Consider the following 51,652-nt stretch of genomic DNA (forward strand, 5'->3'; position numbering starts at 1 on the left):
ATCATACATGTATATCAAAATGTACATTTTAATTTATCGCACGGGAAAGTTGCAATGTTCTCTCTCTAGACAGACAGACTGTGCATATATGTTGCGGTTGCATTCCAGTCTGCGGTGTACATGCATGTGCAAATTTAATTTACCGGTAGTAATGATAGTTAAATTATTTAATCTGTTCGTTTATTTCTAAGAAATGTTCAAGATGTTTCTATTGCTACCAATCATAAATTATTGTATATTTTGTTTTACTGTACACGTGTTTCAATAAGCAAGCAAGCCAAGCAAGAAACGGAAAGTGTCGACAAACGTCGAATTCTGACGTTACCAAATTAATGTGTTGCAATAGCGTGCGTAACGTCTGTATGTATGATTTTAGTTACTTTGAGTTCTTTGTTGTGTATGTTTGTTTTCCATGTCTGGTCTTTGTCCTCGGATTACATTCTTTTGATTACCGCTATAACCTTGGTTCCCTTGATTACTCTTTCTAACAGTGTAAAGAACATGTACATCAGAGAAATAAAAATGATAAGCAGCAGCCACAATTAACAACATATGCACGTGAATAAAAAGAAGAAAAAACGGAGAAATAAACCACTTGATAATAAACCGTCTTAATATGAGAGGTCAATTTTATAATAACGAGAGGAGGAAATGTATACTATATTTAACTAATTCACGCTATGCCTTAAAGTAAATGTATGGAATGCAAATACTACACATAGATTACATTGCAATGTGATAAAATTCTATCATTGTAGTCTTAGTTTCACAATTTATTAGGTTTTTCAATTATATTTACATATTACTTTACTTGTGTCCATTATATGACATACGTGTCTCAGGAAAATAGCTTAATGCATTTGATATTTTTGTATCTTAGTCTTGGATTTACGTAATTTTTATTGGTTCTTTCTATTTTGAATAATGTATTGTTCATATCATCCGTACTCTTTTTACCACAGATTTGACCGATATTTGACCTATGGTACTGTTAATATATGCTGTTTCTTGATCTTGTTGAAATATACCGGAAATAACTTTTAACTTTTAATAGTAATATTATTAGCGACTTCTTGCACTCGTAATTTCAGTACTTTACATCCGCATATGATTTGCATAATTATACATTACTACACTACTTTATGCTGCAGATTGAAGCCTTATTAGAACCGTCATTTCTAGCTTAATAAGGTATCAAACTGTACCACATAAATACCATACACATGTGTTCTACGTGTATTTTTTACGTATATGAGAGCGGGAAATTTACATTAAAAGATGAAATGATCGGTTAACTTTAAACTTTCTGTAACATTACTGAGAAACACCAAGGTTCCGAATCAGATGTCGCCAGTTCTTCAGTATGGTTGAAAATCTGGTCCCCTAGTCATAATGCGACCTAAAGATCGCTAAAAATTTGAGGGAAACTTGTGGAACGAAAACATTTTCCGCACTACCTGGTTCCCAGTTGTTTTGATTGAGAAACATTCGGGTCATCACGGTTATGAAAGAGTAATCAAGGGAACCAATATTTTAGCGGAAGTCATCCGATTTTAGAGCATATCGCTTGAGTTCTTCGGATGTTGAAAGAGTAATCAAGAGAACCAAGATAATAGTGATAATCAAAAGAATGTAATCCAGGGACAAAGACCAGACATGGAAAACAGACATACACAACAAAGAACATAAAGTAACTAAAATCATACATACAAAGTAACAAAAGTAAATGAGCAACTCAGACTCCACTAAAACTGGGAGCATGGACCAGGTGCACCGGTAGGGTAAGCGTCCTCTGCATTTCTAGAAACACCCGCCGAGTTGCTCATAAAAAGTCGAGTCCGGGGTAGACAAACGAGGAAAGCAAGCCAAAATCAGTGGCATAGAATATTTGACGATTAGCGAATTAAAAGACTTCAGTCTATGATTTATCATGACATTGCCCTCTGTTATACGGACTTTCCTTTTTGACTACTTCTTTCGACTATTGCCTAGAGCTTATTAGTTCGGTATTTTTTTATTACTCTTCATCATGGTTAATAGATCCTTATTTTTGCATTACTATCCATATAAACTCCCGATAATAAGCATTACAGCTGTTTTTGTTCTAGGTAATGTTTTCAGGTTCATCAAACATTTTTTTCATTTTTCTTATCAAAACCCGTCTTTCCCTTAACGTCATACAGTTCAAATATCTTAGCAAAAAAGGTACGTTTTCTTATGTGGTCTGATTATTGAACATGGAAGAGTTTATACCGTGAAACCTGTCTAAACCGAGAACCGTCTAAAATAAACAAGTTTGAAACTTCCTTCATATAAGTGAACCTTGGTTAACCTGTCTAAACTGAACATATTCTACAGTAAAAAAGGATTCGATTTAGACAGGTTTCACTGTATACTAAAGCACATCAATATCACATGTCAATCGTATGAGTAGCAACCAATGAATGTGTAGTTGTCAACAGTGCCATCTGTGTGAACTTAATTTCTAAGGACAACAATATGTGGTTTTTTTTTTAAATGACAGCAAAGATTGACAGAGTACATTATTTTATAGATCTCTGGGTAATTTGTACCTCACAACCAGTTATAGGTAATAGACTTGAGACAGAAATGGCCAAAACCTCACCAAATTGACAACATCAAATGGTGATTTAGTTTAATAATGTTTAAAGCTGTAGGGCTCCCGGGAGACGCTACTGAAGACGAAATATGGCTTTTCTGTGAGGAAATATCTGGAAGTGACGTAGAGGATCTGGAATATGACGTTGATACTGGTACCGCAGTTACTTCATTTTATGACGACGGAGGTATAAATGTACAAATACATATTCAACACATCAGAATGGCCAGTTAAAATGTACATGTAAACCACAATTCTTTTATATTATATTAGATCATTCAGAACATCAATTTGGTCATACGCATACAACCCAGGCAAAACGAATATTACTTAATACCAAACATTCGGACCATATGCATGAGGGCTATAGTTTTGTGTTTTATTGGTGTAAAGTAAGAATTTCTTCTAAAACACATGATTCCATTGTGTTTGTTCCCTATATAAATTGATGAAGTATGTCTTTAACCTAACTTTTTCATTCACTCTGCTAAACGAGTGCTCCACGAAACCCACATGCACTGCGATATCATGAAATAAGAGATTCTAAATACGAATAATTTTTATTCAAAATAACGGCAGTGACATTGCTTCTTTTTGTTGTGAAACATGTTAAAATCTTGTTTTAATTTATTGTTCCAGTTGATAACAACTTAGTTTCACAGACACCATTGTTATTCAACTGCTGGCAGCGTGTGTAGAGTTAATTTTCAACGTCAGCAGCTATTTAGGAGCTTGGCAACTTGTTACCTTTTTAAAAGGTATGCAAGTCGCGTGAAGTGATTCCGTGGTTCCACGAGGATGGGTCACATTCTACCATTCAAATGCATAGTCATTTACAAAGCGTTGAGTTCAGTATTGAAAAGCAAACCATAAATCTGGGGAAAATACCGATGAATAAATGACTAATATTTATATTTCTAGTGAAAAAAAGGAAGGAAAGGAATAAATAAAATATTTTGTACTGTAATGCAGTGTTTTGAGATCCCGGATGTAAATAATAAATGTTGATAGGTCTTCGGACTTCAGTATGTTCTACATCAGAAATTTGTAATTTTACAAACCTATATCCGGGTATGATCCTTTTTTGCAGCTTTAATTTGTACCTATATCAAGACGAAACAGTTGTTTACATAAAAAGTTCGATTTTTCTTTCAGGTTATAGTAGTTTAATTTATGAAATGGTAAAATTTGTATTTTCAATAAGATTTAACATACATATAAAAGTCTGATTTTACTCATGATAATTTAAAGAAAAATATTAAATAAAAAAGCCTTAATGATGACTAAAGGAGTGTCTGATTTACAAGTGGGGAAATATACTTCCTCGAGGTAAGGCTTAGGTAGAACAAAAGAAGTTTTCAGCTGAAGTGTACTTTGAGCATGCTTTACGCATATTCATCGTCATTCCCAGAGTCAACACGAAAAGGTCTACTCCTATGTAAATGTGATTGAGCAGGATGCTTATTCAAATTAAACATAGAAATATCACAAAAAGCAGTTTTTCGGTAGTATTATAATTAGTCTTTTATGTTGTATTTAAGTGGCGTTATGATTCATTTATGTACGTCACAAGAAATTTCATTCTTACGCCATAAAAGTATTTTCAAATACATGTTGTATAAAATAAACAGATGCGACATTAAATGTAACAGTTATTCGGGATCTTCACGGGGAATATGAGACAACATCCTATTTGAATATTCCGAAAAACAAATATATTCTACTGACGTGTCTTCAAAAGTTACGTTTTTGTATTTCCTTTCTTGTTCGGCTTTGCACGTCATTTGCGTCAAATACGCGACGTCGTTTGTGATCTTACAAATCTGGATAACATTGTGTGAGAAAACGTTTTTTTTCTTGAATTTTCAACAAATTCTTATTTGAAAAGTCGATGACTCACCACAAAGTTGTGATTGCAATTATTCTAATGTTAAAATCAGCTTTCTTTAAAAAAAAAACAAACAAACTACAAAACTATACAATTGCTGACCCGCTTTCATATCAACGGGTCTATAACGGGGATATGATCTCATGTTCCCAGTCCAACTGGCCACTTACATTGCAAAATTGCTTGACATAGTGACATTAGATGTAGGTACGATATAAAAAGAACAATATTCATTCGGAAATACAAGATGATGAGACATTCACATAGCGTCCAGATAGTCCAGATATTTTTGAGCAAGAACTAGGCGATTGTACGGCTGACAAATGGTCAGAGGAGTTTGTAATTCAATCCGGGGAATGAAACCAACCACTACGGAAAACACTGTTGTCTACTATTTTGAAAGTCGCAAAGGGACCAAATCTGATGTAAAGAAGATAGTTTATAAAGAGGAAGAAAACATATACCTCCTTTGGTTTGAAGGGAAAGGAGGTAAGTGACACTTAAAAAAGGTACGATAGAAAAAAAAATGTTAATATACAATAATTGCCAATTTTCTTCTCCCATATATGACATGAGCATTACAGTGAAGCAGTTTAATAATTTTCAACAGTTTATATCAATGAAAAAGAATAATATTTGTAATTTATAAGATTTTTTTATTGTAATTGTGTGACTGATATTATTAAATCTCATTCATTATACCTGATCTTGATAAATATTCACCGCAATTTTGCAAAAACAGAGTGATCACTGTACAAGGGTTGTATGTTTATTAGGATTCATGTACATGTATTTCAGCTATTGAGAATATGCCAAGTAAGACCCATAGTTTAGATGGTCAGTTGCTAGAAGTTAAAAAGTTCATCCCACCACCGCCACCACCAAAGCAAGTACCTGAAAACGACAACGAAAAACCTAAAGGTAAATAGGTAATCAGGGCTGTAACTTAATACACGATGTATGGTAGTACGGGACAGTGCATTTTGATGTTATTATGTAGGATAGAGGATCAAATTAATGATGAATGTCACAACAAATCAATATTGTACAAACGTCTAAGAATGTGACGACTCTATTCGCTACACTGCTCCATCGGATCAAATTGATACAGAGAAGATATGTAAACGTATAAAAGGGTCTGAAAAATTCCCGATGCGATGCAAATTTTTGGTCGTTCCCTCCGCGGGACTCGAACTCGTACTGCTGTGACATATCTTCCCTTTGTTGTTGGGAGTCAAATTGTTGTTGATTCATGAAAAAACATGGCCACCATTACTAAAAATAGAAAATAGAGGTTTTTTGCAAATAACCCAAGAACCGTTGCCTTTACCAAAATCCTGGCATGGGTAAAATTGTTAAGCATCATGAGAAGGACCTAAGCCGAAATTTTCAAAACCATTCATTGACTAATGTAGGAGTTACGGCCCCTGAAACGGTTTTTGTTGTTGTTGTTGTTGGTTTTTTTTCACGTGTACAACTTTGAAAATCTTCTCTAGAACCATTTAAGATTATTGAAAATAAATATGAAAATTATGAAAATAAGCATAATAGTTCTTTAGTGTATTGTGCTCAAAATGACTGTTGTGATTTTTAATCCGTGAATAGATATGGCTGCCTATACTAAAATGGAACTTAGGGGTCATAAGAAAAAAGAAAAAATTCAAAAATTGTTGCCTTTAGCAAAATTCTGGTTCAGGTCATGAAAATGCTATGAAAAGCATTTCTTGCATTTCACAGTTTAGTTGATTTTAACTTAGTCTGTCTCATTCCTCAAGTTTTTTTCAAATAAGCAAATGGTTAACCAGGTGGGCGATTCAGGCTTTCTTGAACCTCTAATTTTGATTCGGTCGTGGTACATGAAATTAACACTTTAGGAAGCAGAAAGGATTAATTAAAAAAAGACAGTAAATGATTACGTGCATACCTCTCCTGATGTTGGTTTTACCTTTTATTTTGAAAATGAGAACAAACTCTACATTTGGCTAACATAGCAGTTAATCTCTTAGAGCTGACAGAAAAGGTATCCAATCTAAGCCGTAGGGCAGACAATAAATGGAAATCCTTAACTGGAAATTTTCCAATGAGACCATACCAACACGCTTTATTTGAAAAAAAACTCAACTTTATGACACTTTGATATCAGAGTTAAATAGTGTACGTATAACTCCAAATGAAGAAAAGACAGATTTGATCATTTCTGGCCATTCTACAGAAATTACAATTGCAAAAACAAAATTTCATGATGTGATAAAAAATGCTGAAAGAGTTCAAATAGGTGTGAGATCACAATACTTCATACAATATCTTAAGTTACCAGAAATTAAGCAGTATTTACAACACCAACTTGAGTTGAAAAATGTATTCGGGGCTTGGGATATGACAGAGGATAACATAATTAACATTTACTCTTTAACGGAAGAACAGGCCATTTCAGCAGCTGCCCTTCTTCTCGAATCGGTAAAGGAATTTACCTTCACTCTTCCCAATGAGGCAATGGTATTTAAACCTTCCAGACTGTTTAACGAAATAGGGAGAGAAATAAAAGTAAAGTTTAAATATGCAATTGTTCGTATTAGAAGCAGTGATGCACTTGTTGTGCTGTACATATCATTGGTTGATGAAGCAATACTGAGGGATGAAATAGTAAATCTTCTTAGGATAAACATCTGACATGAACACCATCCATTAGTTTTCTACGCTCCAAGTGGGCAGGCAGTTGTTTCAGTGAGAAAAAATATAAAAGAAATGGAAGTAGGAGCTCTGGTTATCTGTACAAACAGAATTCTAGATTTGAGTATCGGATTGGCAAGATGCATTCTGAAAACGGGTAATAACACTGTTTTTTGTCGGTGTAATTTAAAGTCACTTTTGTTATTGATTGTCGTATTTTAATAAGTTTCGTGTGTAATCTTGTTTATGGATTACCTCTAATCTTACATTAAAGTATCTTTTTCTATTTATCATCACTGCTGATTTTGAGAATTACTTATCTTTATTGAGGTCAATAACTTACCTTAATTTAGAGTCAGAGTGCGTTTATAAATTAAGGAGGTAGACCTAGGTTAAAGGACATAACTCTTGAAATCAGTGATATGTTTGCATCATATTTATTTTCACCAAAACCTATCAAGCTTTCATTTGAAACAGAGTGAAATCAGGCCAAGTTACTTTGATGCTTTCATGAGGTTGATGTGAAATGCTGAATACAAACCTTCCAATGATTTGTAAGAGTTGCGTCCCTTACAATAGGTCTAACCCCGTAAGGTATTGTTTAAGTATTAAAGGTTCCAAATGTGTTTTGGCTCTGTTCTAAAATTTGCATCCTAATTTGTCGAAATGTTTGTTGGGGAAAAATATCCCCGTATATTTTAAAATCAATTTATTACACGTACAATGTATATTCTAGTTGGGTAATATCCTAATAAACATATAACGGTACCAAATATTTGTTAAAAGAAATGACTGTTTAGTTCATTGTCAAATCGATTGCGCCTTGACGATTTAGGAGCATATCGAACAGGAAATACAATACTTCAACTTTTAAATTAACGTACTTTAAAGAATACTTAACAAAGTCATTGTAACTAAAAGAACATTGCATCAGATATATTTTTTTAATCATAGAAGGCATAGCCAAACTTTTTCATTCATTTTCTTGTTACATTTCTTGTGTTATTCATGTTGCAGAAGGATGGAGTATTCAAGAGGAATGTCAAGACTATTTATTTAGCAGACATAGAGGGCGTAAAATGTTACCCGGGTAGTGTTCTGTTGTTCACCAAACGTCCTTAAATGTGAAACCTTAAGAATGACTCAAAACTTTCTGTCGGAAATGACGAACTTAGGAATGAGATCAGCAGTTAAGAAGTAGTGGGTGTGAACTTTTGACGCAGACGTACAAATTAAAGTACGCATATTTTGCGTTGGTCGAGACAAACGCGATATATAACTACATAAAGTGGTATATTATCAACGAAGTCAAATGTTATACCATACAAAAAGCTCAACCCCTTATTGACAAACCCAATACCCACTTTCGTGGATTATAGAAGAAACACAAGTTCGTTGATTCTTGAATTCATGATTTTCAGTATACACATCAATGGAAATCTCCTTCCCGTTGGTTACAAAACTCTTGTTTTGGCCTACCTACGAAAACCACGAAATTAGTACCCCACGAACAATAGTACTTTTAGAATATTATATATTGGAGATTGAGAATTTGAATAGGGAGAATGGGGAAATTAGTTTATAAATAATTTTTGGTAAACAAATTTCATTTTATTCAGTAAAAACAAAAGTTTAAATGTTGACAAAAAAAATATAAATATCAAAGGACCTAGGTCATTTCCCCTTAGCCAGAGCTAGTTTTCTGACTTCTTAATGAGCCGTTGTTGCTAGAGAGACGGACTTTTGGACCATGAGTATAACATAATACCCCAAACGCTGCCTGGAGAAGTTTTATTTCCGATATCATGATCTTTAAAATAAATTTCCTGTTGCTGGGAAAATGATTAACTATCGATTTTAATAATGTCCTCAATGTATCTTCTGTACAATTTTGACTATTTTAAATCAAATTTGCCGGTTGGCCATATTTTGTGCTGACTGTTTGTATTGCAGTATACCGAAAACAGTTAACCATAATGTTAGCGGGAGGTTTATTGCACTATAAAACAAGGTTTTACCCACCGTTTCCAATTACGGACAATTACGGTGTCCATCTTTCCGGATTTGCCTTATTATCATCAATTGTTATATATATAGACTTTCCTTTTTATGACTGCCCCTCTGACTTTTGCGTAGATTTTTTCCATCCGTACGATAATTTTATTATTATGGATAGAGCGTCACGTAAACATATTCTGATGGAAGTTAACAAAATTTTCACGGAACACGGAAGTAGACGATTGCGCAAGTGCGGAGGCGCTGTTTTGTCTTTTATCGATGAATACGATTTTATATCACTTCATTCATTTAATAATAAATTGGAAACTATTGGCTGTATAGAAATTTATTGAGCTTTCCCAAAAGAAACTCTCACACATTCTCCTCACCGAATAAGACTTCGCCCACAGCAACATGGCAGTGCACCATAAACAAAGGATGAGCTCCGTCCATTATAGGCATGGCCTAAAAGCATATTATCCTTTAAATTGGCTGACAAATTCATGGTGGTGGTTGTGTAGTCTTTCAATTACTGCACACATACAATTGTAGCTTTAAGCATGATGAAAATAAGTGCATAAAGCCCCGGCATACTATTTAATAATCGAGATGGAGGACTAAATTCGTAGATTAAAATAGTCTAAGAATGTTGCCATAGAGAAAAATGAAATAATTTAATTTATATTTTTCATAGAAATTGTTCATTTGTTTCTTGTCTTTCCTTCAGTTTTAGAATTTCAACAATCGAAAGACAAATTTAACCAATATTTTTTAAGTCGAGTTCTTGTAAGTAGATAATCCCTTCTCCAAAATATTTATCTTAGTAAATCAATTAGAATGAATTCATTTCTACGTTTTCATTTTGCAAATAATCCTTATTTAAAGATTTGAACATATTTTTTTAGGATAAAATACTATGTAATATTTTGTTTTAAAAAGATGTCTAAATGACAACTTTTTATACATTGTTTCCGATCAAACCAAAGATAATTGGTAGTTTTGGAACAACGAGAGGGTCCGGGGGTTTAAAAACCGCCCCCAAAAGCTTGCACACTCGACCATTTTCAAAATTTCTTAATCGCTCATATTATATTGCATAAGTTTACAGAAGCCGGAAGGGCAACTGATTTAGACGTTACACTTTATACAGGTGTAGTAGTTTAAATTTATGAAATCCCATGGGATAAAAAATCCCATGAATTTAAAATTGTAACTACAAATTTATTTTAGTAGATCTTGCAAAATAAAATGCATTTTATTAAATCGCATGCAAATATGCATCCAATGGTTACACGTGACATGGTAGGTTGAAGAAAAAGCGGTTCAAGATTTGCAATTTAATCTTTTTTGTAAATTAAAAGTGTCTGGTGTTATGTTTAAAGAAATGTACTAAAATTCACCAAGAAAATCTTCAATTAAATCTAACGTGCAATATTCCCTTTTGTATTATTGTGAAACAATATCTCAATATTACAAAAGAGAGGTCCAGAATTAAAGCGGAAAGTTCTGATCCAGAAAGTTACCATGGGGACACCTGACTATCATTAGCTCATTTATTCCAAAATTTTGCACGAAATTAACAAATTTTTCTCGATCGGCCATTGTACTAAATGTGAAATATAACCACAGAAACATATTTCTGTACATTTAATTTTTGCTGAATTCAGGGTTTAAAATGGTATCATTGTTTTTTTTTACATCCTTTTGTGCACTTTTATTGTTAATGTATGTTTTTTTCTTGTTTTAGTACCATTCACAATAATGGTATATTTAGTTAAATTCTAATTTAAAGCAGCTATTATAATTACATAACGTTTCCAGATATGGAGATCAGTTGTTATCATAATATTATCATTTTTGTTATCAATAAATACATTTATCAATGTTATTTTGTTGATGCATAGAAAACATGTTAAGTAGTAACCATGGGAACCAAGATTCTAGCGAAAATGCAATCCAGGGACAAAGACCAGAAATGGAAAACAGACAAACACAACAAAGAACATAAATTAACCAAAATCATACACACAAAGCAACAAAAGCAAACGAGCAACTCGGACTCCACTAAAAACTGGGAACATAAACAAACTGTACCGGTATGGTAAACGTCCTGTGCTTTTCTAGAAACATCCGCGGAGTTGCTCATAAAAGTCAAATCCTGGGTAGACGAAATAGAAAATGAAAAATTTTAGATTGTGACGTTATTAATCTATGAGTTGAAGAAGAATTCGGTACGAAAACAATGGGAAAATACATTATTTTCGCCAATGGCCACTACAAGTGTAAATACGTCTATAATAGCCTTTATTTAGACAGGAAAAAGACATATTAGTACCTTATACTAGTTCACATAGTGGTCATGTATTATAATATATATATACATCATACAAAGTGACAGTGATGTCATGGGTATTCATATAAACATATAAACTGATATCAATAACTTTATGTAGAAAAAATACTCCTCTAAATAAGATGTTTCAAAAGACGCTAACGTATTACAATTTCTGACGTTATCAGGTAATTTGTACCGGTACCAGACACTGTTAGCGAACGTTTATGATATTTAGTATGAGACTTTGGAGTAAATAAATTATTAATAATTAATAACAATGATGAAGTATGGATTTCAACCAATGACTGGCTATGTTTCAAAAAGCCTTTTAATTTTAAACCAATGACTGGCTATGTTTCAAAAGGCTTTCTAATTTTCAACCAGTTAAAATGGCTCAAACAACACTGTCAAAGTAAATGTCTGGTATATAAACAAGAAATTAATGATACGCTTCTTGAAGCTTAAAGCGGAACAAAAACTGTTAGACAGGAAAGTCATAAATTTGAGAAACAAACAACTATAAAAAGTACATGTCACTTAAACAAAACCTTGTTGTATGTTATACTGACTTGACAAACTTCATCGGACCATTTAATAAATAGAATGTCAAAATATGACATCGACGTCATATACCTCTAGATGCATTAATTTCATCTCCATAAGCGTAATACACAAAACAACTTTTTACGGTATAAATATTACGTACAGACATCAAGGACAATAAGAGGTAATACGGACTCCGAGACAAGACATAGTTTAGAAAAGTGGAGATGAAATTGCCGTTGCTATTTGTTCTAGCAGCATTCATTCAAAATGCATACTCACAGGGAACGATTGTATCTTCCAGAAATGAAATTGTCAAAAGTGAGTATTTTGTTTTAAAAAATTAATTGGTTTGTAAGGTAATAATATAAAGTTCATTTTTAAATTTGAATTGAAAACGTGATTGGTTGTAGCGGAACAAGCACGCTTACTTAATATGTAGAAGCAGACTATAAGGTCAAATTTTAAGGTAGAAACGTTTTAGAATATGTACATGCATGTATGTATTATTTTTTTCGTGAGATGTCTTTCTTCCCATAATTGATGTATTTTATGGTGTCGGCATGCATGGTTCACGTTTACTATTTTTGATGAGCATATTACAAAAGAGTTGTACTAGTACACGTGTTCAGAAACATACATGTATGAAAGATCATACAGCAAATGTAGATGGAAAAAAATACCAAAACATTATTTCCTGAAGGTTAAATTACTTACTAGATAATAATATTAACTAATGAGATATATTATAACCACAATAATTTTGTCTTGTTGAACAGAAATAGACATTGAAGCGAGAAGAGAACTTCTTTTTCTCATCGTCGAAAGAATCAACAATACCGTAACAGCGCAGCCGTCACTTGCAGCAGAGTGTATCTCCTTGATAAATGCTACAGTGGAAAATTGTACGCAATGCCAGAAGACTATGTGCGCTGGGTAAGTAGGTGTTCACAACTAAAAACAAACTTCCTTAACTATATGAAAGTAAGCTGTAAACCGAATGATTTTGTGAGCAGTCGGTAGATTCGACATTATATAAAGTACGAAAGCGCGAATTCATACATAGGGGTAAAACCGGTGTCCGTCTCCCCAATCTTATTACCTTCTCCCCGGTAAAACTTTTGGTTTTTGTGGGCACGAAATTTTGATTTTGAACAATTTGTAACCCTTTCCAAATTTTTCTTGCAACGCTTCGTCTGGCTTTGATTGCTATTTAAGCCCCTACATATAATCCAGGACCCTCCCCCGGGAACAAGTCCATATCTAGTTCTTCATGAGATAGTGGAGGAAGATTTTTACCAGTATTTAAACTTAAAAAGTTGTATGAAATTATGAAAATTTCTTTTATCTTTTTACTGAAAAAAACTTATTTGCTTAATATTTTGCATTTCCTGTGTATGTACATTATCTTTAAAAATACAAATGACAGGTTTTTAACGATTTAAGGTACTTCCTTTTTTCTTTCGTAGAGCTGTTCCGGTACAAAAGGACATCATTAGCAAAATTAAAAAATTAATGAATTATCCGGTCATCGTGGCTGGCAAAGGCGTCGAAAAGATCGGCAGATGGTTTGGAAGCTCAACGGAATGGATGGGAAAGAGAGCCGGGGAATTTTCTAGAACAGTCGGCGGGGTAGCAAAAACGGTTGGTCAAACGTTGGTCGATAATGGAGATACAGCTTTAGACTTTTTAGGAAACACGTTTTCTGGGCTAGGGGATAAATTGATGTCAACTGGAGACACCATAATTGATGGAATAAAGAATTCCATCGGGGACGTGATTACTTTTCCAGACCAAGTTAAAGAGCTGGGTAGTTCTCTTGAAGGTGTTTGGAATGATATAGACCGGGGTGTTGGCAACTTTGTCTTTGCTGCTGGGAAGGAAATTTCAAGTACAGCTAAGAATATCTGGAGTAGTACGTGTACCTCATGCCATATTTTTTATAAATTTGGAAAGTAGAGCCGTTGAAGTCATTTGACTGTTTGATTAATTTTAATGATATTTCGATTATGACTATTTATTGTCTTCTTTGTAATTTCAAATTGTTCTGTTAGAAGTCTAAATGCAACTACCATACGTGCCAATGTAATCAAGAATTCAGTGATGTTTAATTTTTATTATTTTTGCGATTGCTGAAATTCGTTTCATATCTTAATTTCTTTACTGATACAAATTCACAAATATTGTATTTCAGAGACCCTTGGAAAGCTTTTCAGAAGCAAAAGATCATTGGGGAATAGAATTAAGCGGTGTAGTGAGTGTCCAGCATGTGCAGATTTGAACACTGATAGAAACACTCCGGGCCAAATAGCAAGAAATAGTAAGTTTTATGCGAATAACAAATTTCAAATATAGGATAACAAAACAGTTAATAAAAGCTAGGTCGAAGAAACATAATCTAAGAAATAGAAAACAAAACGGAAACGGAGACCAAAGCGACATGCAGTATCCTATTTATCACATACACCCCCCCCCCCACACACACACAGAGGTGAGCGACCCGCCTAACAAAAAATTCATCAGATTTTGTCAAAGTGCACCGGTAGGGTGTGCGTCTCTTGCTTTATATATGTTTGTTTTAAAAGATAACAGGGTCGGATTCGGACATTTTGCAGAAGGGAGGGGGTGCCAGACGGGGTTTCTCAGAATAAAGGGGTGCAAGGAAATTCCATTTTGTTGAAGTATAAAGGAAAGGTCAGATACAATCAAATTTAGAATGCTGTAATATCAAATTAAAAATAAATTGTTTTCATGTTATGTAATCCTGGTAGTTCAAATATACCAGAATGGATATGGTCAAAATGTCAAAGAGACAACAACCACAACGGAGTGAAAAATGTCCATTCGAAGCCACCAATGGGTCTTCCATGACTAACAGGTAAATTCTCACACCACTGGGCATGCTGCAGCTCGGCCATAAACAACGTTACTTAAAAGTATTGCGCATACGCGTCGATATTTTTCTTTTACATTTTTTGTATGCACTATGGAGTTTTACATCATAGTGTCCTTGTGTTTGTAGTCTGTGGATCGGAGAGTACTATGAAAAGAAGAAGTATAGTGGAAGAAATTACTTTTCTCCAAGACATTTATAATTCAACGATTAGTGATGATCTCATTAGTAAGGTAACGTGCAGTTATTAGAGGTTTTTTTTTTATAAAAATATTTAATTAAAAATCTTATTAAGTCATTTGCCTTTTCTAGCTTCTTAAAAGTAGTTTAATACTGGGACTCTTTTAACTGCTGTACTATTATTTTTAAAGTTTCATCACAAAGACACAGGTGTCAAGCTAGAAAACCTCTGAGCAGAGCTTACTAAAGGATATTCCCACTCCCCACTCCAACAACTATGGGGTTAAAATACAAACAAAATCATCAACTAAGAAGTTGATATCGCTTCAATCTGACATCAAATATATTGGTACGGCATGCCCTTATGAAGCTTCTGTCAAAATATAAAATGGCTGTGACATTTAGTTGCAGAGAAAATTGTAACGAAAAAGCTGTGGACAGACGATCGGACGGACGGAAATCTCCATCAATATACGCTTTGCGGGAAGTTCAATTATACCTGGTTTATACACGTATCATAATACCGCCGTTGTAGTTTCGTATTATCACGGTCCTCCGGATTAGAAATCGGGACCACGTAGTTTGCATATGAATCTGTTTATTACCGATTCTCAGACAATTTCATTTAAAACACGGCAACAAGCTGATTCTGTTAAAATTTGACAAGCCTGTCATGTTGACCATGCCCGTCCGTAAGAGCCTTGCTTAACTATTCAAGTAATAAGCATTAAATTCAGTCACGATTGTTTTTAAATCAAACTTGGTAGAACCACGCCGATTCGCGTTCCATTCATTAGGTTAAACAAGGCGAAGAGGTTTTTTTTTGTTTGTTTATTTGCTTTTTGCTTGTAAAATCTGGTTGCCTTTAGTATATGCAGTGTCTATATATACAAAATAAAGATAAATGATTATTTGTTTTTAAGATTACGTTTGATACAAGTTCCATTGACTTTTCTGGTGGATCAGCAGCTTTTGCGATTTCCAACTTTACCATTGACCTCGTAGAAAGGCAGTTTGAGGGAATCTTCGATCCATCAAAACATGAAGAAATGGGAAAAGCTATTGCCCGACAATACTTTGCAACGCTGAAACCTCAATCTCCAGCATAAATAGTCCATAATTGTATGACGTCTACACTATAAGAGACTTTCGTTACTTATCGTATTTAAACCACGTGGTTCCAACATATAATGCGCTTTACTTTTTTGATAGCTTTTTGTTTGTTTGTTTGTTGGAGTTTAACGTCCGAGCAGCAAACAAACAAACAAAAAGCTATCTTTATTGATAGCTATTGATAAGTTTCTTGCTTTGGGTGACTGGTGTAAAGTCGTCATATTTTGATATTTCTGTTTGCGACACGTTTGCGTAGTGTACTAATTGTTATTCATAAAAAGTGGATTTTAAATAGAACGAACTTTACAAATTATAATGGCATGTCATTAATATCATTCCTAGCCAACTGACATGATTTGCTCAAAAACATTTTACCTCCAACATTCAAACAAAGTGTTTGATACACGGTCAGAGCAGTTAAAGTTCAAAGTTGAACTCAATTTCATCTTGGATCATTTATACTTGTCATATTAATTTCTATATATGTACTTGTTATTTACATGTATTGTTTGTTATAAAGTTGTTGTCATGTACACAGATTAATCACATACTCAAGCATGTTTGTTACTCTGGAGTCTGTGACGTCACCAATACTGATAAAATTAGTACATGTATGAACGGACAATGTATTTTTTTATCATCATATATATAAGACCGCATTTAAAAGCGCCATCTCAAACACAAGCAATACAATGGAAATTACTTTTGTATATGTATCATGGTTATTTTTAATGAGAAAAGAACGTGTGAAATACGAGGGGATAGTCGACGCTGTATCATTAAATATACAAAAATAACTAGAGTAGTTTAATTACTCCGAGGAAGACTTGTTACCATGAACATTATAAAGTAAATGCATACATGTATTTTATCGAAAAAAAAAACAACTCATTTTGTGTCTCAATGTATTTTATTAGCTTAAATTAAAAATTTCGATCTAACGAATAAAACAAAAAAAATTAATTTCAGACTGATACTAATGGCGACTTCGACTTCGCAAATGTCTTATACCTGTAAAAAATCGGCATGGATGTTGCGTGAAGTGAGCTGCGCAGACTTGAAACAGACATCGTAAATCACGATAAATGGGACCAACCGGAGATCGAATGCCAGGAATATTCCACGCCAGTCTGGTGACCGCCTTACACCCAATTATACTTCACAGTTTACAGAATGAATGAGCTAGTTAACGAGAAAATTAATTCTTTTATCGATTGACTGCGTTGAAAAAAAAAACATTTTAAAACGCCGCTATAAGAAACCGGTAAATTTCACAAATCATTGCACCCAACTAAATACGGTGGCGAATCCAGAGATTTTGAAAAGGGGGTCCAGGATATTATTTGTTCCTTTTTGCTCGAAATTAGCAAAAAAATACGTACAAAAACAGAGGTTCCGTCTAGCGGAAGCCACTAATCTGTCACTGCTAAATATTTTGAATGGTAATTTTTTATTCATCGATGAGTGATCTTGAGTGATTTTGATGTTCTCCCTTTTGATGGTTCAATTCTTTGTTATGTACGCTGTACATCTCATTTACACAACAACAACTTACTGTTTCTTCCTGCGGCACCATCTTCCTGAAAATGGGCTTTATCTATTTGAAGTAATGAGCCGATACGCACATAACGTAGTTGTAATATGTATTGAAACATGCATAGTCAACTTCTGTTCAGTATTAATTAAAAATACATTTTCTTGACTTGTACATTCGCTATGTGCATGATATTGACCTATCTTCTTAATTTTATCACCTGTGTTTGTCGTTACAAGACATTATCAATTAATCACGAAGACAAAGGAAACCCTTAGAAGCCAACATTTATTGAATTAAGTATGACTTTTTCACCAAGTTTGACATTTACACCTTTCTTATTCATAAGAAGATTCTTTAAGTTTATCTTGACAAAATCCGACCCACACGTTGATGATAACATAGTGCAAGAATTAGGAGATTCAGCAAAAATAGGACATGCGTTACGAACAAAAAGAATTGAGGCAAAAAGGCAACTTTTGGGAAAACCGACTTCGAATATCTGTCAGTGCTTGATATATTACAATATTTAAGAATGGTTATTGTGGCATAAAAAAATAAAACCGACAAAAACAAAACAAAAAACAAAAAACCAAAAAAATTAAGTATTTTAATGTAGTAATAGAAAATGACTATGATCACCGCTTGAAAATTCGTTTCGTTATTTGTTCCATTATTTGTTGAGTTGCTGTATCCAGATTTGTGATGGTGAATAGTCCTTTCAGTCTGAATCGTCTCTTAACTTTACGCGATAGTTGATATGTGACAAACGTCTCCTTAAGCGCAACATCTCCACCAACCTTTAAAACACTACCAGAATCAAACTCAACCTGAAACGCAATCAATTCAATAAATACGCTACAAATGAAACGATTTAACCCGAACGATATTCAAGATTTCGATGATAAAGAAAAATGACGGGACAAAAACCACAAAATTCTTAAGAGGAAATGAAATGAGTAATCTCGAAATTTTACAGCCAGAACGCACATACAGTTCATGTATGATTTCATTAAGATGTTACAGTTAATGTCTATAACATCAAATAAGTACATTACTGTATTTCAAATTATCATTACATTGCATAGTGTAAGTTTCTTGTATAAAAGAGGCAAATCGTGTTTATTAATAAACTTTTATAAGTAGTTATATTTTTATCTTTGCATCCGTTCGTGTGTCATATCATCGTCTATCAAATAACTTTGGTCTAAAGTTATTAGTAATATACATGAATGGGTAAGGTATCACAAAATCATATCCTGTCCCAGAAGTTAACAATATCAAAGAAATGCTAGTCAAACCTCAATTCTTACCTTAGTTATAATTGGTTTGCCCTTTGAGATGAAGTTATAAATCTTTCCAATTTTTGTCAGTCTATCCACGGCATTCTGTTGGTCTTTGCTGAAGGTATTACCACAAACTGAAATGCAGAACAGTTTTGTTGATGTGTCTGAGACTTGCGTGTAATTATGTACGTATTAAGATCACGGGAAAATTCGTTAATTACATACATGTCAATTATAGTCGTTTCGAAACAAAATCTAAATCAGCTTTAGGGATCAAGTTCTTCTATGGGAAGGGGAAAAGAACGGATATGGTGAAACGCAACAAATACACCAGCATGTAACTTAAATAAATAAACCAGAAAATACCTTCAAAAGGAGTAACCATAAGGTCTTCATCAAGTATTTATAAACACAGCTTCAAGGAAGCTCTGAAAGGCCCCATACAGCAAGGGAAATAACTCTACAGTAACAGATCAATTACAGTTCTTTCTAATTAATCGAACTAAAAAGTTAAATAACGACACAAAGACGGTCACATTAACGACCAACATTTCCTGACTGTGGACAGGCGCATGAAACCTGCGGTGCGGTTTAACTTGTATTAAGGTATTAACCATTCTCCTTTAAAGTGAGTTCAAAAATGAACTGAAACAGCGAAAAGGAAGAAAATGCGGGCGGAAGGACGGACGCCTCTTTCTGTATCCCCCTATTTTTTTTACATACAAAAAAAAAACCTACTTGAACGAACGATTTCGTCTGCACTCTTCTTGTTCGTATCTAACTCATCGCAATCAAGACAACGTTTTAAGCATCGTTTCAATATTAGATGTTTTGTTAAACCTCTCGTCTTCTCCCTTCCAACGATGTCAGTTGCACCGTGCTTAGGCGTACCTCGAATGTCATTCACAGAACTAGGCACGTTTTGTGTAAATGTTTCTGTAAGACTCATTACAGCACCAGGGTGGCCCTCTCCTACTGACTTTGAAAGGCCATTTACATCACCAGAGATACCATTTCCTACCGAATTTGCGAGTCTGCGCAGTGTGACAGGTATACCTCCTATCGATTCTGTTACACCATTTACAGAGCCAAGTGGGTCCTTTGTAAGATCATTTATAGAATTATTGATATTTTGTCCAATCGCTTTTTGAAGGCCGTTTACGGAACCAATGATACTCTGTCCTATCGCATTAGAAAGAACCTGTACAGAACCAGGAGAGTTCTGTATCGTGTTCGTGAGGCCACTTACAGAGCCAAAGGTATTTTTTCCAATTGTTTTTGGAAGACCATTTACAAGGCTAGGAGGTACCCTCCCTAAAATATCTGCGACTCCATTCACAATGTCCGGGGTCGTGTCTACAATCGTGTCTGCAACACCCCTTACAATGTCTTGAGCAGTTTCGTCTGTGAGCCCCGTTACCAGTTTACCCATCCATTCTGAAAAGAAAGCACTTCATTATGATATGTCTTATACGTGTTATCGTTTCAAAGTATATGTGTATAAGTTACAATAAAATGAAATTATACATGTTATTGCATGTAAATTCTGTAATTGTTCGTTATTCATTTTTTCGCTGATACAGTGCTTTGGTCGATTCTATAATTTAGCAAATCAAAACGTAACTTGCTTGAGACTCATATAAATTGAAGTAAAATTCTATTTCATCTTTATTCTTTTTTAACAAAACTGTATGGACAGTATACATCTAGGGATGTTTTCATCCCTTCTAATGTGGCGTCGATTTCACAAAAAGTCGTAAGTGTAAAGTTGATCGTAAATAATAACGTCACAACCTACAATAGCATTGTGACGTCATTATTTACGATCAATTTTACTCTTACGATTTTTTGTGAAAAGGACCACTGTGTCTTTATAATTATCAAGTAGAAGCAACATGTTAGCGCAACTTTTCTGCTTTCTTTTTCACTTTTGCGACCTATTTTTAGATGTATTTATTTTAATGCAAGTGATGTTGATTAAAACATATATAAATTAAAGATAGTACATTTCTTTCAAAAGTATTCCATGTATACCTGCGAGAAACATTCCGACTTCCCTGCCAGCTTTTTCGACACCTTGCCTAGCCTTTTGCAACTTATCCATGGTCTTTTTGCCGACCAACTTCTTCGACAAACGTCCTAACTTTTGTGCAGTGTCTGTAATTTTGTGTCCGTTTTTCTCAACCTCACTTATAACAGTTTTTACAGCGTAATCAACCACCTTGAAGCCTATGTTTCCGACAAATTTTCCCGTCTCAACGACTGTATTGACGAGTTCGTTGACTACTTGCTCGCCGACCCTTCTGACGTGGGATATAGGCATCTCAAATAACTTGCTCCCCGCAGCCTCAAGAGCATTTTCCACAGTTCTTGTAACAAACCTGACTTTCTGAAGTACTTTCTCTGTGAGAGTTTTATCGATGCCTATTTGACTGGCTAGGTCTCTTAAAAAATCAACCACCATTAAAAGAGGTTTGTTGGCAACCTTTAATAATCCAGCAAACACGTCCTCGTCCGGTACAGGGCTTTGACCGCTAAAATAGAAAAACGACTAATTTTCACAAAATATACATTTTAAAAATAAAGTAACTTAAATAGTTGAATATTTGCAGTTTGCTTTGCTATGTAGTCCATTTTTCATTAAATAAATTTTCGTTTCAAATAATTTTTAGGGATAAATTGAAGAAGTACTCAAATAATGCTATTGATTGAAGGTTGATGCTGATAAAGGCTGAGTGTGATACGTTTTTACGTCATAAAGGCTAAAAGGGAAAAAGTGTACAAATTATAATGACGTTATTTAAAAAATTAGGTACTATCCTTAAAAACAGATAGACCATGATTTCTATAATTCAGGCAATTCTACTCATAAATCTTAATATTAATTATTCTTTATTAGTAGATAGGTAGGTACATGTAAAAATTGTTCGTTTTAGCGGTTCAAGACTGTAGAGATGACATTGTCATTTAAAACACTCACGGTTGACAGATATCGTTGGCACATCTTTTACAAGAAGCAATGGTTTCATTAACTCGTATGTCACAGTTTAAGGCCTGCGATTTTTGTTGGGTCGTTATCTTCTCCGTCTCTTCGAGCATTAACAGTAAGATACTGTTTCTCGCTTTAACATTGATCTCTGAAAAAGAATGTAAGACTCCATTTGTCAAAAAAAAAAAAAAAAAAAAAAGAAAAAGAAACGACAGACAATTAGGTTTGACATCATTCTTCATCATACCGGATATTGATATGCTTTGTTGCTACAAGTTTTGTTCTTCCCGAAAGGGGTTCGAAATAACCATCTTGGTCATTAAGCAGCTTCCGAATGTTAAAATATAACGTTCTTATATTTAGAAGACGATGCATTGAAATAATTAAGAACAATAATCTCGGTAAACTGTGATAATTATTTCATATCTTTCTCTACATATTAAACAAAGTTTTTCCAATGTAAGATGTCGAAAGTAAATATAATGAATTGTCACTAAAAATCGATTTACCATTTTCTTTTGACAACATTATGAGAATGGTCCTCTATTATTATATGCGTAACTATGTTCCTTTTTGTTTAAAGTTTAGTTTCAATCAGATACATTGAAACATGTCTATAACGAAACCCGAAAAATTCGAAAACCTGTCTAAACCAGACACTTTATATGAACTCTTTAACCTTCTGTTTAAGTCGAATCAAATTTCAAGTAAAATACGGTTCAGTTTATACAGGATTCACTGTATATAATTACATTTTTTATGTTTATTAAATTACCAAAGTTTGCCAAACGCATCATATGCGAAAAATAAAAATAAAAATCTGTAAATTTTTTATCACTAAAGAAAAATTCCATCTGCAAATACCTACTAAATATTAAACTTGCTCTTACTTTTGAGGCTTCCCAGTTGAAGCGAAATAAGCTCTCCGTGACAAGGAACAAAAGTCGCAATTACTGCGAAGAAAATTGCCGGTGTCACCATCCTGATGCACATTGTCGAAATAAATCTACATGCCACTGGTACTGAATTCAAACATTTTGCACCTCCAATTCAAGGAATATCTTAGAACTTCAACTTTGACTAAAGATTTACGCCACATTTTCTCTCTCCGTTATTTGCCACATGCCACACTAAAAATTACGTCTCAAATAGACAATTTTACTTGAAAAAATGTCCCTTTCCCCCAACCACTTACTCAGAATCCCATTAATGGGCCTCTTACCACAAAAGCGAATGTATTTTTTCATTTAATTAATACAATGCAGTAATGTAATGACAATGTTGATGGGTTATTTTAAACTAATTGTCTTACTTCAAATATATTATCATGAACTACAAGTAATTTGAATAACATATGCACTTTCAGTCAGATGTTTGTCAAATAATGCTAGTATGAAATATATTTATGCTTTTTCAACTTTTGTCAACCTCAGGTCATCATTCAGGGTTTATTTTACGCGATAAAGTAACTTTGTCATTAAAAGAAACATTTCACTTGATCCTCTTCTGTTGCAAGTACAATGAATTAAACTGATAAAGAATCTGTAGTCGAGAAAATCATTCATATCATCGAAGTCATATACATAATTATTCTACGACCAGATTCTACGACTGCGACTGATGCAGACTTCAGATAAGAAGTGGGAAACGCAACGCGCGATTAAGTTACATCAATTGGCCAAAATGATGAAAAATCCACGCCATTCTGAATGAAAGTGAAGAGTGACAGACCAAAGTTTAAGTTGTGGTGTTGTTTGCACAAGTTGATGAAGAGAAAAATGTGCCTAAGATTATAGCTACTTTTACAAGAAGTTATTGAAGACATATCTGTGTGAAACTAAAACCCTTAAAAGTGCTACCGGTTTTAAATGATCGCCTGGGAAACATAGAAGCAGAGAAATAATAGGAATCCTATGCTCAAAACTGTAAGAGGAAAAAAATAAAATTCTTAAATTTTAAATAATTCAATATTTTACTAAAAACAATGGGCAGGGGGATTACTGATTACGATAACGTAACCCTCCATCCACATGCGTTCCCTCACGCATGTGGATGGAGGGTTACGTTAACGTAACTAGGGGATTACCAGTCATGCATGTTTACAAATAAAAAGGGGGAGAGGTCCGTACTTCGGGCGCAGATGTTTACACATATACGGGGGAAGGTTTATTTCGACATGTTCTACGCATTTCAATATCTGGACAGTTTTGCACCTAAGAAAAATTGTGGATGTCGTTTAATTAAGCAAAATAATGAACGTACAATACAGTGTTACCCATCGACACGATCCAGACATTAAGTCGATTGAGCATGCGCGAAAGCGTATTATAACACACGGACCAATGACAGTCTCCGAATTGGGATATTTTCCCAAAAATTCGCGTTTTTCGTAGACAAAAGATTGTTTCTAAGACAAATTTAGGAAGTACACAACACTACATTTATACCTCATATCACAAATGTATTTGACCTGTGTGGTGTAAGAGGAGTTGCGGCTCAAAGAAATCGGTCTCTTCCTTTAGTAGTGAACATGACATGTTAAAGTCTGTATCACATACTGTATCAACCCTTGCCCTATATCATCCCTCGGGTCGATGACCCTTGGGGTGACACAGGAGTCTCGGGTTGATACAGCATGCGATACAGATTTGACATGTTATAGTCAGTATGCATTACATGTACTGTATCTGCAGAGACCTATATGATAACGAAAGCGTTTGCACCACACCTAACCACCATATGAAACATATCTTTCTTAAAAGGGGAAGTTCCATCAGAACGACTTACGTAGTTCCAATTTGTAAAAGAAAAAAAATCAATATCTTACAGGAAACTACAGGCCTTTCAACATGGTTTTCGTGTCAAAGAGTAATCAAGGGCACCAAGGTCCTAGCGGTAATCAAAATAATGTAATCCAGAAACAAAGATTAGACATGGAAAACAGACATACACAACAAAGAACACAAAGTAACTAAAATGATTCATACATAGTAACAAAAGCAAATGAGCATGGTGGTTAGATATAGCGCAAACTGTTTCTTTTCGTCAAAATACATCAAAGAACTGTAATCAAAGGTCTCTGCAGATACATGTTATACATACTGACTATAACATGTCAAATCTGTATCGCATGCTGTATCAACCCGAGACTCCTGTGTCGCCCCAAGGGCCACCGACCCGCGGGGTGATATAGGTCAAGGGTTGATACAGCACGTGATACAGATTTTAACATGTCATGTTCATTATCTATACTACTAAAGGAAGAGACCGATTTCTTTGAGCCGCAACTCCTTTTAAACCATACAAGGTCGTATACATTTGTAATATGAGGTACATTGTATAAATGTAGTGCTGTGTATTTCCTAAATTTGTCTTTTTTTTCTTGGGTGCAAAACTGTCCAGATATTGAAATGCGTAGAACATTTCGAAATAAACTTTTCTCCGTCTATGTATAAACATCTAATATTTAAGAATTTATTATGCACCTTTTAACTGGTTGGAGCAGAACTTTCAGAAAATAAAAGGATGTTCAACCCACCCCTCGCCCCCCCCCCCCAAAAAAAAGCAAAACAAAACAAAACACCAAAAAAAAAAAACAAAAACGAATGGACCAACAATCACAAACAAACAGGAAATGATATTGTCATACATTTAGAATGACTTAAAAAAATATAGCACCAAGTCTGAAAAGCATATAGCATACATGCAGTTGTTTTCTTTTTATTACATTGTGTGATAAAAAGTTCTGTTCGAACAAAATGCACATAAACTTTTTATTATGCATAAAAATTCAGTTGAGTGTCCGTCTGTCTCCTGGCTTTTTCCATTTGATAAACAAAACTTTGTACAGTTGTTAAGCACAAAAGTCCGATTTTGAGCTGGATAAAATATTTTTTTTCGAGTTGGCAACCGACCATTTTGATAACCTTCTTGAAAGCATTGTTGGGTTATTACTAATTCTTTGATAACTTACAGGAAATTTCGCAGAATGATAGGACAAAATGCTAGAAAGTCCCCTTTCGACTTTTCTCTACAATATCACAAGCGAACAAGTCCCAATTTGGGGATTGATCACGTATTTGTATGTACATACATTGTATATATAAAAGGGTGGTTACAGAGTGAATGTGCGTCCGCAAAACAAAAACACTCGCACGATACATTGATAATGAACGATATCAAGGAACAGGGCTTTAACACAGGCACTTGGGACCAGGATTTTTTTTTAATTTTCCGCAAAGAGAAGTATATAGATGAAAACTAGGAATAATATAAACAGCAATAAATAGCAAGCGGACAAGTCAGAGAACACGCATAATTACTCAAACATGGAAACAAAATGATTTAATGATATTTTTGAGGAAAATAAAAAAAACAATCCTGGTCCCAAGTGCCTTTAACTTGGCTTTAACGCCTCTTCTGCGTCCTGATTTTGTATGCGGGTCTTCAGCAATAAAAAAATGTTAACACCCCCAAACAAGACCAAGAAGGTCCCCTATAACGTGCACATATGCAGAATTCTTGATGAAATAAAAATCAAAGTTACTCTCTTGCTGCTCACTATAACCATGGAGTGAAAACTTGGGCGAAGCCTCTAATAGCACTATGGTTACAGGTAGACTGCTAATTAATCGATCGCAGCAAAAATACGTCATAGACACAACGCATGTCTGGAGCCGTTACATTATTTATTGCAAGTATATTTTAATGGTTTTTTTTTCTCAACGGGCCATAGCAACTTCTAAAGTCTTCTCTTTTCGTTTGCATGTGTCGTCATCCTCGTCGTAAAACATCAGCTCCTCCCATACTCCTGAGTCAAATTAAACCTGGGTCCAATAAAACAGTTCTAAGTCCCGGCTAGATTAAACCAATTTTTTTTTCAGGAAAGTGCATTGGCATAATGATATGACACTTTGCTTAGGGACGCACCATTTAACTTTCGGGGGGGGGGGTGGCTTGTTTTTTTCTTTTTTGTTTTTAAAAATATTTCGATCCTGACTTTGGAGAAAAAATAATTTGGTAAGGAATAGTTGAAAAATAAGTATTGTGTAATGAAAAAAAAATATAATTTGCTTACATGCGTTAGGAAAGTACATATTTTTGCGCGCTGCGCGCAAAAAAACCCTATCCTGCGTCAAAAGGAAACCAAGTCCCCCTGAAAGGTAAATGGTCAACTCCTCTTAAACCACTAAAGCAACTTGAACAAACTGTACACCATTGATGTATGGTTGATTGATTGATTGATTATTGGGGTTTAACGTGCGTGCAGCAATATTTCAGCTATATTCAGGCGATGAACATGAAATAGATGATAAATGAAGATGAGATTATGGTGATGAAATGAAGAATGGGATTGGACACAAGGATAATAGGGTCGACAAATTTTGATTGCTGTTAGAAAAAGGGAGCGATGGGTAGGGTCGGGCAATTTAGCCTCCCGTGGCAGAGCGCAAAGGTTCCTACTTCTATCGAATACCACAGCAGGGTTCTTTAACGTGCGAGGAACGTGCGAGGAAGTGGCATCTTTCCCAACACGTTGCACTACTATGGTTTGCGGTCAGGTTTTTCGTATTATAGCCTGTATCACGCCAATGGTACGTACCCATTCCACCACCTGGTGCACACAACCCAGTTGCTCTGTGGGCAAAGCACCCTAGCCCCGGCTATGATTCTGTGCAGTATTAAGCCGCCCTTTACGACAACCTTAGCGCTGCTGCGGGCCTATTCTTTTGGCACCCGGACCTGCACGGGGCATTTGATGTATGGTAGATGATCGTAGATCCCTACTCCAGCAGGGCTAGAGGTTGTTCGGCAAGATATTTTCTGACTTGGGTATGGAGGAACGGAATTCCAACATCTTACGTTGTGAGAGTAGTAGATCCTTTACAACGATTACTCATTTTGTTTTATTCGTCAAATTAGTACTGTGTCCACACTTCGCTCAATTGACCGCGATTTCGCTGGCACCCTCTAGTATCATATATTTTAACCATACTTCAAGTATAGTATGTGAATGGGTACGATATAAGGTATGCGATATATGTCTAGGGTGTGGTATAGGGTATGCGATATAGGGTAGGTGATATAGGGTTTAAACAATCACACTTATATGCATATACAAAAAGTTAAAATTGAATCTAAATATATGATATACATTTATATGTATGTCTCTGTATATTCACTGATATTTTTTTTTTCCAAATGCATACATTGTTTTAATTTCGAAACAGGAAATATGCCTGTCATTTATGTAAATTAATAAATCCCATACGCGAACTGAGAAAGTCGGAATTTTTCCCTCATCGGGAAACCGTTCCCGATATTTCGCGTAATGATATACTTCCGGTTTTTAGCGGCAAATCTCTTCAAGTTTTGTTTGTCACTATTTCCTACTTTTAGTCTCGGTTACAACATTAGCGTATATTATATGAAAGAACAAAGTGTAAAAATGGTAAGACTGTCTTAAAAGTAGGTACTGTTTCTCAGAAACACATCTGGAAGGCTTAAATGAGGTCAAGTCTATAGCTTGTATAGGATAGTCACTCTATTAATCTAGGCATGGAATATTTGAATCGTGAGATCTCCTGTGCTTGACGATTGTAATACTGGTATACCAGTATCATGCACTATACTGGTATAAAAATGACGGAGGTTACCTAGCTGAATAGAAATTGGCTTCCAAACTGCATACATATATTTTTTGGACAGAGTGATAGATGAACTCCCATGTGGCCATGGCCATTGCTTGATAAATGTAACAGCTAGCCTCTGCTAGATGTACAAAGTTTACAAAATGTATTCATATTTTTGATCATTGGTTATGTATTTAAACCAGTAATCAAATTTTAAACTTCCTTTTTGTAATTGTTTTGCTGTCATATAATGGTTTAGCTCTGTGATCCATGTTTTTACTGTGTTGATGGCTGTGACAACATTTGTAGACTAGTGCATTATCACTATGCCAAATTTGCTAAGAAATTACCAGACTGAATCTCATATTTTGGACTTTTTTAATTTGGGCAACTAAAAAAAATATTTTTTTTACAGGACCAAAAGGCATTTTTACCAAACATGTCTGTGAATGGGTCCTGTGGTATTTCGTTTTCACTGGACTGCCCTAAGTAGACGGTATTTCATGTTAAATCACATGATTATTAGTTGGTGAATCTTTGTAATATTTTATAACAATGCTTCAAATCACAAAAGGAAAGTTGGTATTAATATTTTTTTTTTTTGGAGGTGGGGGGGATGTTACGGCCCCAACTGCTATGGAATTAAGAGCCTGAAAGGGACTAGAAACATTCATGAAATTTATACTGCCGCACAACTGTAAATTAAAAATTGCATCCTCAAAAATTGATACCCTTTATTTTTAAACAAAAGTACATTCTCTCAATAACTCAATATAGTTTAAGAGTAACGGAACAATTGCATACAAGAGATAATACATCTTTTTTTAGTTTTGATTTTTACCATTTGAAGAACGCAAAAATACATGTATAATATTGACATAATTGTACATGCAAATAAATTATTTTTCTTTCCAGCAGTTTGTAATACAAGGTATATTAGCTGGAAGTTTTGAATGAAGAATGCCATAGACATTTTGTTAAACAGGCAAAATCCAGATTTATAAAATGGGGGATAAAGACCACAAAGACCCTAAAATAAGCAACCATCTTACCTCTGAGTCCATTAAAGTTGTTGCTGAATCTATCGGCATTGCAGGACTACCCGATGAAGCTGCACAATACCTGGCCTCAGATTGTACTTACAGACTTAAGCAATTAGTACAGGTATGATAGAAAGGTCAACTTATCTTTTCTTAGGTTACCTCATTACTTTTTTTATACCCCACCACACAAAGTGGCATAGTTTTATGCGATACCCTTCGAAAAACTTGCATGTCTATCCTTGACGGTTTCCAGATGATAACTTTAGTAGATATGGAAGGATCTTTTCAAACTTTGTATATTTTTCAGTATCTTAAAATATAAATCAAAATAGAACTTTGATTTGATCAGATTATATACACAAAAGTTATGGCCTTTTTAAAGTCTTTTTACTCCCAAAACTTTTTGGAATATGGTGTTATATCATTTAATGTCCCGTTAGATGCCTTATTTTTATCCCAATATCAATAAAATAAAACAAGAATGTACTTCCTTTGTTATTTTTATTTACAAGAGCAAGATAAGGAACTCAGTATACTTATCCCTTTTTTTGGCAAATTAAAATGTTGAAAAAAATGTCTCAGTAATTGTTTTTATGAATTGATAGATAGTCTAAAAACCAAGAAATCAACTTTGAATGGCCTAATATATGTAATGTACATGTACATGCTCAAATTTATATAGTTGTCAGCCTGTAATGTTTCTGTACAACATTTGATCAGATTTGGAAAAAAAAGTCTGGAATAAAAAGTATAACAATAAGATCATAATTTTGAAACAATTTTGTTACATGATCTAGCAATCATAGATATCCCTCTTTTCCAAATTTTTAAAGTGTGAAAGGACCATAACTCTAGAACAGTATATGGCATAATACACAGCCAAGCTTTATCTGTATTTTATGTTTCAATTTGTTGTGTTAAAGGTGAATCAAGGTGTTGGATTTGGCTTCCTCTTTCGATAGATTTGGTTATGAGTACTTCTTGTATACAACTAATATTTTGATTATGATCTTCCTACATATTTAATTTTAATGCTGCTGATGAGAGGTTACTCCTTGAAACATGTGTACAGCATATTGAAATTTACAATATAAAACTTGTATTTTTTGTGTTGTATTCAAAGGAACCAGGATTTGAACAGCAATCAGAAAGAACATAATACAATAACAACTAGTCAAGGAAAACAGACACTCACAACAAAGAACATGAAATTACCAAAACAATATGTACAAAGCAACAAAAGTAAATAAGCAACTCAAAGGTTTAAGGTTGTTTTTTATGATTAACCAGACTTTTTGAGCATATTGAAATGGCTTAAAGTTGCAATGTGACCTTTTACTGAAAGTTTGATTTATTTCCCTTGAAAGGCTTTAAATGACATTTTTTACAGTTCTTAGCCAATATCTTGAAAACTATATAAGATGGAAACTTTTGATTGATGGGGGCCTTGTAAGAGTTATTGCCCTTGAAAAGAAACACATAAATGAGCAACCCGGACTCCTTTAAAAACTGGGAGCATGGACCATATAGAAAGCATTTGGCTCATTGATTTTATAGTTAATACATGTATCATTGGAAACCAAAGGTGTTACAGACTAATAGACATACATAAATACAGACATACAGACATGAGGACTGTTATATTCCTCTTATTCATGGAGTTGGAAGTAATATAAGAAAAAAATAAGCTGCAACGATTGAAAAGACATGGCTAAAATAATATAGACAATTAGCCTCTTTTACAATATACAAATGCATGTCAAGTATATTTTACAGGAAGCAGAAAAATTTGCAACTCATGGGAAGAGACAAAAATTGTCAACTTCAGATTTTGATCAAGCTCTGAGACTGAAGAATGTTGAGGTATTAATTTATACTTTAGATTAGTGAATACACTCCTTTCTTATACATTATTATATGTAATTTTCATAGGGTACTAATTTTGATGTATTTTTTGAAGTTATTCTAATAACACCAAAATAAATTCTGCAAGATATTAACTCAGGGTTTAAGTACTTTATTTATGCATCACTAAGCATCCACCAAACATGAAACACCTACAGTAAATTTTTCGTATACTTTCTGCTTAAAAATTGCTTAATTTTTCACCTGCCAAAATAACCTGCCATATGGTACTTCTAACAAACTATATAAATTTGTACATCTTGAATTGTCTCAGTATGATTTGTATGTGAAAGAAATAGGAGCACATTTGAAGTCAGGGCTCATGCTACTTGAGAAAAACTGGGAGAAGTGACTTCTCTTTCAGAGAGTCAGTAGGGAGAAGTGAATGCATATGTGCATCATTTACTAATGATTTTTAAAAGTGTATGTGTTACATGTTACTTAATGCACACAATATAAGCAAGCATTTTCTTTTATTGAGATAAATGTTACTTTTTCTTTAGGCTACATATGTAAGTAACTAAATATTTTGGTCAAAATGAAATCTGCCTACTGACTGAATGATTGACTGACTTTATCATATATTCATGAAATTGAATTTCTAATCTATACCTCTATTGTTTACCAAATTTATTCAACAAAATTAATATATGATTGAGCAAAGCAAAGCTTCTTGCATTCCATTGTCCTAATGATTTTGTCCTTTTTGGCAGCACTGGAATAGAAAATTTCAGGCAGTGACATTCTGTTGGGATTTTCATTTTGTTGTTTTTTCCCTGATCCCACTTACTCCATAATGATTTCTTGTTCAAAATATCCAGTCTCTTGATATGAGCTGATCAAGGGTATCAGTAATCATGCTAAGAATTTATTACTGACAAATCAAGACTGAAACTTTTATTGACACATATTGTAGCGGTCAGTACGAATTTGTCTCAAGCGTAAGAAATGTTCCGTCAAAATGGAGAATTTGCTGTTCTGTTATGAAACAGGAAGATCAAAAGAAACGCTTCGGGCTTCTGCTGAATTATAAGTTTAGATAAATTTAACCTAAGTGCAATGAATCTGCACAACAAATTTGCAGGTTTTGTAATGAAATGTAAACAGGAAAACATAAATTATTGTAAGCTGTATAGAAGAATGCCCTGTCTGAAATGTTTGAAACAAAACGCTGTTAAAAATACTTGTTTGTAACCTGTAATTCGATAGATTTCGAAAATTTTTACATTTATTTTCTTGAACGGGTGCCATATTTGTTTGATTTTGTTATCGGAAGAGAGATAACTGTGGTCAAAATACTGCTAAAAGACAGAGTACAGTGCCGATCATGGGCAATGTCTGAAATGACTGGGTGACTTCACTTCACTTTTGGTGTCATCTGAGGACAAAGTGAGCGACTCCAGGGCGATTATTTGGCCTGAATGAGTGCTCTTGTACATTGAATGTAGCATTAAAAGCAATTAAGTGTAAGTGTTTGTAAGAATCAGGCAAAATGGGAAATATCAGAAACATGCATGTCAGAACCCCACTGATCTGACATTAAAATATCACTCAAATATGCTTTCTCTATTTAAAAAGACCATTATTTGATCTCTGCATCATGGGATTTGCTCAAAAATTTGTCAGTAGAATCATAGAAAAATGATGTTTTTGACAGAGTTATCTGCCCTTGAAACGTTCATTTTCAGTGCATTTCAATGAAATTGTAACTCAAAGGTCCAGCATGATATGGAAAATCTTGTCTGTTTTCTTTGATTCAGATGGTGCAAATAGTCAAATTACACTATCAAAATGATGTTTTTTTTTCATACCATGTTTCACCTACTGCTTGATTCTTACAGGGACTGACACTTAAGTATCACACTTTTACGTAGTGTGCTTACCTTATTGAGTGATGATTGGAGTGGTAATCATACTCTAAAATACTTAAATTATTTGTTGTTGTTGCCATTTTCAGGTTTTGATACATTTGTCATTTCTGCCACTTTTGCTTTAAGTTTACAGGGCCCATTCTTTATTTAGACAGTTAATTGATACCAAAGAGGTATAAAAACTAATAGCAGATTTTATTTTTAGCCTCTGTATGGTTTTCACAGTCAGGATTTTGTACCCTTCCGTTTCGCCAGTGGAGGTGGTAGAGAACTTCATTTCACAGAAGAAAAGGAACTAGAGTTACAAGATATCATCAATACAACTTTACCTAAAGTTCCACTTGATGTGTCTTTAAAAGGTATAAATTACCGTGAAAGTCTTTTTAAAATATCTACATTGCTGTATATTTGGTTGACCTGTTATGATCCCCTGAGATCATGTATAAAAAAGTCCTGTTTGTAACATGTGTATAAACACCACTTTAAAATACATGTACATTTATTAAACCCCCATATACAAAGTGGGGGAATATATATTTGTAAATGTAGTGATAGGGGTGTCTTTCCTTCCCTCTAACCATTATGCAGAGGTGGGCCCATCTCTTATCTGTTACTACTCCTATTGCACTGAATGGAATTTAACGAAACTTGAACAGAATCTTTATTACATATTCCTATTATGCACTTCTTATTTTAGATTATGATCCAAATCAATTTGGAGTTTCACATAGCAAACATGGACTTTGTCATCATATGTGAACATGAGGGTACACATGTAGTATCTGTTATTTCTCCCACACTGTTGAATGGATTATGATAAAACTTTCACGAAATCTTACTTTTGTATTGAATATTTGCATTTTCTATTTTAAATTTTGATCTGAAGATTTTAGGTCTAACATCAGCAAACATGGAATTTATCATTCCCTACTTTGGGGTACCCATTTCTTTTCCCATAACTCATTCTTCTCATCTGAATTGAATATAATGAAACTTTGACAGAACCTATACTAAATACTACCATTGTACGCTTTTCAGATTTTGATCCAAATTAATTTGGAGATCAAAAGGTGCATTTTATCAAATGGGGAGTGTCGGGGGTATCAATTTATTTATTTTTTTTTTTTAGTTTTCTTTTGAAAGTGAATTCTTATGTATATAAAACAATTTGACAAAACTTTAATCTGTTTATAATCCAGTTTTTAGGAACAAAATTTGCAAGGTTCTGAAATATGAAATATATATGGTAATGGCCATATAAAAATAGTTATATTATTTAATCCCACCACAGATTTCATGCACCTGTCCACAGGCAGGAGAGAAATGTTTGTGAACAAGTTCAAAGGGAAAAGAACAGATTACCAATAAATTTAGATAATTATTTTCAGCACATTGGTTGGCCATTGAAGGCATTCAGCCTACCATACCTGAGAACCCTCCTCAAGCCAGTAAAGACCAACAGAAAAAAGAAATATTGGACACTAAAGTCAAAAACACGATAGATAAGTTACCAAAACCAGCAGCTGAGAAACCCAGACATAGGCATAAGGCTGTAGACTTGGTTAAAGTAAAAGACTTGTCAACACATGAGTTATCTGTGGTAAATGTGGATGTTACTTTAAAAATGATTATTTTTCTGTTTCAATGAAATGCTTTAAGTACTGTAAACATACTAATTTTTGAAGTACTTATTTTTGCTTTTCTCGTTGTGGATAGTAAAGTGCAAGTAATAATATTGGGAAATTGAATTTTAACACTTCTGGTCAGAGAGTAGATCTTGCCTTTTTCAAGAGACAAGCAATCCTTGCAAATCTGCTGACCAAAATTTTATTCCTCTATGTAAATTGTTTTATGATAGTTCATTTTGGTAAGCATAATATCAGCAATGCATTAGTTGTTTTGTCCTTAATGTTGGGCAAAAACTTGTTTCACAAGAGATGATGAAAAATCAAGTGGCGAGAATTACTTGTCAGTGAGAACTACTCCTTGGCTTATATTTTTTTCAAATTTTGAAAATAGTACCAGCTAATGTGTTCACTTGACAGTATGCATGAGATTAGCAACCATGTAAATTGACATTTTCACAGTATATGCATGGATAAAAATATTGAAACAAGACAAACTATTATGAATAATTTTTCAACAGGCAAATTGTAATTTCAGTAATTAAATGAGACATGGTATATCTTGAATGCAGGGGTTCAAATATACTTTCAAGATTAAAAGTTCCTCTCCTTTTTTTGGCTTCTTAAATGGAAAGTTTACCAGGAGAAAGTGAAAGGTACTCCGTAAGAGTAAATGTAAATTATGGTAGGTTCAGGACTTAGGTATCTAAAATTTTAATGGTCCTGCATCATAAATCATGTATCCTGGACCTCAGACCAGTGCTAATTTAAACCCCTTTCTGAACCTGACTGTTGCCAACTTTCCAACATGATAATTTTATGTAAATGTACCATGATTTAGTAATAGATATAGTGAATGGGATTATATAAAATTTATATCTTTGTAATGAAGAAACCAATTAGATAACTGTTTGAATTACATGTATTATTCTTGATATTTTTTTTATGGAAAATAACAAATTCTGCAAGAAAAAGATAACTAGGCACTAGCATACGAGAAACAATTCCTTTAATATAAAATAACAATTTGTGAAGATATTGAACAGAGAGTCGCCATTTACGGATGTAGCATACTTATCTTTACACTATCAATATGAAAATATGATGTTTGTTTATTGAAATACACTAGGATTTGTCTTTCTCTTTTACCATCTTATTAACCTCATGTCAACAAACAGTAACTCTCTATTGAAACTTTTTTCAGGAACAACAACTTTATTACAAAGAAATTACAGAAGCCTGTGTTGGTGCTGACGAAGGCCGTCGATCAGTGAGTTAAGAAATAAATCATAGAAACTCCATTTTATCATTGTTTTATTGAGCTGGTCAATGTATGTTGGATTATTTTACCCTGGGCAAAAGCAAGGATTACATGTACATATCAACATGAATGGCCAGCTCGTAGTGAAACAGTTATAAAATGGAATTTTTTTTATTTATTTTCTTCATATTTTTTGGAAGTGGCAGCCTATGTTTTTTGCACAAAATTGTGATGCACCAAAATTTTGTTGTGACATTAGTGGAAGTGGGTAAACTTATCTATAACGTTGGAAATAAGGCTTCATACATCTGTGACATTGGTCATATATTTATCATAGTTTAACCATGGGTGTGGTCTCAAGACCTTTGAAGCACATCATACTTGAATACCTGTTTCATATTGCGTTTATTAAAAGGCTTAGATTCAAAAAGGGGGAGGTTTACAAACCCTGGACCACCTCCTAACTTGGATTTGCAAATGATCAATATAGGAATAGAGCTTTTAATATTATTTTGTCCGTCACAGGACTAGTCTTTTCAAACATAATAAATAGGCCCTGACTAGAGTTTTTCTGTATATATCTGGCAAAAAGTAATTAAAACACAAATTCAGAGTTACTTTATATAAAATACCACAATATACAGAGTCCCCTTCCAAGAATGAAAGAGTAATCAAGGGAACCAAGGTTATAGCGGTAATCAAAAGAATGTAATCCAGGGACAAAGACCAGACATGGAAAACAGACATACACAACAAAGAACATAAAGTAACTAAAATCATACATTCAAAGTAACAAAAGTAAATTAGCAACTTGGACTCCGCTAAAAACTGGGAGCATGGACCAGGTCCACCGGTAGGGTAAGTGTCCTCTGCTTTTCTAGAAACACCTGCCGAGTTGCTCATAAAAAGTCAAGTCTGGGGTAGACAAATGAGAAAAGATGATTGAAAAATTAGTGACATTGATAGGATAAGGAAAATCACAAACATAGATAATTCTAAGCTTAAACTCCCTCCCTTGAGAAAAAAGGTCATGGTATAAAAACTTACTCACAATTAGGATCTCTGTTGTTTTAGTCATCTGAACTTTCACTGCTATAGTTGAAGTGAATTTAATCCTCATTAAAAACTACTTTATAAAAATGATTCAGAGGCTTTGTTTAAATATTCCTCCTATTGCCCGTAAATTTTGACAAAGTTTAGAAGCAATATTTTCTTATTTCATGATTTCCATTCACACAGGAAGCATTACAGAGTTTGTCATCAGATCCAGGTTTACATCAGATGCTGCCAAGATTCAGTACATTTATATCTGAAGGGGTAAGTATACAAGTTATCTTCACATGGAATACAATAGCATAAAATAAGAAAACTTGTCCTGCCTGGTAATTAGATAGTTAAAATAATGAGCTTGTCCTGTTTCTGTATAAGCACATGATTGAAAAAAAAGTGGAATTTAAAAGTTTTTCTTTAGGCGAGGAGAATATGATATCCACAAGGGAGGTAGTTTAATTTTCAATCTTAAAGCAAGAGACTTGCCAAGTATATTAAATTTGAAAATTGAATATTTTAGTTTGATAGAAATGTGATCAAGTATTCTATTTTCTAATTACTTTCTTTTTACATATATTCCTTGTGTTTTTTGTGCATAATATTATAAAACCAAACAGCTTGTTTTGATGGTATTGCAACATAATTCAAACCAATCTTTTGTCAAGAACAAAAAAAAACCCTTTGGGAAGGATAATGCCTTTTCTCACAGTTGTCATTATATAATTTTTCAAGATTCAGCTGAGCTGAAGGAAAAAAAAACAAAAAAAAACCTATTTTAATTTCATTTATACAGTGAAACCTTTTGGACCTTAAAATTAGTTTGGTTAAGACAGGTGTTCAGTTTACAGACATTCAATTCCATCACAATGATATAAATGGTTTTTAAAAAGTGTCTGGTTTAGGCAGATTTTGGTTAGGATAGGTTTTAGTGTATTTTATTTATGCTCGACATCACATACAGCACATTTTCGAATTGAAGCTCTACTTTTAAACTATCGGGACTTACCGCTAGAGTTGTCTGTCTTTTATTCATTCTGAAGATAGTTTGTATATATGCATGACATGTTAGTACCAATGAGTCACTTATTGGCTTAAATCTTGCGTAACAGATCCTTACGGGAAAATCCCATACTAATATCAGCCATATTGGTTTATATGGGACGATTTGTGTACAAATGAAGTTCGTAAGTTCCTGTCAAACTCCGATGACATTTGTCTGCTTGATAAACTTCTTGGTATTGTACTTTGTTCGTGTAGAATAAATCTGAAATATCCAAACTGATGCCGAATTGCATTCTGGGTTTTTCGATTTTTGGACAAACCATTTAAATGTAAACATCTCCTAGCAACCTGATCACTGTAAACATGTCTGACTTTTGACAAGGTAAATATGGGGACCAAGAATTAAAATCTCACTGGAATTTAAGGATTCAATGTTTAGGGAGAAGCCGTTTGGCTAAACGAATGAGCAAGTCATTTAAGACAATTTAAACGATGGTAGGTGTCAATAAAGTCGTAGAAAATATTTTTATTCAAATTTTAACTGTACCTTATTTATGTGACACTGGGTATAGATATTGTTAATATATATTTTACTATATATACATGTATCTTTATCGGGAAGAATTTTATTATGACATTGTCTTTACTCCCCTTTTTCTTTCAGGTAAAAACGAATGTTGTACAGAATAACTTAGCATTACTGATATATCTGATGAGGATGGTCAAATCGTTGATGGATAACCAGACATTGTATCTAGAGAAATATGTAAGAAGTTTCATGGAAATATCTATCATATGATAATGTTTTGCATAAATTACGGTTTTCTTGATATTTATTACAGGCCAAACTATCTGTACATGCGTTGGTACTAGCTAAACCAGCTGTTTCCGTTTCAGCATAGAATAAAATCCATAGCACCTCCAATTGAGTTTTGTTACATGATTGACATTGAAAATGGTTCATTGTATGACAAAACAGACTGATATGGATTTTTCATAATTCACTCTATGCATCCCTAAATACAACATAAGAATAAGAGGAATTGTAGTAAAACCTGGGGTGAAGGACCTCTTTCATCAAGGGCAACCTGTCATTTCTTCTTTTCTCATCACTTGTCAAATGAGACTAATGAGTATTATATCTTGATTACAAATTTGTTATTATTTACATGTTTTATTTTTATACACTGAAACCTGTCTAAACTGAACCCCTTTTTGGTCTTTGAAATTGCCTTGTTTTAAACAGGTGTTTGGTTTAGACAGGTTCAAAATACATTTAAACTGATAAAAGGGACTGTAAAAATGTCTGGTTTAAACTGGTGTTTTGGATTGTACATGGTACAGTTTAGACAAGTTTTTGTATATTACGTGTTGTTTTGTCAGTTACATGAGTTTGTACCTGCTGTATGTACCTGTATAGTCAGTAAACAGCTTTGTATGAGACCTGAGGCAGATAACCACTGGGCCCTTAGGGATTTTGCTGCAAGACTTATGGCCCAGATCTGCAAGTAAGTTGTTAATTAGGATTGGCTCTCGATGACTTAGGCTCAGTTTGGTAAAGTAAGTTCCTACCAACCATTACGCCCTCAGGAATTTTGCTGTCTGACTTGTTTCTAAGTTGATTTGTAAGATGCTTTTCAGGCATCTTTTCTTCTTCAGTCCTGGATTTTATAAGGAGCTGTAACTTATTTGCATTACATAGTTTTCTTTCTTTAGTGTTGGTATCTTAATTGGACAAAAATAACTTGTTATATCATTGGATATAATATCAGGCAAAATAGTATGAATGAGTTCCTACTTCTGAATTAAAGAATCTTGTGAAAATTTTTATTCTAGTACTGATCCATGTAAAAATCAGGCAGACTGTATAGTAAAACATATACATCAGAAATAAAATGTTTGCATGATTTTTATTGCTAAAACATTTGATTCACTTCAGAAGGACTTTAATTACAAAAAAATGGTTATTTTGAATTGGTTGCTCTGCAAATATTTCATAGAATTATAATTCCTAATTAACCAGGCAAAAATGATCCTTTTTAAACATGTTGTTTATTTCAAGATATTAAGAATAGTGTTCAAAATGCATTGAATGAATTACTTTAGCAAAAATGTACAGTAAATTACTTAATTTTCCCTGTTCCTAATTTTTGCGAACTCTGTTAGATATATGTATTTGCGGATATCAATTTTCAAGGTTTCAAAAAATTATTGACATTTTATATTGTTAAAAATAAATTTTGCGGATACTATTTTTTTTATGCTTGAATGTTAGATTAGAGAAAGGCTTTGTACACTGCAAAAACTAATATGTTTGCAGAACCAGGTTGTGCTGAAATTAAAAAAAAAATTGTGCCGGCCATAATATTTCCTTCAGTTATGTGTGGACAATTATATTTTTTGCAGAAATTTCAGTACAAATATTAATAATATCCAGTCAAGGATAACCAAAACTTTCAGTGCAGCCATATCTAGTGAGAAAGCTGCTTTAGCGACACAGTATGGGGCTGTTGCTGGATTGGGAGAACTTGGAACTGAGGTCTGTATATAAATTCTGTTCAAAATTTCATAATTAAAATAGAACCATCATACAACAAACCTTTCTTATACCTAAAAACTGTAAAATTAAAACATTGTCTGACTGAAATGATACAATTTTTTTTTTAACCTCTAGTGAGCAACTGCCAACTTTCGAACCATTCTAGCAGTTTTTGCATGTAGGCTGTTCAGTAGCCCTTAAATTCTTTAAAATGCCCATTTATTTCAATTTAGCTTAAAATCCTAAAAAAAAATTTGAAATTCAAAGGGAATTCCTGAAAAAGCCCTTATTTTTCATGTGAATTCCTAAATTTTCATGTTATGTCAATGCTGTCTTAGGAGTTTTGAAAATTATCCTTACAGTTCTTGTTTAAATGCTTATCTTTTAATTAAAAGATTGCATTCTAATTGTCTATAAATGTTTTCTTCATCATGGGTAATTAGGTATTCTTCTGCCGGGAATTTACAAACGATAAAAAATTTCTCAGTGTTAGTTACATTATACTTTTATGTCGTATATTCCTAATTTTGCCCTTAATCAGCCCTTAAATTTTCCCAATTTTAGCCTTAAAATTAGCTTTATTTTTTTGCCCAAAGGTGCCGGACAGCCTGTGCATCATTTCCTCATAGACAGGGTCTTTTAATAGTATTCTTAAAATAGAATAAAATAGATATTTATAGATAAAGGAAAACACTTTCATATTTCATGCAATGATTCAGTGACTAAAAAATGAGTGTGTTTCTCTGTATAAAAGCTTTACTTGTTAAGGTGGTTGGGGCTGTTGGTTTAATCTCCTATTGCGTCTTAACAAAAACTATAAACTGAGAAGTCACTGCTTCTCTGTAATGTTTGAAAGCATATATTCACCGATAAAATTAATGGTGCGTTTCCATGGATAAGCTTGATCAGATGAGAACAATCCATGTTGTACAGGAATGTGTCGTATATTAAGTAGCACTCCAGCTAAGGATCATGCAAAATGTGATTCATGGGTTAAAAGCCTACATATTTTTATTTTTGATATTTTGTTTGAAATGTCATAGTAAACAGAAATTAACATGTGGTTTTTCATATAACCCGTGCTATTAGGAGATAAAAATTGTATAGAATGCACTGTAGATTTTAAAAGGAAGGGCGATAATTCTGTAAATGACAGTCAAATACAATAGAAACTACTGAATTTTCAATGTTGATTATCCCCTAAGAGCAGACAGATTTGAATGAATAATTACACATTTCATAGTATAGACCCATAAAACAACTTAATTACAAAAATAAAAATATGTAGCCTTTTTTGGGGTGTATCACATTTTTTAGATTTTGCATGATTCTTACAAAGACAGCTACTTAAAGAATAAAAGCGATTATGGGTTCCATGGTATTATGATATGACTATTTACAGGTAGTTAAAACATTCTTGGTACCCAGAGTGAAGTATGTATCAGACAGGGTCAAGGCCACAATGGAGGGACTGGTGGTGAATAATGCTGACAAAATTGCTGCTGATAATATCAAGAAAGCTTTATCAGTAAGTTTGGTTTCTACGTAATGTAGCAAAAATTATTGGGCTATATCATAAAGAAGTAAAAAAAATAATCAAGAGAACCAAGATCATAGCAGTAATCAAAAGAATGTAATCCAGGGACAAAGACCAGACATGGAAAACAGATATACACAACAAAGAATGTAATCCTGGGACAAAGATCAGATATGGAAAACAGACATACACAACAAAGAATGTAATCCAGGGACAAAGACCAGACATGGAAAACAGATATACACAACAAAGAATGTAATCCTGGGACAAAGATCAGATATGGAAAACAGACATACACAACAAAGAATGTAATCCAGGGACAAAGACCAGACATGGAAAACAGATATACACAACAAGGAATGTAATCCTGGGACAAAGATCAGACATGGAAAACAGACATACACAACAAAGAATGTAATCCAGGAACAAAGACCAGACATGGAAAACAGACATACACAACAAAGAATGTAATCCAGGGACAAAGATCAGACATGGAAAACAGACATACACAACAAAGAATGTAATTCAGGGACAAAGATCAGATATGGAAAACAGACATACACAACAAAGAATGTAATCCAGGGACAAAGATCAGACATGGAAAACAGACATACACAACAAAGAATGTAATTCAGGGACAAAGATCAGATATGGAAAACAGACATACACAACAAAGAATGTAATCCAGGGACAAAGATCAGACATGGAAAACAGACATACACAACAAAGAACATGATGTAACTATAAATCATACATACAAAACAACAAAAGTAAATGAATAACTCAGACTCCGCTAAAAACTGGGAGCATGGGCCAGGTGCACCAGGTTGGTACCCATCTCCTTTTCTAGAAACACCTGCTGAGTCCGGGCTAGACGAAAGAGGAATTGAAAACTATGACACATTGAACTAATCGGTTCTCACAGTGCAGACAGATACACTGTAACGAGTCATGAGTTCAGGATCACAATAAGATATTTAAAAAGAACATTCTTCTTAGTCTCAAAGCACTTAAGTGGTGGATATTAATATTGTTAATTTTTTAGCTCACCTGGCAAAAAGCCAAGTGAGCTTATGCCATCACTTGGTGTCAATTGTCTTCATTGTTGTGGACAAATTTTCAAAAATCTTTTCCTCTGAAACTACCAGATGTACAGGATGTAAACTTGGCATGATTGTTCCTTAAGGTGTTCTGCACAAAAAGACCTGTGGGATTTTTGATCCATGAAAAAACATGGTTGCCATTACAAAAAAAAATAGAACATAGGGTCTGAAACAGTTGATGTGATCCTTGAATAGATATGGCTGCCTATACTAAAAATGGATCATGGGGGTTGAAAGACAGTTTTTTTTTAAAATAATTCAAAAATTGTTGCCTTTAGGAAAATTCTGGTTCAGTTAATAAAAATGCTATTAATAGCATTTGCTGCATCTGACAATGGTTAACCAGGTGAGCGATTCAGGCTTTCTTGAGCCTCTGGTTTTCAATAAAAACCAACTTACTTTATGGATACTTACGTAGTATTGTTGATAGTATCATGAAATATCTCAGCAACGTTCCCCCCCTCTAGTTTACATTTAGAAATTTGTTTAATTTTATAAGCATTGACATTCATGTTGTCCTTTCGATGCATGCCTATTTGTATGTGCATTCTCTATGCTTAGCTTGTCTGGTTGTATTTGCTATACCGGTATATGTTCTTTTGGTTAAAAGCTCATCAGAGCTTATGTTTTCTATTTTTAATGTTATTTATTATTTGTTTTTGTATTCGTATGGGAAACAATGCATTAATTTGTTGATGAACAGTATTTTTAATGTTTTACTTAACCATGAAAAAATTGCTTGTTTCAGAAATACCTGGCGCCAACACTGAAGATCATCATGTCACCACAAGCCACTGTGGAGGAGTATGTGCAAGATTTTGGTTATTTAGGTCCACACATTCACCAGTCTGTAGAGCGAGAGAGGCGGGCGCCTCAAATCTCGCCACAGTCTCAACAGACCCGGTCCATGGTTGGGATAGCTCAACCTCCTAGACCCCAACTGAACATCAACCAGGTATGTAGTCCTAAGTTTTATTCTGCCTGAAAATAATTGTGGTAGTCTAGTAGTAGCCTGCTGGCTGTCAGTGCAGAAGGCCTGGCATTTAATCCCCAACCAAGTCATACCAAAGACTTTAAAAATAGTAGTCACTGCTACTCAGCTTAGCACATAGTAACTAAAAAGTTTGAATTTTGAATTTTTTTTTCATTGGATTCCTTCAGGAAATCCCTGTTGTCAATTTTTAAAAAAACTATCTTAATTTTTAATCAGATTTTAATGATTTTTTTTTAATGTTCCCCTTTAAAAGTATGGTAGCATACATACCAGTACTCTGTAATGAATGTTTGAGATAATAGGGTACAAAGTGATCCATAAAAGCACTGCTTTTTATTTTGAATTGAATTTTAAAATAGTGTGCAATACATGTATTGTATTGTAACCAGTTGTAGTGTCCATAATGAACTGAAAATCCTTATGCTTAAGTTTGTTAAAAACACATTTGCCCCAACTGAACAGAGTTCAACTGGCTGCAGTCATATCATGCATTGCTTGGTGAAGCTTTTTATTCAATCATGTAAAATGCTAAATTTTGAAGGACCATTGGTAATTAGTGAAATAGATTATATTTATTAAGTAGCACTCCAGCTAAGAATCATGCGAAATGTGATTCATGGTTGGTTATTTTTGATATTTTGTTTTAAGTGCTTAAGTAAACATAAAATTACTTGTAGTTTTTCATTGAGCCCTTGTTCATAAGGTATAAAAATTTTATAGAATGCACTGTAGAATTCAAAATTAGGGGAAATTACTCTGTAAATGACACTAAAATACTGAAACTGTTGGATTTTCAGTGTGGATTATCACTTAAGAGCAGACAGATTGGAATGAATATTTATTCATTTCATCATATAGACATATAAAGCAACTTAATAACAAAAATAAAAATAGGTAGCCTTTTTTTCAGGTATATCACATGTTACAGAATTTTGCTTGATTCTTAATTGGAGTATTACTTAAAAATTAAGATGAAAATTTTTTTTCAGGCAAGACCTCAAATCATCTTACAACAGCCTGGATCAGCTGGAGTTTCCATGCAACATCAATCACCATTTCCCCGTACCCCAGGCACTCCATCTCAACCGAAATTCATTGTCATGTCATCACAGCCAAGACCATCGCATACCCCTGGTCAACCCATCAGCATGTCACCACAGATACGGCAGTCACTACCATCATCTCTTGGCAACACTCCAACTATTGTTAAAGTGGTTTCCTCAAACACCCCTGGGTCTGTTCCACGGACCCCAACAACGGTACCAAGAACACCTACACAGAAAATTGTAGTTGTTTCTTTACCGTCTACCACTGGGAGTGGACTGTCAGAAGGGATCCCCACAACTCCAGCAATGGATCTTGGAATGAAAAGTATCTTCAGTGAACAATTGACACCATCTAATTTAAAATCTGAGTCTGACAATGGTTGACAGTAATCACTGATGACAAAAAATTTTTATGTCAATGATGTCAATGTACATACATGTATCAGTACCATAACATACATGTATCTGTAATGCTTTTGTAAATGATGTTTATAAGTATAAAAAACTGAAACTTGCAATAGACATTTAATACAGGTGTATGTCAGAATAAAATAAAAACAAAAGCAACATGTTCAGGCCAACACAAGTCTTAAATTTGGTCAATCTTGTTTGATATCTCCTCAAAGCAGTTATTGCCCTTTTTAAGACAAAATATTGATATTTGCTGCTAATAAACAGGTGCACTTAAGTATATGATTCTCCTATACCCACTTCTTTGGTGTTTCAAAAGTTAAAAGGTTGGGAAACAATGAAATACATACAGGAATCTTGGTGTGCACTTAATCATTCTGAAGAATAGTTATAAGTTATTATACATGTGGAAGCGCTTAAAATCTTGGGGCTTCAATATTAAGTCGTTTCAGGTTCAATACTTTATTTTGAACAAAATAATCTGTATGAAACAGGAAAAATGCCCTGAAATAAAAATACAAATATTATAGCACAAATTACAATTTTACATTTTACGCTTTAAATATTGTAACAAACATATAAAGCAAATACAATGAAAAAAAAATAATACTCTATGCAAAAATCACTTCACATGACGTTCGAATATTAAGTTAAAATTACGGGAAATAAAAAATTTGTTTCATCTCAAAATCACCTGATTATGCATAAATAAGTCAATCAATATGTTCATATTCATCTGATGTGCCAATAAATATTATTAAAACATAATGAGTATGTTCTGTAAATTAACATTGATTATTGGTGCTTTCGGCCTGAGCAATACTATTTGGTTATATTCAGGCAACGTAAATTAACAAACATATCTGGAAATTATTTAAAAAAAATAAAGATAACTACATGTGTATTGTACGGCTCATTTGCGATCAGCAAATTACCAAATATCTATAATTTTCATGACTTTGAAAATCATACAAATCATAAAAAAATAACAATAAGATACATACAAGAATATATACCTCACATATCGTGCAAGTGGCATGGATAATTAAGTACATCTAGACATCATCAAATGCATCTATATCTTTCACAAGCATAAGTGTTCATCCTGTATAACAAAAATAATTATTATAAACCTCTGCTAATACATATTTGAGGAGAATCAACATGTAGTAACAAAAATACACTTTGAAATATAAATTCAAGATATTTAAATACCGTATTTATTAGTCACCCTTAAAACAAAATTACAAGATTCTCTCGTGCAAATGTCTCGCCTAGTACATGTATGCGTTCGACCGTTACTGCTTTGTTATTTTAATGAAAAGTTTGGCCAAGAAATGGTCATTTAAATAATTGAAAAATAAATGTTATATTCTGTTATACCTAAATCATGTTTTATTTAAACAATTATAATATTTAGACATTCATTCTCACGCGCAAACCGACATTCATGAAACTTTCATACTGGATAAAAAATATTCATTTAAAGGATTTTTAACAAAATTAGGCAATAAATTGAGCAAGCAAATATAATGAACCTTACTAAGTCATCATGCTGAATACAGTTACTGATTAGAAAAGTTTCCAAGATATATTATTTCCAACCAAGACCTCTGTCAAATTCTTATAGGTGTTGTCAAGTCAGAAACTGAATGGTGAGTGCCTCACGAACAATACTATTTACCCGCCAGAATAAAGTGTGCGGTTCAACCAAGCATAGAACCAAAAAGACCGAAACCAACCGAGAAAATACGAAATCTCAAACTGATAGAAAAGAAATACCAGGTTCAAAATGTCTTAATGTTATGTCGTTTAGGTCTAGGTCAAAACGTTAATTTCCATCTGAAATTAACACACATATAAAATTGAAATAGGTTTTTATTATCTATGAAAATAAATATCAAATACAAACAAAATGCAAATTTAAGATACAAATAAAATATAAAATACCAGTAATTTTACACACTATCACATACAACTCAAAAAGTGGACTTTTAGAGACCTATGCACCAACAAAAAGCATTGTTAATAGAAATTTTCATTAGTTTGCTCGGCCTACATACTTTACTTATTCTGATTCCATTTTATTTTGTCTTACCCCTTGCAAACAATGTTAGTGGAATATCTAAAGGAATCTCCCTGCCTGTTCTTTCTAGTCATCTGTTCATATTTATTTTTGGCAAAGTAAAAATTCTCCATAACCACTCAATAGACTTGAAAAAGCTTTATAGGTAGGTTGGCATCATATGTAAGTGTTTATGAAAATGCTTGCAAGGGGAGATAATTCATTTTAAGAATTTCTTAAGTGCAACTTCTCCCAAACTGCTCAATCAATTTTTATGAAACATGATAGGAAGTCTTGGAATTAAATATATAATAATGATATGCATGAAGAAAGATAATTATTGCCGTGACATCTGTCAGATGTAACCCAATGGCTATCAGCTTTTCTATCGGTACATACATCATAAAAGTTGTGTCCTCTATTTAACTTTTATACCTTTTGAAGTTCACAAATGAAAGTTGGCATGATTATTTATGACTAAAAGGTGTGTTGTGCACTTACAGAAAAATCATAAGTCAAAAGGCAGTGCAGAAAACTAAATAAATTTGGGTTCACCCCTGGTATGAGTGTCCGCTATATAATTGGTTAAGCTCAGGCGTTAAACCCCAACAATTAATCATCTATCAATCATGTAATTGGTTTAGGGGTAAACACTAAGAATATTTTATCAAAGTGGAGGTACCCTTGTGATCTCTTTAGTTGTCTTCGGAAGCACCAAACATGAAATAAATGACAAAAGGTCAAACATAAATAAAGAAAATTTTGTCATTAAATTAAGAATTTCAATAATCGAAGCAGTAATGCCCTCTGGTGTGATAGTTGCATCATCTTTTTTCAGTTATTGCTAGATGTCTGCAAGGGGAGAAAATAATAAAGCACATGTAGGCATCATATTTTAATGTGTATAAAGAAAGTGAATTATTACAAGATACCTGCACAGTGATATAATCAAACTTATTGGGAGGGTTTTAACTGATTTAAAGTTCAAGTAAAATGGTTGGGGTGTAATTGGTGGTATATAGTCATTCTGTCTGTCTGTCCCCAGTTCCATTTCACAACTTTTTTGAAACTGCTAAATGGAATTTGATGAAAATTTCACAACTTCTTAATCACATGATACCATTGTGCACCTATTTGTTTTTCTTTGGGTATTGAATAAGGTGTCTTGAGAGGTAGATAGGGTATATTTTATTGAGCTTTACTTACAGTAATCCTAGTTTCAGTGGATTAGATTTAAACATGGACTTTGTCATCCCTTGAACAAAAGGGGGAGTATTCCCGAAGGAAACTCCCTTGAAGCCACTGAATGGAATTCAGTGACATTTAAACACATTCTTATTCACATGATGTCAATGTGCACCTTCTTTTTTGTATTTTCATCTGAAATTTTGGGGTTTTCTGTGTGTTCTTTTTGGGAGTTGAGCTGAGCTATTAAGTTTTCTAGTTTTCAGTGTATTAAATGTAAGTCTCAATGTATTGTACATGTAATAGATGTATAAAGCAAATGACATTGTTTAAGAAGTCATCCATGAAATGTGAACACCTACTTACTTTGATGTTTTACATGCTAAGTATAATTTCTGCAACATAACAACATAACTTATAAGTCCCAGAAAAATTTCTACTTCATTACTTCAGATATTTATTGAGTTGAAATGGAAACCAGTTTCATTTTTCTTAATCCCTAGTATGTTTTCCTTTGACATAATGTGAATTGTCACACATTTGATAAAGATTAAAATAGGTAAATTTTATACATTAGTATGTATATCTAGTAAAAAATACCATGACACATTGTTCTCGGTCTTGTTCTGATGAGACAAGAAATACAGTTAAACATGTGTAAAGCTGATTCCTGCCTTAACTAGACATCCCCTGAAGATGCTTTTGGTCATCTGTACTGCTCTTTGAACCTTAGTAAAGAACACTATTCTAAATTCAAAGAATCCTTCAATTTATTAGGGGTTCATAGTTGTTACCACCTTAACAAGTGTATTTCTCATAATTTCTGTATTCAAGAACATTCTTATCATTATGTCAGTTTTATACTTTGTAAGCATGGTTAACGCCCAACTTTACAAGGGCAGTGTTTAATCCCACTTTTTATCCAGGCGTTTGGTCTCTTACTATTGAAGGCATGGATAGTCCTTATTTTACCAAGGCAGTGGTCTCATATCATTTATAGGCATGGATAATCTCTCTCCTTACCAACGCATTGGTCTCACACCCATTGTAGGATGTCAGATAGAATATGAAGAAACTTTCTGTGGATAGTAAAGTATCTTTTTTAATGCATCTCTCAAGTCTATACATCTCCAATTGAAGGGTAAAAATAATCTATCCACTTGTTTTCTTACATCAAAATACATGTTGAATTTAAATTTAAAAGAATTAAAGTCACCTACCTCCTCTATTCACCAAGATATTCATACATGTAAGTCACCAAATAATTAAACTTACAACAGTCATCTCCAAAAAAAAAGACCATGACATTCATAGACATGGGAGTTTCTTAAGACGTGATATTTGCCATAGGACATAAAACTGCAATCAATCAATCAATCTAAGGGAAAGTGACCATAGGAAAACATAAAAATAAATAAACCAATAAACCAATTTTTTTATGATTGAACAGATCATATAATCCATATCTTAAGGATAATCAACTAGTGTAAAAGGATAGGGGATTTACTTTCTTTTCTTGTCAAGGAAAAGCACATATTGTGATGTATGTGTACCACGTCTTTTTATGACAAGGCTGAATGTTTAAGTAGCTCTCCAGATAAGAATCATGCAAAATGTGATTCATGGTTGGATAGCCTAACTATTTTTAATTTTGACATTTGTTTAAAATGTTAAAGTAAACTGAAATATGCATGTCACTTTTCAAATAGCCCTTGTTCTTAGTAGATGAAAATTGTATAGAATGTAATGCAGAATTCAAAATTAAGGGAGATAACTCTGTAAATGTCAACAAAATATAATAGAAACTATCAAAATTTCATAAGGGAGATAACTCTGTAAATGTCACCAAAATATAATAGAAACTGTCAAAATTTCAATGTGGATTATCTCCTAAGAGCAGACAAGTTGGAATGAATAAATATTCATTTCATCATAAAAACCTATAGAGCAACTTAATACATGTAGCAAAAACAGAAAAAAAATGTAGCTTTATTTGAGGTGAATCACATTGTACAGAATTTGCATGATTCTTACAAAGACTGCTACTTAAAGTAAATTGGGAGGCATTATATGTCTAAAAGCAGATCCTGAAAGCATGCATGGTGCCAGGTATACCCTCATTCATTTAACACAGTAAAAAAATCCCCATACATGTATCTGATAAGTGGGGCATGTTTTTTAATCAAATGCTACCTTTTTTTTTAATAGGTTGTTTAATCATTAATTTTCAACAATCTATTATGTTTTTATGTTTTTTTTTGTGATGTAGGCAAATGAAAGAAAACAACACACATTATGCTTGGTCCAAAATTTAAAATTATTAAATTTTGTTTT

At 33.5% G+C, this 51,652-nt stretch overlaps 3 protein-coding genes across 6 annotated transcripts; 2 read left to right on the forward strand and 1 right to left on the reverse strand.

Moving 5' to 3' along the window:
* Window positions 1–12,156: 12,156 nt before the first annotated feature.
* On the forward strand, window positions 12,157–17,037 carry LOC148619987 (uncharacterized). Its single transcript, XM_088580462.1, has 6 exons — window positions 12,157–12,375; window positions 12,834–12,990; window positions 13,524–13,969; window positions 14,249–14,374; window positions 15,077–15,180; window positions 16,051–17,037. The coding sequence occupies exons 1-6, from the start codon at window positions 12,282–12,284 to the stop codon at window positions 16,234–16,236; spliced, it is 1,113 nt and encodes a 370-aa protein (XP_088436588.1). The 5' UTR covers window positions 12,157–12,281; the 3' UTR covers window positions 16,237–17,037.
* A 1,333-nt stretch (window positions 17,038–18,370) lies between these two features.
* On the reverse strand, window positions 18,371–23,163 carry LOC148619988 (uncharacterized). Its single transcript, XM_088580461.1, has 6 exons — window positions 22,940–23,163; window positions 22,041–22,197; window positions 21,095–21,594; window positions 19,799–20,497; window positions 19,088–19,194; window positions 18,371–18,604 (listed from the first exon to the last, which is right to left on the reverse strand). Exons 1-6 carry the CDS (start codon window positions 23,040–23,042, stop codon window positions 18,413–18,415), a joined length of 1,758 nt encoding a protein of 585 aa, XP_088436587.1. The 5' UTR covers window positions 23,043–23,163; the 3' UTR covers window positions 18,371–18,412.
* A 5,203-nt stretch (window positions 23,164–28,366) lies between these two features.
* Window positions 28,367–46,968, forward strand: LOC148619989 (transcription initiation factor TFIID subunit 6-like). 4 transcript variants are annotated; one of them, XM_088580465.1, is made up of 14 exons: window positions 28,377–28,500; window positions 29,097–29,177; window positions 29,597–29,845; window positions 31,501–31,587; window positions 33,706–33,859; window positions 34,889–35,100; window positions 36,330–36,395; window positions 37,626–37,703; window positions 39,103–39,204; window positions 39,822–39,946; window positions 40,845–40,977; window positions 42,380–42,505; window positions 44,366–44,572; window positions 45,601–46,968. In XM_088580465.1, the coding sequence occupies exons 3-14, from the start codon at window positions 29,687–29,689 to the stop codon at window positions 46,039–46,041; spliced, it is 1,890 nt and encodes a 629-aa protein (XP_088436591.1). In that variant the 5' UTR covers window positions 28,377–28,500; window positions 29,097–29,177; window positions 29,597–29,686; the 3' UTR covers window positions 46,042–46,968. The 4 variants fall into 4 exon arrangements, with proteins under 4 accessions (XP_088436590.1, XP_088436591.1, XP_088436592.1 ...); XM_088580466.1 differs by having other exon boundaries at window positions 29,600–29,845; XM_088580464.1 differs by lacking the exon at window positions 29,097–29,177 and having other exon boundaries at window positions 28,367–28,500; window positions 29,600–29,845.
* Window positions 46,969–51,652: the final 4,684 nt, after the last annotated feature.

Source organism: Perna viridis, chromosome 4, assembly GCF_037379345.1.
Source record: "Perna viridis isolate PV_CMFRI_1.1 ecotype Kerala chromosome 4, ASM3737934v1, whole genome shotgun sequence".
Lineage (NCBI taxonomy): Eukaryota > Metazoa > Mollusca > Bivalvia > Mytilida > Mytilidae > Perna > Perna viridis.

Coding starts and splice junctions, on each gene's coding strand:
- LOC148619989 (XM_088580464.1), top strand. CDS start 29,687: ATGGGGGATAAAGACCACAAAGACCCTAAAATAAGCAACCATCTTACC. Junction 39,205..39,821: donor CATTGTATCTAGAGAAATAT/GTAAGAAGTTTC, acceptor TTGTTTTGTCAG/TTACATGAGTTTGTACCTGC. Junction 44,573..45,600: donor CCCAACTGAACATCAACCAG/GTATGTAGTCCT, acceptor ATTTTTTTTCAG/GCAAGACCTCAAATCATCTT.
- LOC148619987 (XM_088580462.1), top strand. CDS start 12,282: ATGAAATTGCCGTTGCTATTTGTTCTAGCAGCATTCATTCAAAATGCA. Junction 12,991..13,523: donor CAGAAGACTATGTGCGCTGG/GTAAGTAGGTGT, acceptor TTTCTTTCGTAG/AGCTGTTCCGGTACAAAAGG. Junction 13,970..14,248: donor AGCTAAGAATATCTGGAGTA/GTACGTGTACCT, acceptor ATTGTATTTCAG/AGACCCTTGGAAAGCTTTTC.
- LOC148619988 (XM_088580461.1), bottom strand. CDS start 23,042: ATGTGCATCAGGATGGTGACACCGGCAATTTTCTTCGCAGTAATTGCG. Junction 19,195..19,798: donor AGACGAAATCGTTCGTTCAA/GTAGGTTTTTTT, acceptor TCTGCATTTCAG/TTTGTGGTAATACCTTCAGC. Junction 18,605..19,087: donor GCAAACCAATTATAACTAAG/GTAAGAATTGAG, acceptor ATTGCGTTTCAG/GTTGAGTTTGATTCTGGTAG.